This window comes from Pyrus communis, chromosome 4 (genome assembly GCF_041283825.1).
Source record: "Pyrus communis isolate YQ-2024b chromosome 4, ASM4128382v1, whole genome shotgun sequence".
Classification (NCBI taxonomy): domain Eukaryota; kingdom Viridiplantae; phylum Streptophyta; class Magnoliopsida; order Rosales; family Rosaceae; genus Pyrus; species Pyrus communis.
Genome location: NC_142568.1, coordinates 13,561,338 through 13,633,426, shown reverse-complemented (window position 1 = coordinate 13,633,426; position 72,089 = coordinate 13,561,338). Strand labels below are relative to the sequence as shown.

The 72,089-nt window shown below is 37.0% G+C and overlaps 6 protein-coding genes across 8 annotated transcripts in view; 2 read left to right on the top strand and 4 right to left on the bottom strand.

The window, feature by feature from the left end:
• Positions 1–375, top strand: part of LOC137723344 (ubiquitin-like protein 5) — a 1,739-nt gene extending 1,364 nt beyond the window's left edge. The window contains exon 2 of the mRNA XM_068462513.2: positions 235–375. The gene's annotated coding sequence lies outside the window, so the exon portion shown is untranslated. The remainder of the gene's footprint in view (positions 1–234) is intronic.
• A 23,604-nt stretch (positions 376–23,979) lies between these two features.
• On the bottom strand, positions 23,980–28,082 carry LOC137722589 (auxin response factor 18-like). Of its 2 annotated transcripts, none has more exons than XM_068461630.2 (4): positions 27,245–28,082; positions 25,939–27,120; positions 24,478–25,394; positions 23,980–24,362 (listed from the first exon to the last, which is right to left on the bottom strand). In XM_068461630.2, exons 2-4 carry the CDS (start codon positions 27,055–27,057, stop codon positions 24,287–24,289), a joined length of 2,112 nt encoding a protein of 703 aa, XP_068317731.1. In that variant the 5' UTR covers positions 27,058–27,120; positions 27,245–28,082; the 3' UTR covers positions 23,980–24,286. The 2 variants fall into 2 exon arrangements, with proteins under 2 accessions (XP_068317731.1, XP_068317732.1); XM_068461631.2 differs by having other exon boundaries at positions 23,980–24,356.
• An 11,422-nt stretch (positions 28,083–39,504) lies between these two features.
• LOC137721989 (uncharacterized) lies at positions 39,505–40,595 on the bottom strand. Its single transcript, XM_068461001.1, has 2 exons — positions 40,046–40,595; positions 39,505–39,887 (listed from the first exon to the last, which is right to left on the bottom strand). Exons 1-2 carry the CDS (start codon positions 40,593–40,595, stop codon positions 39,505–39,507), a joined length of 933 nt encoding a protein of 310 aa, XP_068317102.1.
• Positions 40,596–41,309: 714 nt separating this feature from the next.
• LOC137721988 (uncharacterized) lies at positions 41,310–41,678 on the bottom strand. The gene has a single exon (XM_068461000.1). The coding sequence runs from the start codon at positions 41,676–41,678 to the stop codon at positions 41,310–41,312; it is 369 nt and encodes a 122-aa protein (XP_068317101.1).
• A 13,717-nt stretch (positions 41,679–55,395) lies between these two features.
• Positions 55,396–58,683, top strand: LOC137721850 (BTB/POZ domain-containing protein At5g03250-like). The gene is made up of 4 exons (XM_068460874.2): positions 55,396–55,705; positions 56,149–56,218; positions 56,409–57,632; positions 57,977–58,683. The coding sequence occupies exons 1-4, from the start codon at positions 55,647–55,649 to the stop codon at positions 58,496–58,498; spliced, it is 1,875 nt and encodes a 624-aa protein (XP_068316975.1). The 5' UTR covers positions 55,396–55,646; the 3' UTR covers positions 58,499–58,683.
• Positions 58,684–60,417: 1,734 nt separating this feature from the next.
• LOC137723533 (cytokinin riboside 5'-monophosphate phosphoribohydrolase LOG3) lies at positions 60,418–64,332 on the bottom strand. 2 transcript variants are annotated; one of them, XM_068462734.2, is made up of 7 exons: positions 64,050–64,332; positions 63,482–63,579; positions 63,343–63,373; positions 62,423–62,522; positions 61,177–61,247; positions 60,939–61,082; positions 60,418–60,804 (listed from the first exon to the last, which is right to left on the bottom strand). In XM_068462734.2, the coding sequence occupies exons 1-7, from the start codon at positions 64,170–64,172 to the stop codon at positions 60,712–60,714; spliced, it is 660 nt and encodes a 219-aa protein (XP_068318835.1). In that variant the 5' UTR covers positions 64,173–64,332; the 3' UTR covers positions 60,418–60,711. The 2 variants fall into 2 exon arrangements, with proteins under 2 accessions (XP_068318835.1, XP_088548654.1); XM_088692528.1 differs by having other exon boundaries at positions 60,498–60,804; positions 63,343–63,579; positions 64,050–64,314.
• Between the last annotated feature and the right edge of the window lie 7,757 nt (positions 64,333–72,089).

Here is a 72,089-nt window from a genome sequence, read left to right as displayed (position 1 = left end):
ATCCAGAAACGCTATTCAGTTGTTCTTCAAATGTTTTTAGTTATCTTAAACCAAGTGAAAAGCCAACATCACTTAGCAGTTGTTAATGAATAATGCATATATACTAATTGGTAGATAATTTTCCATCATACCATCAAGGCAGCTTCTGCCATTGATGAAGGTGCATACCAAGTTTCCTTCTCCCTAATTTGGAAGTTTCAGAACATTAACATAGAAGTTTGTGTGTGCTTTCAGGTGTTCTGGTCTTATTACAACGCACTGGCGGTGGGATTGGCGTTTAGTCTCTATAAGAAGTGGCTGCATGTATTTCAAAGTGTAGAATGGTGTAGAGTCTTGTGTTTCCTAAAGCTATTTGGCTACATACATACAAGTATTAACTGCATATACATTTGTGTAACTGTGTTGACATACATTCAGTCTCAGTAATCAGTAATGACGGTTTGCGATTGTGATACGGTGAACCAGTATTTATATATAAATATTTATGGGTGAACTGTTAATTTAATCTGGGAATTATCACTTGAGTGAAAATTAGGTCCCTAAACTATTTTTTCAAAAAAATCAGCCCATGAATTATAAAAATCTGTTAATTACATCCTTAATATTATATTCGAAGCTATTATATTCAATTTTTCGTCAATTTAAATCGTATTATTTGCAGGTGATACACATTAGAGGGTAGATTGGTAATTTTACATGAAGAAACAGTGTATGGAGTCAACTTTGGAGGGTAATTAGATGTTAGATTTGCAAACCTATATGAAATGTTAAAGGCTTATAGGCAAGAAAAAAACAGTATTACACTCTAAAGTGTGTCAAGTGACTTAAGTTTACGAAAAATTGAATAAAATAGCTTTGAATGTAATAGTGGGGATGAAATTAGCAATTTTAATGAATTTAGAGACTTAATTACCGAAAAAATAATTTAGAGTAGGGGTGAGCAAATAAGTCTAGGAACTGCGGGTCAGGGCGGATACGAGTCGAGTTTAATTTTTTTTTAAGGAAAAACAGGGTGGGGCGAGTCCAAATCTATAGAAGCACGAGGCCTTGGCTTGGCTCGTTTCTAAAATGGAATGAATGGAATTTAGATGGGATTTGTTTCTCTTCTTCAATTGACCTAGTGGTCCTAGCCTTCTTTCCCACTCAACTCATCTTTTCCCACTTCTATCTCTCTCGCCGACATCATCAAACGCAAACCACCACCAATTCCCCACCGTCACCCATCACTGCTGTTGCGACCATCACTACCCCATCATCATCGCAGACCCTATTAACTGTTAGTTTTACCCTAGGTCTCATCTCTGTCTGTTACTCGAGTCCTCGATATATTCTCTCTCATGTGCGTCGTCTCTTCCACGGTTCTTCCACCCACACTCTGTAACTTTTCGTCAGTCATTTCCTCCACCACCCCCAACATCACCCGCCGTCTCGAGTTTGGGCCCTGGCGACCACCAAGTCGGCCCAACAACCTCAATTGTCCTCCTTGAGTCCTCGACAACATGCCAGACTTAGAGAACTTTAGGGTTCTCTTTCTCCCTCCCTCCCACCCCTCGAATTGACTGTGTTGACATCACAGCTGCCACCACACAAGTCACGACATCACGAAGATGGCTTGTTGTAGATCAGAGAAGATGAAAATAGCTTCGTGCATATAGGAGAAGATGAAGATGGCTTGTTGCAAATCGAAGAAGACAAAGATGGCTTGTTGCAGATCAGAGAAGATGGAAGGCGCGAGGCTCCAAACTCGACTAGTGACTACCCAATCTGGTGCGACTCGGCTGATTCCGAGCGCTCTTTACTAGGTCGACGAAGAAGAAGAAGAGGGGAAAAAAAAAAGAAAAAAAAAAGAAAAAAGAACCTTGGACCTAGCCTAAAACGGGCCAGGTTAGGTCTAGGTCCTATATTAAAATGTATTGTACCTGTCCCAACCCGATCCATTTCTTTTAAACCTGGGTTTGGTCAAGTCCCTTCAAAATTGGGCCCGAACCAGCCCTAATTTAGAGACTTAATTTTCACTGACATAATAATTTAAAGACTAAATTGGCACTTCACCCTACACACACACACATATATATATATGTGTGTGTGTGTGTGCGCGCGCGTGTGTGTGTGTTTGCACTTTGTGTCATTCTCATGTAAAGTTTGAAGAAATAAACAATATATTGAATGTTTGAGGTTTTGAGTTGGTATTATTCAATCAGGTTGATGGGGTTTAGCTTAAGCTTTGCTGCTAATAGGCTGTTATCTTATTCGCCCTTTGGATTTTTTTTTGCCAAATTACCGTGCCATACCGACTTTGTGCCAAATTTTGTATGCCAATCGGTAATGGTATGGTATGGTATTGTACCATACCAAAATTTTATGGTACAGTATTGGTAATGGATACCATTACTACAGTATTACCGTACCATATCGAAAATATAATATAATATATAGTTATATAACACATTTTTATAATATTTCAATAATTTGAAAATAAAACCCTACTTATATTAGCATTGTTGTTAGTGCATTTGATCTCTTGAGTTGGTGGAAATCAAACACAAAAGAGTTCCCAATTCTTTCACAAATAGCCAAGGATATCTTTGCAATCCTCACTTCTACAGTTGCGAGTGAAAATGTATTTAGCCTAGGGAGGAGGGTTGTGGACCCTTTTAGGTCATCCTTGACTCCTAAAATGGTAGAGACACTAGTGTGTACTAATGATTGGCTTAGGACGGATGAAGTAAACTTCTACAAGGAACCAACGAAAGATATGCCTCAATTTTACAAGGAAATGGAAGTAGTGAAAACAAATAAGACATGCTTTAAACTTTTTAGTAAATTGGTTATCAAATGGTTTTCAACTTTAATTCTTCTTGCTACTAATATGTTTTCTTTGTTTGTAATGTAAGTTTGACACAAGCTCAATCTTCTACAAGTTCAATGCCTTCTCCAAAAGCTTTGACATCTCAAGCTTGAAGAATTGATCAATGATTTTTACTTTCATTTGGTTTGAAACTTTAACTTCTATTTGGATTGTTAACTTCTATTTGTTTTGATTCGTAACTTCTATTTGGATTGTAAGCTTAATTTTCATCATGAATCTTGATGCATCGTTTGAATTATTGTGTGTGTGAATTGTGAATGATAAATAATAGATGAATTTAGGCTACAATGTATGAGATAAAGGTACAAAAAAAGGTTTTTCCCTTGAATTGGATTAAAAAAATAAAAACGGATTTTTGTCCCAAAACAAAGTCACAATTACCATTGTCATACCATGTCAACCAAACTATTTGGCAATACCAAACTTCGGTATATCGAAAGTTTTGTATGGTAATGGTAATAGATTTTGCCAAACCGAAAGCGTGGTACGGTAATTGGTACAAGGGTTTTGATATGGTAATCGTACCGAACCCACCCCTACATGTTGCCTCCAAAATCATATCGGCCTTCTTTGGTCTTCAAAATTGGATTGGCTTGGATAACTCCCAAGTTCAAGGTACACATTTACATATTTAATGGACAATGAATGATTTTTTATTTGGAGGGAAAGTCATTCTTAATTGATCTTACTATTGTGGAGGGAATTGGAATGGATAAGTTTTCTTAAGTTTTCTTTGTGACGCATGAGTAATTCAATCTTCTTAATCAGTCTTCGCTCTATTTGATGCCTCTCGTGACTCTTATCCCAATGCGGGAAATTCGTAAAATGAAAATGCGAAATGGAAATGACGTAAAAGTTTAAAACAGAGATGACGAAGTCTATTGCTTTTTAATTTTAATTTCGTTACGTTTAAAAACATATTTGGTGTTCCTTCTTCTGTTTGTCTATCGATTTCTTCTCTTAGAATACATCTTTTCCAAAAAGTTGAGAAGGAAATGAAAAACCAAAAGACCCCCAAAAATTAAAATTTGTTTTGACAAAAAAAAAGTTTGCTTGTAGGGGCCACTCAATATTACGGACTAGTGGTAGTTCTCTTTATTTGTAAATGAGTGGTCTTAAATTCAAATCTCATAAATAGCGAATTCGTACCAAATTAGGTTGCATATTGTTTGGTTTATCCGAACTTTCCCTCCCCTTAATGTAAAATATATTGTACTTAAAAAAAAAAAAAAAAAACTAATGATAAAGGCTTGAAAATTTGAATGTTAACCAAAAGTCATATACTAACTTTATTTAATGGTTAGAACAAAGCCCAATATTAAACCAATTCAATTAAAATGGCCCAAACAATAGTTTCCAGTTTTTCTAACAGCAACTCACACACACGCACGTAGAGTTAGAGAGAGAGAAAAGCTGTCAAACCCTAAGGTTGCAACCATGTCTCTCATTGCAATTCGCAGATGAAGAGTTGCAGCATATTATGCGTGTGTTGAATACCAACGTAGATGGAAAGTAGAAGATCATGTTTCACCATTACCTCCATCAAGGGTATTGGTAAATGTTTCATCAACATCATCTACAAGAAGGTCGATGTTGACATGAACAAAAAGGCTGGTGAGCTATCTGCTACCGAGCTTGACAATCTGTTAACTATTATGGCAACCCCCCCTTCAGTTGAAGATCTCTGACTGGTTCTTCAACAGAAAGGACTACAAGGATGGTAAATATTCCCAGGTGGTCTACAATGATGGATATTATGGTGTTCATCATTTCCAATTTACTCTCTTTATTCCCATTCTTGGTTGCAATTACTCTTATTATCTGGGGAAATTTGGATTCCCATTCTTGGTTGCAATTACTCTTATTATCTGGGGAAATTTGGATCGGATGATAGAGAGCCTTATGATGGTTATAGCTTCTCTGGTTCCCAATTTTCTAATGGGTATTATAACATTTGAGCATCCTGATGATCACCTCGGGTTTCTTCCGCTTGCTACCAGATTTTCCCAGGCCGTTTGGGATACCAGTAGACCACTCCGAGTGGTGGGACTTGGCTGCTATTCCCATGTGGTCTTCGACAGTACTTAGGCCCTTGTGTGTGTGGACAGAGATTTGTGGCCCTTGAAGAAGCGACATTGTGGAGAGGAGAAAGAAAGGAATGATACACGTTAAGTTTCATAAATAGTGAAGTAAGTTTCGTAAACAGTGTAGTAAGTTTCGTAAACAGTTTGTGAGATTTTTTTTAATTTTTTAATATTAAAATTATGTCTTTTTCATTAAAATTTAAGTTCTTTTGTCATTTTTATTAAAATTTAAGTTTTTTTTAATTAAATAAAGTTATAGCATGGTTTTTTTTATTAAAATAAACTTAGCTCTAGCCCTTTTCATGAAAGTTTCCCAAAAAAAAATTGGGTAAATTACATTTTACCCCCCTCAGGTTTGAAGTCGATTTCAATTCCTTACAACATCTTTAAAACATTCCAATTCCATACATTTATTTATCATTTTATTTCAATTTCACACATTTACTTATCATTTTATTTCAATTTCATACCTCCGTTAGAAAATATGTTAAGTAAACCGTTAAGTGAGGACGTGGCAAATATAGGGTCCCCATTTGTGCTGAAGTGCTGCCACATTTGTGCCATGTGGCTAAAAACTTAATAAAATATTTAAAATATTAAAATAATTATTTAAAGAAAAGTTCAAAAAAAAAAAAAACCAGATGCCCTTCTTCCCCATCCCCCATCACCCAATTGGAGTTCTGGTGTAACAGATCTTAAGTAGAGACGATGTCACATCCTAACCCGGGGTCCCCCATATCACGGGCCCGCTCCGCCACCATCACGATATTGTCTGTTGTGGGCCCCGACCACGCCCTTATGGTTTTGTTTCTGGGAACTCACACGAGAACTTCCCAGTGGGTCGCCTATTATGGGATTGCTCTTGCGCGTTACTCGCTTAACTTCGGAGTTCCCATGGAACCCGAAGCCAGTGGGTTTCCAAAAGGCCTCGTGCTAGGTAGGGATGGGAATATACATATAAGGATCATTCCCCTGGGCGATGTGGGATCTTACAATCCAGCCCCCTCAGGGGCCCGACGTCCTCGTCGGCACACATTCGGCTAAGGATTGGCTCTAATACCAAATTGTCACACTCTGCCCAGGCCCCCTTCACATCCTAGGCCCGCTCCACCACCGTAGCACGATATTGTTTGTTGTGGGCCCCGACCACGCCCTCACGGTTTTGTTTATAAGAACTCACATGAGAATTTCCCAGTGGGTCACCCATCATAGGATTGCTCTCGCACGCTACTCGCTTAACTTCGGAATTCCCATGGAACCCGAAGCCAGTGAGCTCCCAAAAAGCCTCGTGCTAGGTAGAGATGGGAATATAAATATAAGGATCACTCCCCTGGGCGATGTGGGATCTTACAGACAACGTCCATGTGTTTGCTAAAGGCAGGGTAGAGGTTCTGGATGACCTGGATTGTCCAGTCGGGGTTATCGGGCGGGAGCCGGAAAACTTCGAGAACGCATTCGTGCTTGTGGCCGATGCAGAAGGGGCACTGTTGTTGTTGGTCGGAGTTGGGGTTGATGGGGGACTTGGATTTGAAGTCGGAAAGTCGTTTGGCTTTGGCGGGTGAGAATATCACCCACCGTTTTGTCACTGAGTCTTTCCTCAGTTGCAAGGTTCGAGCTACTGAATCTGATGCCATTGCCTTCCCTTCATGTCAGTTAGATGCCATTGCGAGTGATGGGGGATGGGGAATGGAGGAAGGGGTGGGTGATGGGGGGTGAAATGGTGGGCATTAGTGGGGATCTAGGGAAGAAGGGGATTTGTATTTTTTTTTTAACTTTTCTTTAAATAATTATTTTAATATTTTAAATATTTTATTAATTTTTAGCCACGTGACACAAATGTGACAACCATGTCAGCATAAATGCGGACCCTATATTTGCCATGTCATCACTTAACGGTTTACTTAACAGATTTTCTAACGGATGTATGAAATTGAAATGTTTTAAAGATGTTGTAAGGAATTGAAATCGACTTCAAATCTAAGGGAGTAAAATGTAATTTATCCAATTGGTTGCAGCAAAAAGGATGTAGGAATTCAAATGGTAGGGCCACGTTTCAAGTACATTGGCCCAACAAGCTACAATCATTTGTCCAACCTCATATATCCAAATATATTAGCCCAGAAGGCAAACATTCCAAATGTAAAACGACACGTCGCTATCACTGCGAGCACGTGTACGTTTGGATGTCGGCCAAGAGTCGAAACGCTCGATGATTTGGCAACCAACCATGAAACGCAAGGCGGCTAAAAACTGTGGGACCATCCACACGGGCGTGGATTTGTATGCCACGTCATCAGAATATCTGTTGTTTTTGGAGGAGGAGACTTTCCTTCTGGTCTGGTGATAATAAAACAACACGGACACGATAGGGACCATAACCACAAACTCTAGAAGGAAGGGGGTAGATGGAAGAGGAGAAAATTTCAGGTATGGCGGGCCCATAACTTACACTGTAAGATCAACTTCAACCAAAAAAAGTTAAATATAATCCCGTCTAGAATATAACTGTACAAAAAATTATTTTTACATAAATAATGTCAGGTCATATCATATACTATCTCCAACTGAAGAGGCTAAATAAAACTTCCTCAAGAATTTATTAGTTTTAAGTTTATATTTTTAATTTGTTGGCTAATTAAATTGAAAGTAACATTCGGATGCTTTCAAATCTATTCATTTTATTTGAATTAATTATTACAACTAAAGAGTTATGTAAAATTAAAAAAATAATAATAATAAAAATAAAAAAATAAAATAAAAAAAAGGACTAAGAGGTGGCTTTAATGGGTTAGCCGCCTAACACTCATTTGACTAAATAATAACATGATGAACTCTATAAAATTGTCGTTTGAGTATAGACTTTGACAATTGTGGTACTATATTGCTGATGATGATGTCTAAGTTCTGGTGAGAAGACCCTAAACCCTCATCTTTTTTATTTTGATTGAGTTGCACGCCTATGTTTTATCCAGAACGTCAAATTAATTACTTGCAGTAGCCACCAGTCTAGATAAAATAACAAAATTTTCAAACCCATTAATCATCTGAACGGAAACAACAACTTAGATATTTTTATTTTCTTTGCAGTTGGTGGGATGTTGAATTCTCTACTTATTACTACATGAAATTGTTGTGCATTTTACTCGAGTTCATGTATATTATTCATTCATTCATTCACAAGATTCATTAACAGATTAGTTGCCAATTGTCGTTTATTAGTTTTTCTTTCAATGTCATTATATTTTTTTGACTTACGTACTCTTTTGTCAAATCCACATTACTAGAATAAATTTTAAATACGTGCAATTACTTGAAGACTAAGAACGTCAACCTTTGTGCTAGTCAAAAATAGAAAAGAAAATGAATCGGGTAAACTGCAAAAGCAAAAGTTTATATTGACGAAAGGGGTGGTGAAAGCTGCTAAACTAAACCCTAAACAGGAAAGGAGGTGGACAATTAATAAAGCCAGAAAAAGGAGGAAGGGACGAAACATTAGTATATTGTTACAATCAGTCGCCTCCGCATGAGGCTAATTAGACGGAAATTGGGTCCAAGTATGCTGCGGCTTTGCCCAAAGCGAGGGCGTTTCAAATGCCCCCTTAGCCCCATTCCCTTCTCTTTTGTTTTGGGTTTTAGTTTTACTTGCAGGAGCTTGTGTTCGTGGTTTAGATATGTTGGCTCTTCTCCTCTAGTGTAGCGGTTTTGGTGGCAAATTTTGGTTTGGGCTTTTTCCTTGTTGCAAGTTGTTTTGTTTTGCATTGCGATACCTTCATCGAATTCAATGCGGAGTTGGTTTTCTTCGGACGACTATTTATGTGGTCGTTGGCGAGGTGATGGGTTGAGGATTAGGGCATTTTTATTTCTGCATTTTTGCTACTTGAAGTTTGGCTATCATCACCTTATTAGGCTAATTTGATGTACTTGTACTGGCATTCCTCTTTCATTGAAATTGCTTAGTTTATTTTCAACCAAAAAATAGAGAAAAGGGTAGTTATAGGATGCAACAATCCTAAACATTAGTATATTGTCACAATCAGACGCTCCCAGACACTTTTACAAATTTTAACGTTTATAAGATGAACAGTATATGTATGCGTGGTAGAATGACCGTAACAATAAATTAAATGTTATTATATAATAAGAGAGACTTGAGGCAGGATAGTGAATGGTCATTGATTGAATGGTGACGAAGTAGTTGTTCCTTGTAGAGTGGCACTTTTCCGTTCCTTGGATCTCTCAAAAGAAAACCCACTTTTGAATTCTTTCTGCAATACTTCTGTGCGCTCCCTTAACGTAATAGTCTTGTAAATAGGACGAGAATTCATTTCTTATCATCTCATATCTCATATCTCTCAATATCTCATGGCACGTGAAATAATTAATTAATTGTTTATGAAATTAATGATGACTGTGATTTTGTTAGTTTAAGTAATCGATTTTTTTTTTTTTTGGTCAAAAGATAAACTTTATTAAATTTTAATTTAAACACTTACATCTTCGGTTAGAATATTAAAAAATACTCGGAACCAAAAAATATCACCATGCAAAACAGCATGTGAAGCAACAGCGTGAGCAGCCACCATGGATGGTGATGGGAACGCGGGTAAAAATTTTAATTTAAACGCTTACATCTTTGGCTAGAATATTAAAAAATACTCAGAAACAAAAACATCCCACCAAAAAATATCACCATGCAAAACGGCGTGTGAAGCAACAGCGTGAGCAGCCACCATGGATGGTGATGGAAAGCGGGTTCTCAGAACAAAGAGAGTTAAGCATGCATGATGCATGCACAAAATAAAATAAAACAAACAATGCTGCTGCTTTTCCTCTCTCTCTGTTCGTGCTTTGACCACCGGTTTTTTTTTACTATTTGCATTGCTTTCCCCCTATGGTAATATGATACATTAGGCATTAGCCCTTGGATTTTGACATTTAGTGCCCATAACAATGGGCTAAAAACATTTAAACATGTAACACAATGAGTTCATGAAAAAGACTACAAGAATATTTTCAAAGAAGATGTCTAAATAAACATTAACAGTTAAAAAATACAGCAACAGTGTTTTTCAACTGAAAAAAACAAATCTAGTGTGGCATAACATAATTGACAGCCTTCATCCTTACTGGAAAATTTGACAGGAGCTTCAAATCGAATATATCAATTTAATAGTTTAATTTGATATTTCGGATATAAAGCAAAACTTCAAAAAACATCAAAGTGCTACATAGGTTGTGAAATTTAAATCTGATGTTTAAAATTTGACATCTTTTTAGAGATTATCTAAACACCATAGCAATTCATCACTTGGATGAGCTATTTTTTGCTATTTAACTTTGATCTATAAACTTATTACACTTATTTTTTTTTAAATAAAAATACATATATATATATATATATATGACTTATATGTACTTATTATATTAATCTTTTATTACAGTAAAATGTAGCCTTTTTATTTTCTTTTTATAATAAACAAACTTATAAATGAAACACTATTACGGTAGTTGATAACTTTTACTTGAAATCAATATCTATTTGTGGCAATTTATTAATTTTTTCAGATCGCTAATAACATCTCTCTTTATCTCGACTTTAAGATGTCAAAAGGCCCAATCTGTAAAAAGTGGGATATTTTATGAGCAATTTGGATTAGGGAAGTTTTGATGTAGAAGCCAGCTTTTAAAATTTTGAGATTAAACATTCATGCATTTTAGAATTTTAATTAAACATCTTCTTACAATTTAGGTGTCACATGCATTAGAAGTAGTCTCTTTTATAATGTAAAATTACTCAACTTGCTATATATAAATATATATACCTTTTAATTCATAGATAATACATCAAAACTTCTAAAATCTTGTAGATAAATATTGTAGAATTTAATTTCAATAAAAAGTCTTTCAAATTACACATGAACACAACTTGCCATTATATTTAATATAGAAAAAAAATTACATATAAAGTATATTTTTAATACTTAATTATATATTGAGACAACACGTTTTAAACATTTCAAAGAAAGACAAAAGTTAATAAATGTGGAAGATGATATCATTGACATTTTTTCTTTTCAGTGTAAGTGACCAAAATATCCTTTATAATGGTAAAGTCTTTTCACACTTCTATCTCCTTCATCTCTTGCTCTATTCTCTCTCTTTCCATAAATATTGTCCGATTTTTCCTTCTCTCTCTACTCATCTGCTAGACTACTTTTACGTTTTATCACCAGCAAATATTTTTCAAAAATTTATGCTTTGGCAAATCACAGTTCATATTTTTTTAGAAAACATTAATAACCTGATCGTGTTGAGGAATTTACGGTTGGACCGCTGCTTCTTCTTTTTATGGGACACGCGCTGCAGCAGCAACATCCACCTTTTGCTATTTACTTCTGCAGCTTCTATCATTCTTTTGTCTTGTATTGCATTCTTCATTCTTCTTTTTTATTTTTATTTTTTTAAAGATAAACAAAAAAAAAGAAATGGTTTGTCTGATTGAATATAGAAAATAGTGCGTCCATTTTTCAGGTATTTAATTTTCAAATAAATAGTTTTCATTTCATGGAAGTAGATTTGTTTGAAATTATCATTAATTCTTTAATTAGTGTAGAGAAATTTGAAAGTAAATTACCCAAGAAAAACATTTGTAGTTTTTTTTCTATAAAGTTGTTTAATTCATTTTAAGTCAGAATAAATTGCAGCTCATTTTTAGTTTATAGCGTGAGTCCGTAGTTTTCTTGTGTTGTGAAAGTATAATTTGATTGATGACGGGTTGGACTAATATCATATATGTAGTTTTGTTGAAAATACACAAACTGATTCTACTACAACTATACCAAATGATTCTATGAAAAAAAGTATACAAAACTGATTATAAATGTATTTGAAATTGATTATGCAAAAATGGTCGTAAATAGGTTGAATTGATTCTACAACAATGATCGCAAACGGGTTGAATTGATTCTGCAAAAATGATTAAAGATGTAAAAATGGTCGAGCATGGGTTGAACTGATTTTGCAAAAATGGTCTAAGAGGGGTTGAACTGATTCTACAACAATGGTCGAAGACGGGTTGAACTGATTCTGCAAAAATGGTCAAAGACAGGTTGAACTGATTCGTTTAACTGATTCTACAAAAATGATCAAAGATGGGTTGAACTAATTCTACAAAAATTGTTGAAAACGCAAAAATGGTCGATGATAGGTTGAACTGATTTTGCAAAAATTATCAAAGATGGGTTGAACTTATTCTACAACAATCGTAGACGACAGGTAGAACTGATTCTGCAAAAAATGGTTGAAGACGAGTTGAACTGATTCTACAAAAATGGTCGAGGACATGTTGAACTAATTATGTAAAAAAAGGTCAAAGACGGGGTTAAACTAATTCCGCAAAAATAGTCGAGGACAGGTTGAACTGATTTTGCAAAAATGGTCGAAGACGGGTTGAACTGATTCTGCAAAAATAGGCAAGGATATGTTGATTTATTCTAGTAAGAAATAATACAAACTGACTCTCCATATAGTTTCAAAACAGATTCTACAGAAATAGTTGAGGATGCGTTGAGTTTATGAGACACATTAATTTTGTTGGAGTTGTGAGGGTTAGGTTGTATTAACAATCCGAAAGCCTTAGAGGTATAGCTGATATTTTAAAATATTGTTTCCATGTTTTTAGGCTGGGCTTTAATTGTTTTTATATTTTTGTCTCTCCTTGATATGTTTAAAACTAATGGAGTTCCTTGAAATATAGTGAAAGTTTTGGTCTCTATATATAATGACACACCCCTACCCTGAATGTCTTCCTGGACTCCAAATCGAGTTGTGCTAGCCGACACTAAGAGAGTGACAAAACCATAAAGTATAGTGATGTGGAAAATGTAAGTAAATTAAACCTAAAAGTGCTTAAGTTTAAGAGTGCACTTGTCAAGCGGGAATGAACCAATTTCACACGTGATGTCAAAGTATAAGTAAGGCACAGTATAGTGGATTGAGAATTATAGCATCGAAGGTAATCTCCAATACCAAGATTTGCCACGAATCATCGTTGATACGAAAGCTCAGCTACTAAAACCAGAAGGGGCGAAAAACAAGGGTGAGTGAGTTTAAAAATAAAGCTTTGTAAAAACCTTTTCGAAAACATAATAACCCCTCGCTGTAAAACAAGTATAGTTTCCAAAATATGCATACTATGTATAGTAAGAAAATAGTTACCGTTGCCTGCAATATCTCAAGAATTCATTACGGCACAATATCTCGTAAATAAGCGCATGACGTCCATAATCATATAATCTCGCATAAGCAAACATATCATATCGAGTGCTCATCAACATATGCTGACACACAAGTTCATGTAGAGGTATTCTAACATGAACAGAACTAGGTGTAACAATGATATACGCTCTAGTACTACAATCACGTGAAAACTGGCGCTATGCACATCACAAACGAGTCCTAATTGCCTACAACAATCTAGGACAGGACCGACACCTACAATGAATCCAAAGTGAGCGTACAGTGCAATATGCACATGCACGTGCAAGACTGGCCCTGGCCTAAGCGAGTACTAACACCGATGTAGCAAACGATGAGCAGATAACATAAATATAGTCGTGCCACAGTAATTCGATAATTCATATTGACATAATAGTAATAAATAAGATATTATTCATGGCTGTCATTAAAACCCCATAAAGTATGCACACTTATGTATCCCGTAGGATTTCTGATAATTTCATAATTTTTCGTTATTTCGCTAATTCTTATAAGCATTAGTCTAATCTAGGCATGCGTAGGAAATTCATTTTCAAATGTATAATTGGAAACTAAATAAATATATAATATTTAAAAGTAAAGACCCACTCACAGATCATGTCATCGCGTCGAACCCGCCTTGTAGCATCGAGAGTCCTTGCGATGCGTATAGCCTAGAAAAGAAACCATTTTTGTAAATACATAACGTACTAATGTATAAATGCATTTTCATGCAAAGTATGGCTAATAAAAAAAACTATTTTAAAACTATCGAATTTTGAAAAACAGAGGGCGGATTCGGGTCTAGCACATCGAGAAACCTAAGAACCTCCAAATCTGCTTCTGCTTACACCTACGTGTTTGTAATGTCAAGTACTTCGAGAATATGATAAAATAATAGCTCATACGTGTCATGTAATGCCAGTCAACGAAAGTCAACAATCTTACCACTGGGGCGTTTTTGTCAATTCACTTTTTTTTTTTTTAAATTTATAAAAACGTAGAATTAGGGACAGGTTGTCACAATCTACCCACCTTAAAAAAATTTCTTCCCCAAAATTTGAAATCCTTTGCTATACATAAAATAGTAAAAAGAAAGAAGAAAAATATACGCAAAGAAGATATCCAGTTAAAGCAGTTGCATAAAAGATGATGCCATTCCGTCGTGATCGGATTGTAATGATTCCTCTTTCTTGCCTCAGAACTCATACTTTCCTTTTCCTTCAATACAATACTATAATATAATACTTCTTATAAAAACATAGAGTCAAAAGTATTATATATGTACACTAACTTCCTGTCAAAATACATATATAATTTCATAAAGTTAAAATAATTGTACTGAAATTAAAACTGAACATAGAATATTTTTCACCTACGCACTCGTTGCGTCACGTACTCTGAAGATAAGTGTGTAATATCTTTAGGTTAAGCCCAAACCATAAATAAATAAAAATACTAGCTTAACGGACTTACTTGCCCACTTGCTTAACGAATCCAATGAATAAGTTATCAATATTACGGTCTGCAGCCCGTAATACCAACAATGCACTGTTGTCTCGATTATCACAAATTCACGAGGGTGCAATATTACCATATTGCCCCTCAACATACATATAAATCGTCTGATTAGCACCTTGACCACGCTCAAGTACTACCTTCTCGGGCGACAACGCAACTAGCACACAATTTCCTAAATTGTAATCTCGATTATTCAAATACTTGTTCGTAATACTCCTCAGTCCATCATGTGCTATGCATGAAATCTTCATACAACGTCTCAAACAGTGTCATAACCAAAATTGAAAATTGTAACCGTGGTTACACGCAACTCTAACAGAGATAGGTGTCAGTCATAATCATACTAAAACTGTAGAACGAATAAACGCAACATATCCACCAAGGTCTAGATAATTCGTTCTGACTGGCCGTTAGTCTGAGGGTGAAAATGTGGTATTGGAGATAAACTTAGTACACATAGTCTTCAAGAAGACTTCCCCAGACTTGGAAGTGAAACGCGCATCACAGTGAGATACAATAGTGACATGCACACCATGTAGCTGAACAATATGGTTCGCAACATCTCAATAAGTAGATTCATAGTGAATTTCTCTCGGATTTAACGAAAACTATGTCAAGAAGGCTAAAATAACACTTAAGAATTTGATAGTCATACAAGTCCATCAAATCTAGAATGCGAGGTAACTGGAGTGAATGCATGACATCTCGCTACAATAGTAGCTTCTAGAAGACTTAATCACCAATGCTAAAATTTATTTAGTAGAGCATTTGTTGGTTGATTAAAGCGTTAATGTTCAAAACTAAAATTAGATGTCCGAGCAATTTTCCTAAATGATTCGTCTGCTTCAAAAGCAATACGAAGTTCAGTAGGGTAGACATGTACTCAAGGTTGACTGGAATGCCTTCCGACATAGAGGGGGTGAATATGGAATCACAATCAGAGTAGATGCCGATCGAAACGTCAAAAAATCTAATAATTTCAAGAATGAGGAATTTTACCAAGTGGTCTAAACGTAGTCCCTCTGGACCAACAGAAGGTGAGTTGACTTGTCAAGTCGGTCAGTAATCATCGAACATTATCATATTCTTCACATGTACGAGATGCCTCGTACCAGAAGCTTATGGTGATTTTTCCCCATCTTCATTTGGATGCAAGAAATGATCATAACCACTCAAACAATTCTTGATCATTTGTAAGTAACGTCAAATCGATACTTGTGAATCCCGACTAGAATGGGATAGGACAACGTAAAGATGTTCAAGGGTAGATATGTCTTTTCCTGTTGTAATAGTAATTACGTCTGCACAACCAGGGTAATACATGATAGTGCAAGTGTAGACGTTGATCTGGTTCTTCCATCATCATTGTAAAAAATTTGGCTTATTTCAAATGAAGATGTATTTAAGAAAGTTAAGATTGGTAAAGATTTTTGGAAACGTTTCTCCACAAAGGAATGTTATTCGGTTTTCAATTGAAGGTGACAACTGTTGACTCTAGGTCATGAATAAGATGGTTCATTTCAAACAGTTCTAAACGTTTAGAAATATAAGCGATACTCCATCATGCTGCCTCTACACAGCCGAAACATCCAAAGAACACGAATCACAACTAAATTAACTTTCCTCGATCGACAAGTAGGGAAAAACGCTATAGTTGAGAAATTGCTAACAAACTGTCAATAAAATCGACAAGACCAAAGATATCTCGAATTTCACAACACTTTAAGAGAATTCTAACTTTCTTCCGCTATAATCTTTTGAGAAAAAGAAAAGAATATTGTCTACTGAGATCACGTCTCCCAAGAAGAGTACCAATCTAAACGAAGGTAATATTTGAGGATTTGGTATAAAGCTGACTGGCAATGTTTAGAAAATTTGCTCTCGTTGCTAGGGTAAGTGAGTAAGTCATCGGTAAGACCATTACGATTTCGACAGGCTACGGAAGAAAACTCGAGTTCCAAAAGTTGGTCAGGTAGACCATCAATTCGAAGTATGGGTTAATGGTTTTAATCATCACCTGATTGAGTTACTAAAATCTAAGCACGATCCTAACGTTTAGTCTTTCGTCTTCGCGAACAGGTTTTGAGGTTCCCTAGATAAGGTGTTTGGTTGAATAAATTCTAATCGGTAAGCTTTTGTAACTAAGTTCTCTCAATGATGTAGGAGTTGTTCGAAAAGACACAAGGAAAATTGGTGTAGCACGAGAAAGTGGATTGATAGTGTATTTCACTTCACCATTTGGTAATATCCTAGGTCAAATTTGAGAATTGATGCCAAAGGTATGCGTCTTCGGAACGTACAATACTGCTTCCTTTCTCTACAATACACACTAATAAGTCTTCATGGCTTTCTCGATACTCAAATTAATCTTACAATGGAAAATTAACTCGTGCTTCAATTCTAATGTTTGTCGGTGGAAGTGACCACAAAGATGAACAGTCGAGAATGTTCTTGTTGCCTAGATGGTAAAATAATTAATACAACTGCAAGTTTACTGTCCTCCTAAAAGGCTTGCTCCTAAGTTTCCACGATTTAAATTTCTTCGACTCAGGTAGTTGTTGTTAATCAGTCTATCAGTCACGTCGCTAATTAACGCATTTATGATACTTTTAATATTTTGATATTGTTCGTTACCCTGAAACTGTAAACCGACATTCTGGCATAAAGGTATCACTCTCAGATACTAGTACTTATGTTCGGTATCAGAAATTATACCGTCTGAATACTGGTTGACAGCTTCTGGATATCAGACATTGTCGTCAATTAGTAGCGCCACCACAGGCTGATTACAGGTTAGAGCCCACTCGGGTGGATGTTTTCGGATGATTGGTAATGATTTGGTCCTATGAGTTGGTTTTGTTGATTCTAGGGAAAATTAGTTACTGCTTCTGGGATTTCTGCTACCCGAAGGTATAACAACCCATACTCATCAAAATGACGAGTACAACATCGAAAGGAATTTGGGAACTAGTGTTGGTTGAAGTGTTCTAAGGTATGAATGGAAATTGCTAATAATTTACTTCGAAATGAAATTTAACAGAGTAGAATTTTCCTCCTGAAGATCCGAAATTATACTTATGCTCGAAGGATTAATACAGTCGGGAACCAAAGGTGATTGTTCCCCAGATGTTCTTCCATCGAGTGCTAGCACTTTAGCACCACATTATCAATTGAGACATTTCTAGAAATTTTGACGGAAGTAAAATTTCGTAGGAATTCTAATAGGTGATATACTAATGGGTACTGCCAATGAATCAAAACTAATTGTAGCGTCCTATCTCGAAAGGTTTGTTAATGATATGGCAAAAGAATAGTGATGGGATTGATAGGTAAATCTTCGATGGCGCACAATTACCAATACATTAGCCCTGTGTCAAAGCCAACAGCTCATTTCAAATCGGAACTTTCCTCGGTAGGCGATTTCTTCATTCAATGTCTAAAGGCATCCGCCAAAACGATGTTTTAGAATGTCAATAAGTCCCCTAAATTACTCAAAACTTAGAAAAAGATAACACATTTTTCATGCTTGACGAGGTGGCAAGGTTCAAAAATTAGGCTTAAGAACTGAGAATGCTTACATCACGCGTGTGATGAACGCAACACTGCCCAAACTTATGCTCTAATACCAAACTGACACACCCCGACCCGAAATGTCCACCTCAACTCCGAATCAAGTTGTGCTAGCCGACACCAGAAGGGTGACAAAGCCATAAAGTGTAGTGATGTGGAAAATGTAAGTAAATTTAAACCTAAAAGTGCCTAAGTATAAGAGTGCGCTTATGAGCGGGAATGAACACATTTCACACGTGATGTCAAAGCATAAGTAAAGTACAGTATAATGCATTAAGAATTATACCATTGAAGGTAATCTCTAATATCAAGATTTTCCACGAATCCTCGTCAATACGAAAGCTCAGCTACTAAAACCTGGAGGGGCGAAAAATAAGGGTGAATGGGCCTAAAAATAAAGCTTTGTAAAAGCCTTTTCGAAAACATAATAACCCCTCGCTGTAAAACAAGTATAGTTTCCAAAATATACATACTACGTATCGTAAGAAAATACTTACCTTAGCCTGCAATATCTCAAGAATTCATTACGACACAATATCTCGTAAATAAGCTCATGATATCCATAATCACATAATCTCGCATAAGCAAACATTTCATATCGAGTGCTCGTCGACACATGCTGACACACGAGTTCATATAAAGGTATTCTGACATGAACATGACTGGGTGTAACAATGATATATGCTCTAGTACTATAATCACATAAAGACTAGCGCTATGCGCATCACGTATGAGTTATAATTGCCTACATCAATCTAGGACAGGACTGTCACCTACAATGAATCCAAAGTGAGCGTACGGTACGATGTGCACATAGACGTGAAAGACTAGTCCTGGCCCAGACAAGTACTAACACCGGTGCAGTAAACGATAAGCAGATAACATAAATATGGTCGTGCCACAATAATTCGATAATTCACATCGACATAATAGTAATAAATAAGATATTACTCATGGCTGTAATTAAAACCCCATAAAAGTATGCATACCTGTGCATCCCGTGGGATTTTTGATAATTTCCTAATTTTCCGTTATTTCACTAATTTTTATAAGCATTAGTCTAATCTAGGAATGCGTAGGAAATTCATTGTAAAATATATAATTGGAAACTAAATAATATGTAATATTTAAAATTAAAGACCAACTCATAGATCATGTGTTTGAGTCGAACCCGCCTCATAACATTAAGAGTCCTTGTGATGCATTTCGCCTAGAAACAAAACCATTTTTGTAAATACATAACATACTAACATATAAACACGTTTTTGTACAAAATACGGCTAGTAAAGAAACTATTTTAAAATGGTTGAATTTCAGAAAATGAAGGGCGGATTCGGGTCTGGCACTTCGAGAAACCTAAGGAGGGACCTTAGGCTCCTCCACGCACCGTCACTACGAGGTGGCTGCATTGGCACCCATGCGCCGCATGTGCCACTTGTGGTGGCTCCCTCACATGCGCCCACGCGCCTGCGAGTACAATGGTACTTGCCTTCCTCGCGAGGCCAAAATTTTCCCATATTTTCTTCCTAACTTTCAAAGCTAATTTCTAGCTTGATACTTAACCAAATTCTATGATTCAAAATATATTTTGAAGTTAGAAATGTAGAGAAAGCAAATTTCTAGCTCGATACTTAACCAAATTCGATGGTTCAAAAGTCATTTTCAAGTTAGAAATGTAGAGAACATGCCTATACCTATTGGAAGCTCAATCGTGGTCCGTGTTGACAAAAATTTTGTTTGAAAATGGTCGGATGGCCACGGACCCAAATTTTCTAGAAATCTGGAAAATCATCCTCTTTATCTAAACAACTTCTAACCCTAACAAAAAGCATCCAAACCTTGAGATCGTTCATTGACAATGAGAAGGGTAAGTGGGAAGAGATGTCCTAATGCTTACCTTGGTCGGGATTCATGGAAACTCGCCGGGAATCCATATCCAAAACAGAGCTCCATTTGAGCTCCAAGGCTCGATTCCAGTAACCCAAACTTGGGGTTAAGTTTGTAAGGATGAGCTAATAATAGTCCGGTGGTGTGATGGTCTAGAGTTCGTCGGTATGGCGAAAGGTTTGTGTGGTTGTGGTGTCTCGGTGGTGATTCACCAAGAGAGACAGAGATGAGAGATGAGAGGGTTAGGGGAAGAAGGTGAGGTGGCAACCATTGAGTGGTGAAGCGAGTTGAGGGACTTTTGAAAAAATTTAAGAGGGGGTGAGGTCCGAGAGATAGGGGACACGGGGGAATGGGGAGAGAATGGATTGTGGGCCCCACTACTGCACAATGCAATGTCACAAAAGACAAAACAGAAAATATCCCCGCGACGTGAAATTACCAAAATACCCTTCACGTTCGTAGTTCTATAAAATTTTACTCGTAACTCCAAATCCTCTTCTGCTTGTGCCTACGCGTTCATAACGTCAAGAACTTCAAGAATACGATAAAATAATAGCTCATATGCGTCATATAATGGCGGTCAACGAAAGTCAACAATCCTTCCACTAGGGGTGTTTTTCGTCAATTCATAATTTTTAAAAATTTATAAAATCGTAGAATTAGGGACGGGTTATCACATATAAAGTTTGATACGTATATTTCTTCTTGGTACATATTTGGTATGTTCATATTTCTTTTTCGTATGCATTTGGTACATTGATATATTTTCCGGTACATTTATATTTATTTAAAAAAAAAAACAAATTTAGTACGTTACTTTATATATCTTCTTGGTACGTTTATATATTATCGGTATGTTTATATTTATTTTCAACAAAAAAAAAAAAAAAAAAAAAAAAGATCAAAGAACAAACTGAAAGATACAATGAAGAACAGATTTTTGTATACTCCTAATCCAGACATACACGAATTACAATTCAATATAAGTCTCTAACTCCTTATCCGTACTAAACTAAACTATAACAACAATATCACAGCAAGATTATATTGCAGCAGCAAGCATAGTTGATTCAGGCTTCTTTGGTTGATCACAAACAGCTCGGGGCAATTTTTGCTCTTTGACTTCCTCCAACTTTTTTGCCATTTTTTCTTTTTTTCTTTTTCCAGATACGTAGCTGCAAAAAATGGGGCAACTTCAGGAGGGATTCCAACGTTCCAACTCCATTCCAAATAGAAAGAGAGTGCCTACAAAACCTGAAAAATTAATGGGATACATATCATCTTTATTTGCAATTTGGAAAACTAATGAGGTACATATCATCTATCTTTGAATTTCAAAATTCAAAAAATATGTCCCCCAAAAAATTGCAGAATAAAAAACCCTCTCCACAACCTTCTTGATAAAACCTGAAACAGTATAGAATCTTGATGAAACCTGCTCAACGTACCAACGTCAAGCTGCTGAAAGCAGAGAGTGAAACAGTAGAATAATCGATCACATATACATCTAATTATCTCAAATGATAACAAGATAAAATTGTGAAAACAACCACTAATTGAATTGGATAAACCCATTCAAGATTCAAAAATGGAGATCACAAAATCAAACGTGGGAGAAGAAATCCACATTCTCATCAAATTCAACAAACCAGAAACTACTTCCTAAAATAAAGGTCATGTACAAAGAAATATCAGCGTAAAATGATATATTTGGAATTCAATATTTAGCATTTTAATTTAAAAAAAAAATACAATAATGATATGTAATTTAAGTAAATATAAAAATGCTAACGTGGCTATTGTTTAAGGCGGCTTAATTAAACCTTAAAATAGAATCAATGTTTGATCTAAAAAGTATTAAAAAGATGCTAAGGATCCTAATTTTCTGTTTGGATATTACAAAAACTCTAGATAATACAAGTTAAGTGGTAATGGGATGAGATTAAAATGGTGGAAAGATCCCAAATTTGACACTTTCAACAATACTATCAAAAGACAGGTTTTATGTTGGGTTGGGTCTACCAAAGACTTGTCTATATATCTGAAATTTTTCTGTGTTTGGTCCTCCTATTAATTTATACGAAAACGATTTAGTTGCACGATTGTCTCCATAAATATGGTATATAAAACTAACTCTTCAATTTACACCATTGCCAAATTGAATTAATTTTACCAATATATTTGTAGTGAGTCCAACTCGACAAGTCGGTGCGCTGGACCATCACTGATTTGCTGTTAGTTACTGATATCTCAAACCACTTAAAAATTTTAAGTACGACGGTAACTCTATGATTTTATCAGTGTTTTAACTACTTAACATGCAAAATGCCAAAATCCCTAATAGTATTTGTGTATGTGATTTGGTGTTCTAACAATATGTGTCACATGGTATTACTAATCCGACTTACGTGATGTTACTAATCTGACTTAATAATAATCTATTCAAAGATCCTTGAAAATGTCAACAACAAAAAAAAGAAACAAAAATAAAAATAAAAACTTGTGATTTGTGAAAACAGAGGAAAAAAGCGCGGTCAACGAAACGGCGCAACACGGGCAAATGCATCCCTTTCGGAGCTGACGTTGCGTTATTTAACAGACGCCGTGTGGGCCACCGCCGAGTTCTCACGTGCGGCAGATTAGGTTAACCAGACAGAATGTGTTTTTTGTTTGTTTGTTCCTTCTGCCTTCCAGCACCTTTGCTGCTTGTTTTGTTTATCCCCACGTATTACTTATTGACTTTCTCCTTGACTATTATTTTGTTTTAAAATCCCCATAAATTAAAAAAATTGCTCGCCTAATTAGTTGGTAGATTAATATTAATAATAATTACTAGGAATAAGTAATACCTCACTTTGTGGCATCAAATATCGAGACAATTAATTTACTTTCATGCTTTAATTAGTTAAGTTAAGATTATCTCTGAAATCTGAACTCTAATAGTACTGTGATAAATAAAGCTTCTTCTTGTTTGGTTATTAATATAATCTCTGAGAATTTGTTATCGTGTAAAACATTTGATTTCAATTAACAAATGAGAGGATTATGAGAAGAATTAGGTCAAAATCCACTTGAAAATTGTTGATTAGACCCTTGACCAACTCCTTTCCTTAGTCATGCACAAAACTAATTAAACCCATCTTTTTCTCTGTGATGCGAAGCCGCCTCTTTCAAAATATACTAGTTTTGAGCCAGAAGTTCGGGATCCTTTTCTCATTGGCGAAAATGTGGAATGTACAATCATGCACTCTTTGAAAATCTCGATTTAGTTGATCAAACATTAGTACATCGGTGTATTGTAGAAATTCTTTGGTCGGTAATGACATTTGAGTATTTGAATAGGGAGAGAATTCAATCCCCTCACATGTTTATACGCTTTTAACTCTATCTCTCACTCATGAGGAGACATATTGTATTTATAAGTATATAATGATGCAGATTCTCCCTTAAAGAGAAGGGGATTCAAAATCAATTCAAGAAAGTACAAAACGCCTAAAAAGTAATGTGTGACTGCAATTCTACATAACATTCAATACTACGAATGTTTTAGCTGTTAGATTTGATTTCCCCAACTGTTTTAACTCAACCAATCATTTTTCATACCACTCAAAGCTACGAAACATCGAAAATAATATTGTAATAAGTAAACATCTTATAATCTTGATCCATCAAGTAGGAAGTAAATACTTGCAATTTGTGATGCCTACATTACATCTTCAATGGATTAGGTATTAACATAAGAAGGGAAAATACAAACAAAAAAACGCGTCCAAGTAAGAAAGGCCAAGCAAATGAGGCAAAACAGAGTTTGCTTTCTACACAAATTTGATGTACATTTTCCACTTAATTTAAACTGCCTTCTTAGAAGACTTCATTCATTTGTAAAGCCTTTTAAACACATATACCAAATCCTACAAACAGGATCTGGCTGCAAAGAAGCAACCTCAAAGAAAAAAAAAAGACAACCAACAAACTGATGAAGGCTCAAAAATTGAATCAGAGCGGCTTCTCCAACAACTTCAAGAGCGGTAAAAGGTCAGCATGGCGAACAAAGGATTTATCCCCGGCTGTACAATTGAATCGAGGCTTAATTCTTTCCTTACATTCCTACGTTGTTGCTGCCTGAATCTATTAGAATCGTCAATCTCCTTGCCGTTTTCATGAAGTCACTGCAACTTCAACAATAATTTGATCAATATATTACCTTACTAACCACTCATTTGATAATTAAAAGGACAAGGACCTCCGTCCTTCGGAGCCATTACACGATTCAATGGGAATTGTCCGTACCTGAAAGGTTCATCTCCAATGTGTTTAACTGCACCAGTACCATCTCGATAGAGCACATGGTTCAGTGTCTCAGAATTGTCTATGCCAAACATATCTGCCAGTTTTCTGTACAATTCATCATAAGACCCCAGAAGTGAAAGGTCAAGAGTGCGACCTATGTCTTCTGATTCCATGAAGACTTTACAGTGACCAGTTTCCAGACTTAGTTCGGTTTCATTTCGAGTATCCTTGTACCATTGGAAACCTTCACAAGATGAGCGCTCTTGTACACTTTGTCGGTGAAGTGCAGATCCAGAATTATCAGAATGATTTACCATTCTATCTGCATTCCCATCGGATGAACTATTTCCAGTAAGAACTGGTGAGACTGTATCGCCAGAGCTGCTCAGAGAGATCTGCTGCTCAGTAAGTATTGGCTGACCAAAGAGTATGAGCTGCGGTGGCTTTAAATCATCAGGTTTCTTTGACGTCGGGGTAAAATGTGACATAGTCAATAAGCATGAAACATTCTCGCTTATAGTAGGCTTATGAATCACCATGTTATTGGTGAATTTAGTGGGTGCAGCAGCATGATCAAGTGGCGGGAAACCAGCCGGAAATAGACCTGTGTGCAGTTTATTGAGGTGCATATCTGATGAGGATAGACCATAATGAGCATGCCTGGCTCCCTGCATGCCAGCAGGAGTTTTGTCGGGCAGACAACCAAAGGGGCTGCTGGGTCCAAGGAGGTTGCCGGAAAAAGTCGGCATTGGAAGTTGGCCTTCAAAAGGGAAATCTGGGTATTGAGGTAGTCTCATCTTCTTTCTTGGCAGTGAGAAAGGTGTCAGATGGATCGCGGGTACGTTGGATACCAACTCTACCAACCATGGGCTAACGCGTTTCACATTTTGAAGTAAATCGGGTTCATCCCAGGTAACCTGCAACACAAGATTTCAGAAAACCAAAGGAAATTAAAGAGAAAAACACTCCTACTGTGTGTTCAAAGTACCCAACAGTCCCAACCATACTATGGAAATGAACTTCTTGAATGTTTAGCTGCCAAAAACCATGGCTCTTCCCAGATGTAATTGGCCAGGAAAGAGCACAATTGATCAAAATTAGCTAGTAGGTATAGAGTAGAAAATGAAAACTGAACCTGGAACACCAAAGAAATTGCAACTACGAAAGTATAAACAGGAACCTAAAAACTACTAAGCTCGAATAAACGCAGATTATACTGTAACAGAGTAATCATATGGCGAAGTGAATTGAAAGGAGTTGAGAAAAGAAATGCAAATGAAGATCAAAGAACCAATGTTTTATGGCACAGTATGCAGGTGTGTTTCGTAATTCTGATCGGAAAATTGTCGATGAAACATAATGTGCTCAGACTAAGAAAATCAGGCCTACTAGGGAAGATAGATAAAGTAAATTAAAAATTATAAACGAAACTAGAGCACGATAATTAGAGAGTAGTAGTACCTGGAGAAGCCTCCAAGGTGACTCGGGCCAGCGCAAAGGCTCAGCAACCTGAACAGAGGATATAGTTCCCATGAACCAACTTATCCGGGAAGAATCCTCAGTTTCAAAGGCCATCTTGAATCGCATTCCAGGGCACCACCGGATCTGCAATGCTGCTTTCACCAATGAGGCCTTCACACAGAATTCTGGGGTACTTGCTCTAGGGTAGTAAACAACCTCAAAGGGCTGTCCATTTGCAGCAAGTGTTGCAGCTTCAGAAACAGATTCAGGCCCGACTTTCCCCTTACCCACTAGACTTCCATTCGAATTAGAGCTATTACCATTGCCATTTCTCATTAGTTTGTTCTCATCCTCCCTCAAAAACGCCGAGAATCCACCATATGGCACAGTACAATTCCCACCCATTGGATTCCACCCTGAAGATGACTCTGGTCCACTTCCACTTCCCCTCTTTGCTCGACGAATCCCGACACAGAGATCACCGTTCTCTGCCCTCAAAAACACAATTGAGTCCCCAGAAACAAGCTTCTTGTGGTTCACAAAGGTACTCCACCCCGTGGTCAATAGATGCCGCCTAGGGGTCCCCCTGTAAATGTGCTTAAACTTCCAAGTTTCACCATGAACATCCTTAGCAAGAATTGTCTGAACAGGGGGATCGGCAGAGTAATCCAATCGCGGAAAGATGGTTTCTGCACAATATCTCGGAACAGAGAACCCACCACCATTGTTTGCATCGGATTGCGTCAATGTTTTTGCAAATGAGGCGGGTTTATCCGGCGTTTCAGACCCATTAAGCCCTCCAATTCCATCATCCTCGTAGCCCGCCTCGCCCCCATTCAAAGGAACCAACCTAATCTTGGCATAAACCTCATCAGTCTCAGGATCGGCCATGAACTTAATGGCGGCAACCTGGCAAAGTATATAGGGAGGAACTCTTGGGCAATTCCTGAAATCAACAGGTCCACAGGCATGCTCAGCATGGCCCTGAGGGAAGTAGAAGACCTTCGCATTCACCAGTGGCATTTGAACCATGCCGCCGGCGCAGGCATGCCATAGCTGTGGATCTAAGCACCTATCCGCCTCCTTCAATTTCTCTTTTGAATCCATAAACGTAATCATATCAACTCTTCAAATAAATAAACAAAATTTGCAAAACCCTTTCCTTCCTGCTCTCGGTAAATGCTGCAAACCACATTAACCACACAAATTAGGCATCCTACTCACAGAATTCAATCAAACCATACAAACAACAACAATACAGAAACAATCAATCTAATAAATGAACTGCATTTCATAAATTTCTTACCTTATAAAGAAGGCATGAATTCGAACCCGAAAAGCTTCTTTCTTGCCACGTTTTCTCTAAGAAATATTCACAAAATCAAATTTTCCCAACAACCAAACTTGGACTTCAAAGTTCAAATCCTTTTTTTTTTTTTTTCCTTAAATCAGAAAAATCAGAGGGGTTCAATTGCTCTGGCACGCCATTAAACCCACCTACAAAACCCTAATCACAAGCAGCTTCAATTCAACACTGAATTCCCAATACCCAAACCCTAATCTCTCTCCTGACTGAATCAGTCTAAACCCACCAGTTTTTTTTCAGCCAAAAATCCCAAAAAACAAAAACTCAGACTAAAAAACTGGAGAAGCACTCTACTCTTCTGGAAATTCCAATCCCCAGAGCCCTCAGAAGCTCAGCCGTCGGAGAAAAATTGAAGATCTGCGGCGAAGGTCGAGGCACTACTTTCCAAGTCCGGCGAAAATCGAGAGCCCGGAGCTCCTCCCGAGCGGCCGGGAAGTTCACAGAAGAAAAAGCCTCCGACGGAAAAGAGGAAGGAGAATCGTCGGCGTCGAAAATCTTTCAGGAATCTTCGTCGTCTTTGTTGGTTTGAGAGATTTCAATCACCAACGACTGTTTGGCCAACACAGAAGAAGATAAAAAGCCATAGACAGACAGAGAGAGAGACAGAAGGAGGAGAGAGAGGGAGAGAGAACAGAGCAACCTTTCGGATTCTGCAACAGTCCAAAAGCTCACTCAGCAAATAAAACACCAAAAACAAATAAAATAAATAAATGAAAATATATAAACACAAAAGTTTCAACTGTTACTAACTTGCTGCAAATGTGAAGCGGTTGTAGTCAGTGTCACTGTTCTTGTCAAAAGCATTTACCACGATTGGTAAATTCAATAAAAAATATTTTGCCCTTTTCAAACTTACCTGCCGTATTCCGTCGGTACGCCTCACGGATGGCGTGGTGTGTCGAATTTACTCGGTAGCGTATGAACGTATACTTGGACTGGATTTTACCGCGTAAAATTTGACCTATAGTCATCGTTGTATTAGTGTGCTTGGTTTGGTGGCAACTATTTAGAATTTAACATTTAGATATTGGGATTATCATGCGCTATATATGATATGTTTTATGCATAGTATCATCATGCCACGTTGTATAACTCGCAAGTAAAATTTAACTAAAAAATGACATATGTTTATGTGCTGGTATGTGAGACTTAATCAATGACTTTTACTCGTGTACCGTATACTTGGTCTAATATCTCACACTTGGAATTTGGCGCTATAACATCAACGTTAAGACGTGTCTATATGTTATGGGTTTCATTCATCCATTACATAATCATGACACGTTATATCGCTCGCACATTAAATTTATCTAAAAAGTGACATGATGACATGGTGTGTTGGACGCACTTATTTGGTAACTTTTACACGTAAATTTGATCTGAAATTCACTATTTAAAATTTGACATTTTGACTATCAGTTATGATGCCCGTGTGCAAGCAGCGTGTTTTACGTGTTGTATCAATACACCATGTTCAAATATACTAAAATATTACAATATTTCTTGTATGTGAAATCAATCTCGTTTTTATTATTTCCTAAGAATATGTGTTGTTAGATTGATTAAATTGTTTTCAGTCTAAGACTCTACCAACAGTAACAAGTGAACAGTAAATAATTACCTTATATATTTTTGTTGGAGCAAAGCTAACAAAATTAAAATCAAATTTTTAATACAATTTCATATTTGTTACCTTTTTCTTCGGATCTGAAGAAACAGTGTGTATCTTGGGAAGCCAGCAAAACAACAAAGATTTAAGGAAACCATACTTTTATAATCTTTCCTCTTATTCTATTCCCACCAATTAATTACTATTTTTTTAATTCCGCTCCGAGCAATCAAACAGTGGGTGATTATTTTAAGCGTTTTAATAATTTTTTGTGATTAGAAGGACATGGATTTCCGTGTCCCGCGAGAAATTCGAATCCAAAGTCTCGCGAGTGTGGGTTAAGTGTTCGCCTTGCAGTTTGTTTTGCTGTAAAATCAAGGCAAGGCACTTGTTCACACCTAATTATGGTTAGAGTCCAAACTCCATCTATGGTCAAAGGTTGCAATTTCGTTTAGTCAATGACACACGTTACTTGTTTATTTTTGGGTAAATTTCAGTTTACTATCCTTAAGTTTCGTGGTTTTTAACATTTGGTACATGAAGTTTTTTTTGTCTCAGAGTCATACCTAAAGTGTTAATTTTGGGACAGTCTCATACATCCGTTAGTTTGACTGTTAAGTTTTCCGTTAACTGATGACGTGGTGCCTAAGTGGACAACGACTAGGCGCTACATGTCAATAAGAGTCCCACATGGATATTAAAAATTAAAAAAATTACAAAATTACAAAAAAAATAAAAATAAAATGAAAAAAAAAGCCGTTCTTCATCAACCCCCAACTGTCCCTCCCTTCTTGACCACCACCCATACATGCAAATTCAAAATGTCAGTCGACATCGCCCAACCAGTCTCTACCCCTCGCCGCACCCCACGCACCCAACAATCCGCTTAATCCACCCACCCAACTTTTGTCACCGCCTCCTCATTTGAACATCTTCTTCTTCTCCCTCCCTTTTCTAACCCTCCTCTGCACACCTTCTCCACACACCATCTCCACTTCATAGCTTATGGGGCACTTTGCTTTGCCAAAGAGTTGCTGAGTCGGAACCTCGAACTCGCCGCCGAGCTGGACTCTCACGGCTTTTCGCCTCTTCACCTGGCGGCGATAAAAGGGTCAGTGGAGATGGTGAAAATCTGGTGCGGGTCAACCCAGATCTGGGTTTGGTGTTGGATTGCGATGGGTTCACTCCCTTACATCTGGGTGTGATCAAGGGGCAAGCTGGCTGAGTTGGCCTGAGTTAGATCGCGCGGTGACTTGGGTTTTGACTTAGGGAGGTGAAGGTGGGTTGCACTTGTGTGTGAAACATCACAGGCTGGAGGTGTTGAAGGTTTAGGTGGAATGTATAGGGAAAGGGAATTAAGGGTGGGTGTGCGGAGGAGAAAATGGAGGGAGAATTGAGTATCGAACTCATCATCCATTAGAATCGAACTAGATTCATTTCACTTACAAATGAAGAAGAATAATATTAAACTATACTCAAAGGTGCAAGTTGGAATGGGTTAAAATTTTCGAATCTGAACGTGAAAATTGTGGATCTGAATATGTTTTGAAAATTAGGAACGGAATCAGAATGCATTTAGCCATTTCAATAACTCATTGAAACCTCGTTCTATTGAGATAGGCATAGTGGAATTTACCTCTTGGTATGGGTTGCCTTCTAGTTGGATACCCACGTTGAACGTCCCAAATTTTCCATCTAAATTTTTTAAAATTGTTCCGAACTTATTCTGATTAAAAATATTCCTCAAAAAATTACAATTTCTTATTGTTACGTACTCAAATTTTGTATTTTGTTATCAACTTTTGTATTTTAGTGTTAGTTTTAGATATATTTTGTTCAATGTTTTTATATTAAACATACTTCTATATGTTAAAATCTATAATCATACTGGTTTGGTAATAAAAAAGCAAGAATATTAAAAAACTTGTAAAATACATGAATTTCTGAATTATGTTATAAAATTTCCGAGTCACTCCGATTCTGAAATTTCTAAAATAAAACATGAAATTAGTACCAGGTGGAATACCGTACAATAAAAACTTAGAAGCAACTGTACTGACTAGTCAAATGAACTAGTCAACTAAGTACATGTTGTTAGATAGCCACAAGCATATAAACCAAGTAAACTAATAATGCTAAAGCAAGACGAATGAACTCCAGTTATTGTTTTAGCCTTTGTTCTTAAGTTAAGTTTACTTAGTTAACAAAGTGTCAATACTAGCACACCCTATAAAGTTTAACTCTAACGATGATTATTTGGACATAAAGGTAACTTGCAAAGTATTGAACACAAGAAAGTTTTTGGCCGGAAAACCCATCTCTGGGTTAAAAAACTGGGGACTCTCCACTGAGTTCAATCCACTAGTGTAAACAACGGCTCATACAAAGATCCACACAAATCTCAATTCCTAAACCTTATCTAAGGAGCAGCTTTACCTTTGTGCAACCTTGCCTTACACGAGATGGACTCCTTCGGTCTTCACGAAGTGCCATCTCCTCCTAAGCTCATCACCTTGTGGCACCGAGATCAACACGATCAATGAAATGATATGATGTTATGATGTGCTCATGAAATGAGGATTCAACGACTAGTCAAGTTCTCTAGTCAAACAGTTGAAGAAGAACCTAACATGAATTCAAATGCTTAGTCTAAGAAAGATATGAAACTTTGAAGATTAGACTAAGAACTTAACACAAAACCATGAATACAATGCAACCCTAATATGCAATGATTGGGTATTTGTGCATGAGATGGTTTTGTAGCTAGGGTTTCGGTTTGGAAGCTTTAAGAGGTAGCTCTAGACTAAATGCACTATTTTCTTGAAAATGGAAAATCCTAACCAAAACCAAATGAGACCATGAAAACCCTTATAATGGAATATATGGATGTTTTAGACAAAGTAACAAGGAGACTTGTGTCATGAGCCAAAGAGACATTTCCAGATCAAGGTTGAGAGATCAATGCACGGGAAAAAGTGTCAGATGGCCCATGTGTGCTATCCTTATTTTGTGTGCCCAGAAAGTTGGAAAAACAGACGAAAATTCTGACTAGACGACTACACTAGACAAAAGGATTCTGGAAATATAAGCTTGACTTGCATATGCAAATGTATGATTCAAACCTTTTATAGTGAAGATGGCAGGTGCTTTGACGAATTAATTCCAGCAAAAATCCCATATCAGCATTGTACCTTAACTCTAAATTATGAGTATGTGTGGTAACATTTACAATTTTTTGACAAGAGAAGCCAAATAATAAACCTAGTATTTAACAGAATATACAGTATGACTTTGAAATTTTGGGTAAGAAATATAATACGTAATTTTCAATCCAATTCTTCCGAAAAACACCCCTAACAGTACTACCTTGACAGACAAACACTGAGCTGTTGAATTTGGTTAAATCAACAACCAAGGCTAGTGAACCTAAACATTGCTAAATTGCATATGTGAGCGCAACCAAGCTGTTAAAGTGCATCTCCACTAAATACTCAGGTTCAAATTATTCTTCTTATATTTAACTATTATTTTATATGCAAGCGATATTGATAAATTATAACACAAGGCCTCGTTTTAACGTGTAATTTAGATTAAGTTACATTATCGCACTATTGAAAAGAACACTGCTAAATTGTCAAGAGATCTATTATTGGCACTCCAAAAATTTAATCGTGTGCACTGCTTATAAAATTTTTTTTTTTCAATTAGAAAAAAGTTGGGGGTGCACAATTTAATATTTGAAGTGCTAACGTTGACAAGATACCTATTATTGACACTTCAAAAATCTAATCGTGCACTACTCAAAAGAGAGCTACTAGATCCACCCATTGTCATATTTCTCCACCAATATTATAATCTCACTCATCATAAAAAGTTAAAAAATTAAAATGTTATTTCTTGACCAACTATTATTCCTAAAATAACCTCTAATATGTTGTTTTCCCACCCGCTATTATTCCTAAAAAATAAAAAATCTATTTTCCCAACAATGAAGCCTCCTGCGACAATAATCTACCATGAATGACCCTCTAAATGCTCTGCTGCTGTTGTGTGATTATGCACTCCAATAATTGCCATCAGTATTCAACCATCATCAGTTGCTAGCTTTGCACCTTCTAGTTGGAATAAGCATCCACATTTTTTCGTTTCAGAATTTTTTTCTGTCATCATCCTCTATGTCTTTTGTGTGAATTCGGCTTAATATTGTTCATTCCTTTATGACCCAATGTAAGTTGGGGCTCCTGTTATCTTTTTGTGCTCAACCTATTATTTTTATATATCTTTTAAGGTCCTTATTGGTCATTTTACAAATACACAAACTTGTAATTGATTAAAAGTGAGTGAGAAAATAAGACAATGGAGGTGAGAAAATAACACTTAATCTAAATACTATATACCACGTCTATATGATTAAATGTGCGTTACTTTTTCAAGCAACTTTAAATGAAAAAGGGGCATTAATTAATCTTAAAAAGGGCTCTAAATGTGTCATTTATGTTAAGACTTTTTTTTTTTTTTTTTTTTTTTTTAGGGGGCGGTGGATTGAATGGACAAGACAATGCCAGTTCACTTAAATCCATGAACATCAATACAAGTGGTCTTTAATTGTGATCTTACAACACTTTCCAATATCGAAAGTCTCTCAATTTTTCCAATTAAGTCCATTAATTGGCTTGTGCAAATCAAATTCAGATGTCACTAATACAAAGTTAATGTAGAATTAATGAACCCTTTCAGTTATATTTTCTATGAGGGTTTGAATGAATTGTGAAAACTTAGTTGCATCCTTGTTAATATATAAGCTTCGTTTGAACAAAGAAGAAACAAATGACTAATGGCTGGTTTGGTGTTGTTGAAATTATTTTAAATGCAGCTCTTTTAAAAAGTTGGGCTAAAATTGTGTTTGGTAAATGAAAAAAGAAATGTTTTTTTGTCAAAATCATAAGTCCAAAATAGCAAAAAACAAAAGCAACTCTACTCCTGCTTTTGAAAACAACGCTTTTTTTTTTTTTTTTTTCTTTTCACAACACAACAACCCTAAACTAACCCTAAGATGAAGTGCGATCTTTGTCTCACACTAACACGTACTTTTCAATTTACGTAGAGAAGACCAAGGGTAAATTACCTATCTCAATATCTCGACTTACAAGTCACTTAGTACTACGGTCTAGTGATATTCTTCTTCATTTGTAAGTGAGAGGTCTTAGGTTTAATTCTCGCCAAAGGCGAATTTGAACTACATTATTGTTAGCTCATGGTAAGGCTAAGCCCACCCCTTTCCTTTAGTGTAGATAATATCGTTTGTTAAAAATAAATAAAAAAAGATCTCGACTTTCAAACCCTAACCATCCATATAGATACATGGGTAATTACCTATCTCAAGATCTTGAAATTAAAAACATATGATTAGTTCATCAGAGGCACTTTTATCTCTACTTAGTTGGATGAGTTCTTAAATTTGATATATAGATTCGAAGATGCCGATATATATTTGTCGTTAGCAAGGATAGAACTAGAAATTTTATTATGAGTGGGGGAACTTTTTGCTATATAATTCAACAAAACTAAGGCTTCCGAAGAAACCATTTACCACAGTGGTGGAAAAATATTAAGCCCTTGTATGACGGTATGAGTTCAAATCTCATTGGTGATTAATTTAAAATCTAATTTAACAAAATCTTTTGTTTGACCAAAAAAAAAAAAAAACAAAAAGGAATACATTAATTAAAGGAAATTGTTATTAGCACTCCAAAAATCTAATTTTACACTCTCTCACAAGTGTGTTTTTCTTTCTAATAATAGAAAGTTTGGAGTGCCAAATGAGATTTTTGGAATGCTAATAATAATTCCCTAATTAAATTTGTTAAACATCAAAGATGCAATTAATATGCATATTAATTAGGAAAATATGACTATTCTTTAATAGGTAATAGCTAATAAGTAGGTTTGCATATGATATGCGTACACGTACATACGTTTTTGTCAAAAACACTTTCGTTGGTTGTACACGTTTCAATGATTTCTTAACTTGCACACTTCTAAAACCCCAACGTATTATAAATGGGCGTACGTCACGTTATCATGGTCGGTCCAGAGATTTTTGAAGCTTGGAGCGACGTAAAAAAATGTGTCCTCATTTCATATAAAAAAAAAATATTTGTTTTCATACGTAAAACATTGATAAAATTATATTTAGAAAAACACTTCAAACTCAATAGTTTAGAAATACGGAATAATTAATTTATTTTGTATCAAGAGAATGAAACTAAAAAACTTTCGGGCTTTCAAGTAGATAGAATATGAGTTTTGTTTTCCATCTGAATTTTTAAAGTGTTTTTGTATAAATCGTGAGTTGTTTTTTCTTATTTACTAACCTCATCAGTATAAGACTAAAAAATTATTAATGTTTTTGAGTCTTTAAGGTTATGTATAAGTAATGAATGAACACTAAATTAAACATTTTGATGATACGTAATATCATTTGCAAATTTGGTCTAAAAATTTAGTCTACACATTATTTTTTGTTGAAGATTAGACTTGAATTGGAACAGATATTTAAAAATAGCAACCCACATAGCTACTAGCTAGTAAATAAATTAAAAACCAAACAAAAATTTGTAAAAATTGAAAAAAATAAACATGCACATAGCATTTCAAACTTAGGACCTCTCGTTAATTTTAAACACCAAAAACCATTGCTAGTAATTAAACTTCTTGATCATTTAGCCAAATTTTATAAATTTATACTGTTATGAAAAGAAATTTGTAATACTAAAAATAGATGATTATACATGTAATTTCACGTTTACTACATGTGATTTCGCACAATTTTCATTAACACATATAAAATTTATGTATTTTACTTGTATTTTTAACCAATTATTAAAATATATATAAATATTAAAATTTTGAATTATGGCCAAATCTTTCATAGTATTATTAGTAAAATTGTCAAATAATATATGTATGTATTTTTCATGTATAATACCCATCTCGTTTCTTACTAACTTTGAGTAATACTAAAAATAGAAGAGTGTACATATCTAAGACTAGTTGAACTAAGAAAAATATTAAAAACCTAACATTATATTATATAAAGGGAAATGATTACCTTGCACCCTTTTTTCTTTCTGTACACCCATATTTTTTTTTAAATTTATTATTATTACGAGGAGGGTAGAATGTACAAAACCATTACATAATTTAGGGGATGAGGGAGATCGAACCCATAATGCATTGGTAAAAAGCAAACTTCCTACACTATGATATTTGACAGTGGCGGATCTAGGATTTTAAACTCGGGAGGTCCCAATAATAAAGGTAAAAAATCATATGCAAAACAATATTACAAATTATAAAATCATAATTCAAGCGTCCATTACGAGGTTTCATAAGTTACTACGGAGTACCTAAGTTATTGATTATTTAATATGGACTACTAAATTTAAAACACCGGTCAAATAAAACTCTCCCCAAACTCCCACTATCTTTCTAACCAAACACACCAATTTTCTCTTTTACTAGTTTCCAAACATCTACCTTCTCTCTCACTAAGAACACAGCTGCCATACCTCCACCAACCGCCTCCCTTCCCATTCTCCTTCCCCATGGCAGCTCCACCCCCAAATTTCACCAACCCATGAAAGATCATATCCATCTTACTAACCTTGTGTAGGAAATTTCACCCATAAGAAAAATTACTAGGGTGGTTGAAATAATTTGGGGAAATTTGGGCTTATGTACTGCCCTGCCAGACAACAAAGAAAGGTTGGAGGAGAAGTGGGTGGCACCGATGGATGAGACCATGGCAGAAGCAAGGAGGAGAGAGGCTGGAAGGGTCCATATTTTCTTTCTTCTCCGTGCGCGGTCATCTTCTCTGAGAAGAAGACAACCACTGCAACCTCCAACCTGCACAAACCTCATGCTCGAGTACGAGGGGTCCCTGGAAAATTTCTAGCAGCGATTTAAGATTGCCGACGGGTCCTGGGACCCCCCAGGTCCCTATGTGGATCTGTCCTTGATATTTGACCATGTTTACTTATATCCCTTGATTTTTTTATTTAATTGTTCAATCCAAAATCAAGTCACAAACAAAAATGTGCATAGAAAGAACAAAGGTGTGAGGGAAATAATTTTTTATTTATTTATATCAAAATGTTAAAAAACCAAGAAGTATGTATAGGCGTGTGCGCACGCGCGCTTTAAAGAACAAAAATTTCCCAACATTCGGTTAAACTACTGCCTAGGGGGCGAAGTTGTAGCTCCGCCTTTTGTTGTGGGTGAGTTAATGGTCTATTGGAAAAATCATATCATTTGTATGAAACTATGACATCATATGGTTTATGTGAAACTATGAGCCATCAATCACTTGGTAGGAAGAACTAGTCTTGTTACCTTTGAGTGATCACTATCGAGTGGGAGAAGTCCCTTCGATTTATCACCTCCAAGACGACCCGATTATGACAAGACGTACAACCCCATTACATAATATTTGTATTTCTTTTTTCTTAACTTTCGTTTTGGTAGTTATTATGTTGTAAACTAGGGCCACGATCACTAGTTGTGATGGACCAATGTTTCAAACACCATAAGACAGAGACCTCCTAACCAAAAACATGACCTCTATTGGGGACCTACCAACCCAAGGCCAATTACATAATTGCAAGAAGAAAGTGGTTGGGGGTACCAAATTTACAAAACCAGAGCTTCACAGCTCATTCCATCCTCTCCACTTCCCCACATTTTTAATGTTTTGCATCAATAAAGTTGTAACCCTATAACACCATATATTATATGTCACAAGTCCATTTTAGGTGGGTTTTTTTTGTCCCTCAGTTGCGATTTATGACCGACATAACGCATTTAACTCTAGAGTCTCGATTTCTTAAACTCTAAGATTCAAGAAAATTGTAGTACTTTATCGTTTGATTTTAATGTAATGGTTGCAACGACAAAAATTTAATGACCATCAACTGTTGAATTAAGATCGAACGATGGATAGCTATACTTTTCTTAAACCATGAGGTCTAAGAGAACATAACTGTTCAAATTAACCCATGTCTATCTAACACACCAACATAACAAAATCATTGCAAAAATGAAAATGGGTTGCTTTTTTTTTTTTTTTTTTTTTTTAAATTTTTTATCTTAATAACACTGATTGACTCTTAAATCAAGTCATTCTTTCTTATCCATAAATTATAAGATGACACATTTATATAAGAAAAATACACACTTATCAAACAATGATTTGCCTATAAAAAGGAAATACTGCAACATATTGAACATAGATAGCATTTTCCTTTTTCTTCTTTAAGAGGGTTTTAACGCAAAGTTTCTGGACACCAGAATATTGTTGTTGACTTGTCAGCCTAGTACAAAAAAATATGGATAAATTTAAAAATTGACATCAACTTCTTGAATATATCAGAGGAAATAGTCCGAAGTGTCATTTCCTTTAAGTGTGTAACTACAATTACAATTACAAAATTGAATCAACTATCGTTCCCATATATATATATATATATATATATAAGTGTACAACCACAATTTATTCATCAAGATTTCAAACTTTTTCCTAAGCACATGCATACCAAATTGGTAGTATTTCTTAATAACTAAATTTTGTAATGATTTAAAATGGATCACATTAGTTAAGGGTGTTTTTTTCTTTAACAAACATTAGCTAACAATGTTAAAATATAATAATAGATTGGCTATATTGAAAACACGGACATTAAATTGACTAAAGGACAAAGCACTTGCACCATTTGAAATCAGTTCATCCCGTCCCATCAATCGTGGAGACATTTCATTGAGATTATTTCCACATATATCTTGACGGGTAATGCTATTTATACAATTGTTTTACCTTTAACATAATTCTGAATTCTTTTTCCGTTAAATTGAATAAATTAAAGAAAATTAAATGATAAAAATTAATATAAATAGATAAGAGACAAAAAAAGCGTGCAGACATAGTCACTCTATACAACAATTCTTAACCCAAATACTGACGTGGCATGTCATGACTGGCTAATGACTGGCATCCCAGAATGGGATTTACCGGAGGCCATAAAGAGTGAGGAGGGAGAAGGAGTGAGATTTGCAACTGGTGTACGCTAACTTGACAGCTACAAGACAACATCAACAAGAGCAGGCAATGCTTCAGACATTGACTGTATTTTTTTCTATTTTTTCATGGGTCTGCCAGAAGAATCTAACACGTGTCAGAATCTTTATCGTCAACGTGACGTCGTTTTTGGCTTGGATGAGGAGGAGGATAGATAGATCGGCGACGTTGGTTTGGTCCCACTGGTTGTGTTTTTTTTATGGTGTTGTGACCCCCACAGTCCTTTGGGTATGGACCAACATTCGTGCAATGCCGGTATCAAAAGGAAACAAATTTAAGGGGAGTTAGGGGAAAAGGTGAAAGAGGAGGGAAAATGTGATTGTAGCCGTGCATAGAAAGCCTACTTGAAGGTTGGTCCACGTCGAAACTAAATTAAAGGCTAAAAAACCTGCAAGTGATTTTGGGACCAAAATTTGTGGAGTCTTTGATTTTTTTTATTTTTGTCAAAGATAGAATATATTAAATTCTGAGAGAAAGATTAATATCTTCGGCCAAGATATTAAACAAGAATTCAGGATCAATACAATCCCAAACATAAGCCCTTTCCTCCTTAAATACAAACTTGGCCACCGAGTGAGCAGCGTGATTGCTCTCTCTAGGCACAAAGTCAAATGACACAAACTGCAACCTACGTGCAAGAGACTCAATATCACCAAGGATACATTCAAGCCTAAAATCTTGGGCTAGTTCATTCCTAATCATTTGGACAATTGCTTTTGCATCAGACTTGATAATCACATCGTTAAAATCTTGCAACAAGCAAAACTTGAGTGCTTCCCTAATTGATGCCGCTTCCGCCACAGCTGTAGAGTGGAAACACAGTACTCCGAGCCACTCGCGCCCTGAAGCAAAGCAGCAAAATCTTGAGCCACCTATCCCAACCCGGAACGCAGTGTGTCCTTACACCAAGCCACATCTGTGTTGATCTTTATCTCCCCAAAACACGATTTCTGCCATTGTTCCTTTCTTCTTTCCACTGCCAAGGCTATCGTGCACTCACTTGGCCGTGCCTCCTGCCTCCCTTGCTCCTTCACATTTCTATATTCAGCGATATTCCTCTTCCAAGCCTCCAAAATCTCGATGGGCTGTTGGTACCTTCCATTGAAAATCACATCATTTCTGTTTTTCCATAACCGCCATAGGCCAAAGATGAATTCTTGCAAAATATCCACTGCATTTTCCAATTCGATAACTCTGTTGCAGAATCTTTCCCAACTTTGTAAGAAGTCAGATCTTTCCAACTCAAAGGAATTGAGTTGAAGTGGTGAGCAGAACCAGAAAATATGGCTGAGCTCACAGTGGAAAAAAAGACGATTCTCCATTTCATCCACGTGCCTGCATACACCACAGACATTATCAACTCTCATGTGCCGTCGCTTAAGATTTCTTCTCACCGCTAGCGCATGGTTACAACACTTCCAAATAAAAAATTTCATCTTGCTGGGTACATCCAGACTCCAAATACTTCTCCATAGCTGGTTATGCTTTGTCTTCTCACTCGACGATCCTCTCCATTTCCTCCCGAGAGCCTCGTTCTCCATGAGCTCCATATCGACCCCATAACCTGATTTCACTCAACATATCTCGTTTGTGGTGTGGAACCAAGCCAACCTGTCTCTACAACCTGTCCAGCTAATCGGGATGCATTGAATCACAGTCGCCACATCACAATTGAAACCCGCCTCAATCAGATCTACGTCACATGTTCGCGAGACCAGATCAATCAAGTCACAAACTAAACTTGCGTTCAAATTCTCCCTTGGTCTGATATTGAAGGTGGTGGACTTGGGGAACCAAGGGTATTCTCTTATATTTATACTGGTTTCATCCCTGAGTCGCTAGAACATGCCATTATCTAGCACCTTTTGTGCTTCTAGAATTCCCTTCCAACCCCAAGATGTCATTCGCCCCTCAGTTGCCTTTCTTAAGGTCTTTCCTGGATAGTATTTATCCCTCATCACACTGGCTAGCAGGGACTCTGGGTTGAGGATCAGTCGCCACCTAATCTTAGCCAGGAAGGCCAGATTAAAACACTAGATATCTTTGAACCTCTGCCTCTGGCGTTTTTGCTTCAATAAACGATCCCAGCAGGCCTAGTAAACCCCCTTACGGTGCTCATTTCCCCTCCACCACTAGCTTCGGCTAGCTTTCTCTATGTCTTTACAGACCCCAATTGGTAACTTAAAGCAACCTATAGCATGATTTGGCATAGCCATTGCCATTGCTTTTATAAGGACTTCTTTCCCTGCTTAGTTTAAAAACTGCTAGGCCCATCCTTCCATCCTTGTCTCAATCCGTTCCTCGACGTCCTCGAAGATAGCCTTTTTTGAGTAACCAAAATCTGATTGAAGCCCAAGGTACTTCCCAAAACCTACCTTACTTTGAATGTTCAAAGTTCGCTCAATAATTTTCTTATCCCGCTTCTTAACCTTTGACCCGTAGTAAATAGAGTTCTTGGTCATATTAATCCCCTGACCCGACCCAGCTGCATAAGTGTTTAGAATGTCCCTTACCCCTTGCGTATCATCAACAGTTGCATCACAGAATAATACCGAGTCATCCGCAAAGAATAAGTGCGAAATAGGTATCCCATTTGGTACTACCCTCACCCCGTGGAGGGCACCCCTCTCCATGCTGTTCCAGATTAGGGCAGAGAACCCTTAAGTGCAAAGAAGAAATAGGTATGGGGAAATAGGGTTTCCCTGCCTCAGCCCTCTTTGTGGCAAAATATACCCCGTTGGGTTCCCGTTCACCAAAATACTATAAGATACAGATGAAATACACTCATTTATCCAACTGCAAAACATTGGAGTGAACCCTAGCTTAGCTATCATGACTAAGAGGAATTCCCATTTTACATGATTATACGCCTTTGCCATGTCCAACTTTAATGCCATACCTACCATATCCTACTTTGTTTGATGCATAAGGGAGTACAAAATCTCATGTACTACAAGAATATTATCTTGTATATGCTTCCCAGCCACAAAAGCCAATTGATTGTCGCTAATCACCTTTGGCATCACCCCCTTTAGTCTGTTCGTGAGCACCTTAGCAAGGACCTTATAGCTTACGTTACATAAGATAATAAGCTAGTACTGCAACAAGTTCTTCAGACACAGCACATTTAGAATGAGAACCAAATTTGTATGGTTTAGTTTCCTTAAGAGCTTACCCAAATGCTAGAAGGCTTTGACTGTGTTGATCACATCCATCCCCAGCACCTCCTAATGGTCTTAACAAGAATTCCCAGAGAAAGCATCCAGCCCTAGAGCTCGTGGGTAGGATTTGGAAAGCAGCCTCCTAAATTTCACCATCTGTTACCAGAGTCATCAATAACAGATTGTCTTCGTGCGTAACTCTGGTCTACATACTGCTCGCAATTTCATTAATTCGGCATGGCTTACTGAACTGAAATAGGTCAGAGAAATAGTCCACCACGAGCGAACAAATCCCTTCTTCACCCGTGTGCCATACCCCATGTGGATCCTCCAAGCCTCTTATCTTATTTGATCTTTTTTGTTTCATCGTTTGTGCATGAAAAAATTTGGTATTCTTGTCACCTTCGTTAAGCCATTGAACCCTCGATTTAACCCGTCAAAAAGTCTCTTCCTTCTTGTGCGCTTTCTTTAGCTCTCTCTCCTTTAGGTGCACCCCTACCGAGGCAAAGCCCTTTGATTGCTAAGCCTCCCTTAACTCATGTTTCAGCTTATCAATGGTTTTTTTAGAGTTTCTACCTCTCTTTCTATACCACCCATTGAGACTTCTCTTGACGGACTTTAGCTTCTTGCAGAATCGAAAGGCATAAGAGCCCCCGACCTCTTCCTTCCAATCTTTAGCCACCAGGTTGCGGCACCCTGCTAGCTTGCCCTATCTCACATTGTACATAAACCTTCTTTCCTTCCACTACTTTGACTTCTTCATGGTAAGAAGCAATGTTGAATGGTCTGAACCTTCCAAAGGTACATGCAAAATTTTTGTGTCCAGGTATAGGTCATGCCATCCCGAACTTGCCAAGCCCCGATCAAGTCTTTATTAAATAGGCTTGGAGTCTCTGTTGTTCTGCCAAGTGAACTGGTAGCCTTCGTAACCCAAGTCCAACAGTTCATTTTGAGCCACAAAATCCCTGAAATCCCTAATGCTAGCCACTGATCTATGATTTCCCTTTATTTTTCACTGTTGCACATTATGTCATTAAAGTCCCCTATTAGGAGACAGAAATCACTCTTTTTCTCGATCCGATTGCTAAGTACCTTCCATTGATCTTGCCTCTTTTTCTTGTCCGTACTAGCATAGATGGCAAATAATCGCCAGTGACAATTTTTTCCCTCGTCCCACACCTTAACTGTAATCATAAAATCAGTATATTTCACCAAGAGAACTTGTGAAACATCTCTCCAGAACAAACACAAACCACCTCCAATCCCTCTAAGTTCCACTGCATGCATAAACTCCATTCCTAGTTTTTTTTCTTTAGATACTCATAATGATTGCTCTTGTTTTTCGTTTCAAGCAGGATCACTATGTCAGGGGTGTGGAGCCTATTTTGCTCCAACAAGTTGTCAATTGTCAGATCACCCATAATACCTTGACAGTTCCATATTATGAGCGTCATGGTGACTTGGGAGACCTCTCAAGGCTAGTCTCCTCCACCTCAGTTGTGGCTTTAATCGAGCGCTATCTTACGCTCCTGGGCAACGCCCTTCTTGCGTCCTCAGACTCCAAATTTATGGAGTCTTTCGGCGTCTAAGTTTTCTTCTTCAATTCATGCGTCTTGATTTCATACTTTTTTCTTTTCTAAGATAAATTAGAGTAAAATATCGCTTGTAATAAGAAAATCACGTAATGTATAACATACATTTAATGGTAAAAGACATTATATTGTGTATTTGTTTATATTTACAAAAGGTTTCGTTTTCCAAATACCATTTTATGAATTAGTTTAATTTTTTTTTTTAAAATGATCGATATAATAATATTATTAAAATGATCGGTATGTAATTTGATAAAATAATAGGTTGCTTATAAGATTGCAACTAAGAGCAAACATGACCCCAAATAGGAGTAATTGTTTTTCATTGACTAGTGTAACATAACCTTTGAGGTGAGTCGAATTACATATATGAAATTACCGGTGAAGAATCATGTGTAACCAACGAAATATGAAATCTCTTATCCAGCCACCAAACAAATTGACCAAAAATTACATATAGCGAGGCTACAAAATACATCGAACTCATTTTAAGTTTCTAAAATTATTGCAAAGAACAGACAAACTAAAAAAAATGAGCCCATCAAAACAAAAGGCTTAGTTTTAAGACGAAGAACACCACTTGCTGCTATAAGAAGCTACCTTATGTTGGTCAGCGTTAAGGGTATGAAGAATCTCTCTTTTAGTCGTAGTTGGGGTTAATTATGTCTATAGGTTTTCTTATTTTTATAAACACCTTTTTGTTAGATTAGTTTAAATTCTTCTTTTTTTTTTCTTTGTTTTTTTTTGCTTTTGAGAAAAGCGCTATATTCATTATAAGGATGAATGAATAGGTACAAGTAGGAGGGTAGTATGCTTTATTTTGGGCCTTGATAAAACTTTGTTAGAGATTTCTACCCGATCGAAAGGTAAAGAGTGTCCCACACCAAAATTAAACGTTTAAATTGTTGTGTTCTTTCTGAGTGCAAATATGAGGATAGTATAGTGGCACAAGTAAGAGCTTCAAACCACATGGACGGATTAGACCTCTATGGATTACTAGCTTTAAGTGAAACCTAATTAAACAATAAAAATAACAGTTTGATTTGGATTTTTGTTTTGAAAACTAAAGTAGCTCAAAAATCCAAACAAAGTTAAAATGAAATTCGGTCAGAATAAAAAGGGCATGTAGAAGTGGCTAAAAGACAAGTTTTTATGGGGTAAAAGAGGCTACAAGATATTCCAAAGAGATCCCAACAACTTAGCTTTTATTTTCCACGTTTTTGCATTATTTGATATCTCCAAATCGGGCTAGCAATCCCAATTCCTTTACCATTATGCTCTAGGTTTTCTAACAAGCCATATTCACCTTAGATTCTTTATTTGGACTGTAAAACAAGCAACAACTTTATTTGGACTTTAAAACACGGAACAACTTTTTTTGGATTTCAAAAGAGGCCACAAAACTTCTTTCCACATTATATTTTCACTTCTTAAAATACATGTAACTACACACTAACAGAAATAGAATATAACGCAACCAGTTTAACTAGAAAACATCACAAAGAGACTAAAAATTAATGATATAAATATACGAAATATATGAGTTATCATAAACTTGACTATGAAAAAAAGATTGTCAGTCCCTAAAAATTAGGTCTCAAATTCAAGAGAAAATAGTTAGAACTTGACTTGACCTTGGAGTAGGAATCATTTGTTTCTTCTACCTGTAAGATTATGAGCATGAAATACGTGATAGAGCCAGTCATAGTGTTTGAGATTGATATGGAAAAGCCTTGATTATATGGATAAGTCTTGATTAAAGCCATTTGGTTGTCCTCAATGTTTTAGGATAACAGAATTGAGAGAAAAGTTCAAATTGGTTTTGGAAGAGAACTTAGTATTGGAACTTTATAAGGTCTCATAATTCTTTATGGTTTGTATAGTTTGAATCCTAGTCTAATTCTAATGGGGAATGGACGGAGGAGTACTATATATAGCTTAAACCACTGCTCTTGAGATCACTGGCTTACTTTGTTCCAAGACCTATTGATTAAAGGAGTTGTTATTATCGCAAAAGAGGAGAAGGTTTTGAGCACAAAAGCTGCAATGGCTTCTTCATCAGGATCGAATAATGTATGTATGTTTTAAGGCTTTGGTTCTTGAGTGTGTTCAATAAAAGGTTTATATAAGTTGTGATTCAATTGGATGAATTCATGTTCCTTGGATAAGAAGTCATAAACTTGTTCTTACATGTGGTATCAGAGCCATTAGGTTTCAACCATTGAATTCAACTAAAATTAAAGTGGAATGCATGAAAACATACTAGCTGGGTTTTCAGACTGAGTTTTTAGGGTTCTTAAAACCTTTAATTTGAAACAGTGTCGTTTTCATCATAGAGCCGTTGGAAAAATAAGTTGCAAAATGGTGTCATATCGTAAGATGTTTAAATAGCTAAAATTTGACTGTTGGGAAATTTGGGATTTTGTTTTCATCATGTTCTTCGAAGAGGGTTCTCCCTCATCATCTTCGATGGTCCTATTTCTTCCTGGTTGCTTCTCTAAACCATAGTTTTGAGTCAAGATAGATGCTAAAATTGACAAATCTTAGAAGCTAACTGCGAAAAGGTATATATATTTTGAAATTCGAATTCTTTCAAATTTTGCATAATGTTTAGATTGAGTTTACATGAATTTAATTTTGGAAATTGATTCCTTGATCATGATAAGGGGTTAAAATATTAACAAGATTCATATTCATTTATAATTCGAATTGAACAGATTGTCTTTATAAAATGCTTTCGCTAGCATATCTGATACAAGAGGCTTGAAAACTTTCAATAGTTGCCTTGTTGATTCATGTGTGTGTGTGTGTATATATGTATGTGTGTATATTGTGCAATCTGTGTTGACCTTTTTGCAGATATTATAGAATATCATTGGGTTGCTTACTCTATACATGTCTTTGAAAATAAGATCATATATATGAATAAGTTGATTCAGTGGACAAATTTGGTAGTGAAAAGACTGAATCAAGAATCATTGAGATTCATAGTGCTGATTTCATTGTTGTCTAATGCAGTTTCACTAAAATCACTCAACGTAGCAGCAGTGCAAATACTCATTGGTGGAAGCAATTACAAAAAGTGGAGAATAGAGATTGAATTGCTTTTGATACTAAATGAGTATGACATTACCCTTGACAATCCATAATCTGAGGCCTTGACAGACAAAAGCACTAAGGCTGAGAAGATTGATCTTGAGATGGACTAGGGCCAACAAAGTGGCTTTATCCATAATAGAAAGTGGTATGACAAACATTATGCGTGGTGGAATAAAGAAGTCAGCTTTTGCCAAGGATACCTCCAAGCCATTGAGAATATATTTAAAGAATCAGAGAAGGCTGAGATTGCTCAATATATGTCCCTTTTGACTTCTTACAAGTTTGAAGGTGAAGGTTCAATTAGAGATCACATTATGAAGATGGCTGATGTAGCTGAGAAACTTAACTCCATGGAAGTTAACATTGGAGAAAAACAACTTGTGTTCAGGATACTCCAAGCACCGCCGCTCAAATTTAGTCAACTAAATGTGTCCTATAATACTCAAGATAAAACTTGGACTGTTGATGAACTCATTGTTCAATGTGTGCAAGAAGAGAACCGACATAAATAATAGATGGGGAAGGAATCTGAAACTATCAATTTTGTCCAAGTTGCCAAAGGGAAGGAGGAGACAAATGTTGGTAAAACTTCTAAACCCAATTTTATGATAAATCTATTGTGCCTGCTAAAGGTTCTTACTCCTCAGTCTAACAAATTTAAGGTGAAAACTAAAAATATTGAAAAAGTTAGATGCCATCATTGTAAAACTAAAGGTCACTATAGAAAAGACTGTGAAATATTCAAGGATTGGCTGAGATCTAAGGGTAGAACTGATATCTATGTTTGTGAGGAGTCAAATCTTGTTGATGTTCCCACAAACTCTTGGTGGTTTGATACTGGTGCACAGGTGCATGTTACTAATTCTTTGCATGATTTTAAAGAACAAAGGAAGACAAAACAGTTTTAATGTTTTCGTTGGGGAAGGAACCAAAGTGTCTGTTGAGTCCATTGGCACTGTCAAATTGAAATTAGACACTGGTTTTACAACGCAACTAAATGATGTGTTATATATGCCCAAAATGAGGAGGAATTGGTTTCTGTATCAAAGCTGGTTAAACAAGGCTATGTTTTTATGGGAGATGTTGAATGTGTCAAGTTTTTTAAAATAAGATATTTGCACGGAAAAGCATTTTTGGAAAATACAATGCAATTTGGATTTTGAAAACCTGCATGTTTTGAATACTGCAACTAAGAGGATGCATGCTTCTAATCAATCCTTCATACTTTGGCACAAAAGAGTAGGACATATTTCAAAAGAAAGAGTTTTTCAATTATCTAAATTGAACTTGATTCCTACAATAGACAATAAAACTGCTACAGAATGTGTTGACTGCATCAAAGGCGAAATGACTAATGTTAGAAAGTTAGATGCCAAAAGGAGTCAAGGCTTGCTCGAAATCATTCAAACAGATATTTGTGGACCTTTTCCTGTCAAAAACATTTATGGGAACACCTATTTTGTGAACTTCATAGATGACTTATCAAGATTCAGTTATATTTACCTTATTTGTGAGAAATTTGCAGTCCTTGAATGTTTCAAAGTTTTTAAAAGTGAAGTTGAAAAATAGTTAAATCATGTGATTAAAATTGTTATATCAGATAAGGGAGGGGAATACTTTGGCAGGCATATAGAGGCAGGGCAACAAAAGGGTCCATTTGCTAATTTTCTTGAAAGTCAAGGGATTGTGACTTAATATACCACTCCTGGTACCTCACAACATAATGGAGTGGCAGAAATGAGAAATAGAACTCTTATGGAGTTGGTGAGAATCATGATTTCAAGATCAAAGGTTCCAAACTTTCTTTGGAGAGAAGCATTGAAGACTGCAAATTATATTCGAGTGCCATCAAGGTCTGTACCCAAGACACCTTTTGAACTATGCTATGGGAGAAAACCAAGTTTCAATCACTTCCATGTATAGGGTTGCATAGCAAAGGCAAAATTCTACAATCCAAGTGAAAATAGACTAGACTCTAAAACAATTACATGTTATTTCATTAGCTACTCAGAGAAGTCAAAGGGTTTCAAATTCTATTGTACACAAGCATATACAAGGATTCAAGAAACTCATAATGCCATTTTTCTGGAGGATGAAGATATATCAGATATGACTCAAGATAAATTCGATTTTGAGGAAATAGTGCAATCAGATAATTCTTCTCAACTAAGCTATAATCAGGTACTTGTATTTCAAATGGCTCACTTAGAAATTGCTGGCCTTGATGTAAACATGGTAGAACTTAAGAATGAAAATGCTGATCATACAAGTATTGAGAATCAAGTGGGAATTCAGGATCAAAATCTCAATGTTTAAATAACTGAGAATTTGATTGGTCAACCACAACTAAGAAAGTCCAACAGAATCAAGAAACTTGTGATCTCAAAAGACTATGTGTATCTCCAAGAGACAGAATTTGATTATGGTGATATAGATGACCCTGTGACTTATTAGCAAGCTATGAAGAGTCTTCACGTAGCTCTATAGCAACAAGCAATGGCAGAAGAACTTGATTCAATGTCTAAAAACAATGTTTGGTCTTTAGTAAAGTTACTAGTTAGCATTAAAGTAGTTGATAGCAATCGGGTGTTTAAGACAAAGAGAACAAATCAATCTATGCTGAGGAAAGAAGATGTGGTCTGCAAATTGAACAAATTGATCTATGGTTTAAAAAAGGCTTCAAGACAATGGTTTTTGAAATTTGACCAGGTAGTTACTTCACAAGGATTTGTTGAAAACAGGATGGATGATTGTATCTATCTTAAGTTCAAGGGATCCAAGTTCATTTTTCTTGTCTTATATGTTGATGACATCTTGTTTGTAAGTTTAGATGTGCAACTATTGAAAGAGACTAAAAGCATGCTAAGTTGAAACTTTGAAATGAAGGATCTTGGGGAAGCTCATTATGTTCTGGAAATTGAGATTGTGACAGATAGAAAACAAAAATTCCTTGGTTTATCTTAGAAAGGCCACATAGAGAGGGTACTTAACAGGTTTAACATGGAAAGTTGCAACAAGGCTGATGTTCTAGTGAATAAGGGTGATAAGTTTTCTCGAGATCAATGTCCCAGGAATGAACTTGAGACTAAGTTAATGAAGATGAAACCGTATGCTTCATTAGTTGGTAGTCTTATGTATGCTAATGTCTGCACTAGACCTGATTTGGCTTTCATTGTTGGACTTTTGGGAAGATTTCAATCAAATCCTAGAGAAGCTCACTGGGTGGCAGCCAAGAAGGTGTTGAGATATTTACATAGAACTAAAAGGTTTATGTTAGTAGTTATGGGCCTAGTGATTCATTAAAGTTGATTGGATTTACTAATTCTGATCTTGTTGGGGATGTGGATGAAAGAAAATCAATTGGTGGATATATTTTTAAGCTAAGTGGAGGTGCTGTGTCATGGAAGAGTACTAAGTAAACTATAGTGTCAACTTCAACTATGGAAGCTAAGTTTGTAGCATGTTTTGAGGGGATGAAGCAAGTTGTTTGGCTCAAAAACTTGATTGCTGATATGAAGCATGTGGATTCAGTTAAAAGGCCTATAAAGATGTTCTACGACAACAATGCTGTTATATTTTTCTCAAAGAATAACAAAAGAACTTCAACTTCAAGGTTAATGGATATGAAGTTCCTTAAAGTTAGAGAAATGGTCAAGAAAGGGGAGATTGATATTCAGTACTTATTTACTGGTGCAATGATTGTAAATCCTCTTACTAAAGCCTTGCCAAACAATGTATACAAAGAGCATGTTACACATATAGGGGCTGCAGAGTCTTTTGAACAATGGGAATGAACTGCCTCCAAAATTGGAAGATTGTTGTTTCATTAGTGTATTGAGGCAGTAGGTCTTCACAATTAGGTAGTTTGTTTGTTTGAAGTTGGTAGTATTTGTTTAGCAAGTTTTATAGCTTATTTTGGTTTTTCAATAAGTGTTCAACTCTTCCAATAATGTGATCAATTGTTCCAAAAAACAAGTTTTGTTCAATAATAGTAAGTTTGCTAGAAAATCAATTTTGTGATTTTGATTGATGTATACTTATTAGAATTATTGATATATCGATTTGGTTAATGAATATAGTCATTAACTAAGAGCTTAATGCTATTGAGTTGAGAGCTGTTTCACATAAGTGGGAGTTATATATTTTTGTACTCTGCACTTTGGTTCACATAAGTGTTGATTGCAAATTGAATATGCAGTGATTGTTGAATGGTTTCTGTAATGTACAGAGTAGGTTCTTCAGTTCCTATTGTTGAATGGTTTCTGTAATGTACATAGTAGGTTCTTCAGTTCCTTACTTTGAAATGCATAACTATATATATAGTATGTGAGTATGAATGTGGCATGAATAAAACTTAGTGATCACTTCTATAAATCTTAAATACTGGTTGTTGTGTTTCATACTCAAGTGGGAGAATGTAAGATTATAAGTATGATATACATGATAGAGCTAGTCATAATGTTTGAGATTGATATGGAAAAGTCTTGATTAAAGCCATTTGGTTGTCCTCAATGTTTTAGGATAACAGAATTGAGAGAAAAGTTCAAATTGGTTTTGGAAGAGAACTTAGTATTGGAACTTTGTAAGGTCTCATAATTCTTTATGGTTTGTATAGTTTGAATCCTAGTTTAATTATAACAGGGAATGGACGGAGGAGTACTATATATAGCTTAAACTACTATTCTTGCGATCAGTGGCTTATTTTGTTCTAAGACCTATTGATTAGAAGAGCTATTATTATCGCAAAAGAGGAAAAGGTTTTGAGCATAGAAGCTGCAATGGCTTCTTCATCAGGATCGAATAATGCAGGTATGTTTTAAGGCTCTGGTTCTTGAGTATGTTCAATAAAAGGTTTGTATAAGTTGTGATTCAATTGGATGAATTCATGTTCCTTGGATAAGAAGTCATAAACTTGTTCTTACACTACTTACTCAAACTCAAACTAGAATTAGTTAAACTCACATTAATCTTTTAAGAGGAGACATGTGACTTAGTTCACTACAAAATTAATTATGATTCTAAATCTGCGAAACTAGCTAGGTGGATATGTAACTGTTAACCCTAAAAACTACCAAGCCTACGTGACGCGTAGGTCAAGTAACTAATAAGCTAACTACGTCATTCGGTTGTGTGCAAGGCATGCCAACTCGTCCGCCGAGTTCGACCGGGGAGTAAAATATGTTGATAGGGCGTTGGGCACGTTGCTGACTTCTTGATCCTGTGACTGCAGTCGAGGAAGGAACGTGTCTTGGCCTATAGGTTCTACAACCTGAAGATAAGGTTGCTAGTTCTATGAAATTCACAAATCGTTAGCGCCGGGTTCAGTCACATTGATTATATTTGTGAAAGTGTAAGCACGCCGAATTGGTACTAGACTATATGGACACAAATACTCAAAATAGATGTATGTCTTGATAGTAAATGTGGTTCGATCGTCGGAATGCTGAACTCTAAAGTGTACTTGTGAATATCCAATCATAAAACAACTCAGCATTCAACATGCCGAGCCTAGTAACTTGTAACACCTCATTTCGCCGAGAAGGTTGATAAGATGACCTCTACCAATAAGGACTCGAAAATCCTTGTCGATTGAGACTTGGATAGGTAATCAGTGGGTCTCGAAGCAGTGTTGTTTATCCAAAATGAAGGTGCTTCTTGATCAGCTGATTCTATGGCTCCAGTGTTGTTTATCCAAACTGAAGATGTTGCCGATTGCCTTCACAGTACTGTTTACCCAAACTGAAGATGTGTTGGCGGAAGAAAGGGGAGAAGGATAAAATCTTAGGTTGTTGAGAAGCTTTATACAGGGCAATTTGTGTGTTGGATTGGTGGCCTTGAATGATGCACTTCCTCCTCAATTTATAGTAGCAAACCCCTTCATGGCCGAGTTAGAATCGTACTTGGATTAGATGTCCTCAACCCAATTTGATTAGATTTTTGCCAATCCTAGCTCCAATAGGACTTTGAACCAAACTCCATAACAAACCAGATTCATCTCTTGATCCCAAGCACCATTGGCTTCAAAACTCCTTGTTTCACTAGGAATTGACTACTTCACCCTTTATCTAAACTAATCCTCTTCGCAACAGGATTCGACCGATCTTAACTGGACGGTCCACAAGAAAATTCTAGATAAATGCCATTGGGCCGAGAATAATCCCTGGCTCGGCCCAAAATAATATTTTGAGCCCAAACAATAACATATAAAGATTATATATCAAAGATCATTATTGTTTATATATTTATGTTGTTTCTAACTTTGTATTCTAATTTGTAGACAATATCAGTAATTAATCTAACAAATTTAGACTTAAGTCTAATTAGTGCAGCCTAATTAGTAATGAGTGGGTCAACCATCTAAACTGTCTTAGTGGGATGAATAGAGTGGTCACTGAGTTGTGAGTGGAGGGCTCACATCTTTCATGCATTTTATCTTACGACTTTAGAGTTTAGAGTCGCATCCTCTCCATGCAATGCAGGTGGCCCTCAAACTCAAAGGCAGGCAGGCTGCTCAAACATACTAATAAAGACTATAGATTTAGATATACTTGAATAATATACACCATACATACATATATATATACTAAAATATACATACACACATACATACATACATACATACATACATATATATATATATATATATATATATATATGGATTAATTGGGGACAACATTAAAGTCACACACATGGAGAACAGGTTGGCGGAGGCGGATGCAGAGCCGGCTGGGCTGCCGATGCCGGCGCAGCCACTTGATTACATGATGTGATTTGTAACATTCGTAAAAGCTTCTCAAGTAATTAAATTTAAAAACATAACAATGGGCTAGCATTAAGACTCATATAAATGGTCCACGAAACGGCTATTTATAGTAAATTCTTGAGCTGGCCTGGCGGGACTGCTGGGTTATGGGGGTTTTCTGGGTTCCCATCCCCAAAACCAACACCACCCCATGCTCAAATCAAACTTCCATTTTTTTAATCGTTTCAAGGAACTTTGGTCTTGTTATTTTCTTTTATTACCACGCACCTATATATGAGTCTATGACTTAGCTAGCTAGGTGCTGCCTTCACTCTTTCAGTAGAAGAGAAAATCCCTGCTACCCGTTTCATCATACGTCTCACATATATGTCTTTCTCTTTATTATAACTTATTTTTCGATATGCATTTGCTAATGTAAATGTTTTTGGAAACTATTATTAGCATTCTAAAAATTTTATTATATACTTCTCATCACAAATGTATTTTTTATTTTTTTTAATTATAGAAAGTTCAAAATGCAAAATGAGATTTTAGAGTATAAATAACAATTTTTGGTTTTTTTTTTTAGTTATAGCGGAGGATCCTGAAAGTTGAACATATCCTACTCTGATCTATCACCTATCCAACAATATTTTCAGTGCTTATGTATGTCTTTTCTTGATGATATTGGGGATAGAGGAATCAAACACGCGACTTTTATACAAACTTATGGCGCGATAAATATTTTAGTGTACATACATAATCTAATAGCTAGAAAGATGTCCTTATTTTATGCATTAGCCAAATATTAGACGTAACACTGTTTTGAGGAAACAGTTTTTTAGTGCTAATCACATTTTACACATTTTGGTTCGGAGTGATTGTTTAAATTATGTCATGAGTTTCAATATTTGCACATTGCCTTATGAGATTTTTAAAATATATACATATAACATATTTTCTTTTCCATATATACATTTGATTGTTCGGTTTTGCGTTACGATGACGATGTGAGAAGCTTGAGACTAATTTTTGAGTTAACGTGAAAATTACACTTGTACCATATAGACCAAAACTAGTCATCATGCAGATTTGGCTTCTCGGTTTCTCCTCAATCAATGCTTCATATCTAAAACTATAACCAATCACATAATTTGGTTCCAATGGTATAAGTGTAGCTTCTACACAACCTAGAAACAAGTCTCACATCTGCCACATCATCAGTTTAATGGATTCATACAATAAAATAGATGAATAATATAAATTGATATGATTCCAAAACCTCAGGATTTAATGTAAGAAAATTAATATTTCGTGATTCATTTTGAAAAATCACCTAAATTGATTAAGAATGTAAAATGCAGTTGAGCCATTTCTTTATTAATCAACGGATGAACAACAGTGGACATGTAAGATTTCAAAGCCTTGCTATGGGTGTGGACAAGTTATATGTTGAAGCTCTGTCTGTCTGTACTGTGTGATTTTATTTGAGATTGACAAAGTACAGGCGGACATAGCATCAACTGAACCCTAACGGCAAAATTTAACAAGTTCAAAAAATTCCAACCCAAGCCCAACTCACACTTTTCCATGACGTCCAAACAGTTACAACTTAGGTTCAAGAGGATTCAGTTTTTTGGAGCCCAAGCTAAAACTTATGGCCTTTTCTGAGAACATTTGTAGACGTGGCGAAAAGCCGAGTCGGAGTGGAAAGGAAGGTGACAGCAAAACACAAGGGAAACAAGAGTGAGTCTAAATCGCAACCCCAGTTGGAGCCACTGTAACTGTTTGAACCGCTTCCTTCTCCCCTTCACTTCTTGCTTTAGACTCGCTACTTCTCTCTCTCTCTCTCTAAACTTTGAAAGTATTTTCCACAAATGATAAGCATGCCACGTTCACTGTCGCTCACATTTTCACCGAAGTCTTTATCTGATCGGCATTTCTTGCTTCACTTAATAATTTCATGATTCCAAGCTTGCCCATTTTACAAAACCACCACCAGAACTCATGGCTTGCATGAAGCTTGGAGCTAAGTCTGAAGCATTCCATCGCGAAGGCCAAACTTGGTAACCCCTTTTTCCATATGCTCTGGTGCACTATTACAAACCAATGGATATAATCGATGAACTAGAAATTGCCCATCTGGTGTTTGCTTGTTGTACTCGGTAATATGTAAGAAGCAAGAAAGTTTAGTACTTTGATTATATATGCATGTGTTAATTACGTATAATTTGGAAACCCCCTTGATAGAGAATTCATTAGCAACAGAAAGTAGCTACGGGTTTTGTTTATATGAACGTGAAGTGAACCCATTTATTGGATTAGAGTCCTGCTAGCTACCGACCACATGGGGTTTGTATAAAGACTAGCAAGGATGGATTCTTTTGAGGACTATTATGAGGTCTCCTGCAATGTATTTGATTCTGTGATAATTAATGCTATTGAGTTATGACTATATTAGGTGATTTAAGTTATGTTTATATGGATCTGATTTGTGTTTCTCATTCAGGCTTTGCACAACTGGGCTTCCGAGCGATGTTGTGATTCAAGTTGGGGAAATGTCTTTTCACCTCCACAAGGTGCATTTTGTTTGATATATCTTGCCAGTTGAAAACAATAACATTTTGTGTGTGTTTGTGCACGCGCATCATTGTATTGATTTCCATTTGCTCTGTGTACACTTGTTTTGTAATTTTCTTATTTAGTCGGACTTTTATTGGGGTGCGAGCTATGCTCTCATTTTAGTACTCATGTTGGCCATTACTGCAGTTTCCGTTGCTTTCTAAAAGTGGGCTACTAGAGAGGCTTATCGAAGAGTGTTCTAGTGAGGAAGGATCTTCTTGTGCCTTGCAACTTCATGGTGTGCCCGGGGGAGCTAAAGCATTTGAGCTTGTAACCAAATTCTGCTATGGCGTCAAAATAGAACTGACTGCTATGAACGTAGTCATCCTTAGATGTGCAGCAGAATACCTCCAAATGACTGAAGATTACGAACAAGGAAATCTCATTGTGCAAACAGAGGTTTTCCTTACTGAAGTCTTCAGCAATTGGAGAGACTCCATAGTAGCTCTTGAAACATGTGAAGAAGTTCAACAATATGCCGAAGAGCTCCACATTGCTTCACGATGCATTGATTCCTTGGCTATCAAAGCTTGTGCAGATCCAAAGTTATTCAGTTGGCCTATATTATCAGGAGAAAATGACATGAAGAACCCAACAGCATCATGGAACGGAATAACTTCTGATGATGCTAAGCCCCAACCTCTCGCTGATGATTGGTGGTATGAAGATGCATCCTTACTTAGCTTACCTCTCTATAAGCGATTGATTCAAGCTGTCGAATTGAAAGGAATGAGGCCTGAGAGTATTGCCGCTTCTCTCATATTCTATGTTAGAAAGTATCTCCCCTTGATGAATAGACAGTCGAGCTTTCATGACACAAATTATGTAAACTCAGGCACCACCATTTCTAACATTTCTGAGGCAGACCAGAGGGCTCTACTTGAAGATATCATGGGGTTACTTCCTCATAAGAAAGGAGTCACATCCTCCAAGTTTCTCCTTAGGCTGCTACGAACGGCTATGATCTTACATGCAAGTCCGTCATGCAGAGAAAATTTGGAGAAAAGGGTAGGTGCCCAGTTGGACCAAGCCGTGCTCATAGATCTTCTCATACCAAATATGGGCTATTCTGTAGAGACTCTTTACGACATAGACTGCATTCAGAGGATTCTTGATCATTTCATGTCGGTAAACCAGGCTTCACTTGCATCATCTTCCCCATGCATAATCGAAGAGGGGCAACTAATGACTGGCACTGATCCACTGACACCTATTACTATGGTAGCCAGTCTGGTGGATGGATACCTTGCCGAGGTAGCGCCAGATGTTAATTTGAAGTTACCAAAATTTCAGGCACTTGCTGCTGTCATCCCTGAATATGCCCGGCCGGTGGATGATGGCATATATCATGCAATCGATGTTTTCTTGAAGGTAAATCAAACTTAAGTGCATGGCGTATGAACTTATCTTCATGACATAATGATATTTAGTTTCACCTTAGATATAGTTTGGCGAAAATGTCGCTGGTTTCTTGTTTCTGAAGTTAGATTTCTATTTAGCTAGAATTCTGTGAATAGCATTTCACTGTAAATTTTACATCAGCCGGTCCATATGTGACCGTCATCAGTACTCGAAAAATTCCCAATTTTTAAACTAGGACATTACTAATATGTTACTATAACCAGGCGTAACATACATTGTTGGGGTAATATTTTTCTACGACTTTGGTGTCCTGATCATGCATGCTAACAACATTGCATTTTTCACAACCTCAGGCACATCCTTGGCTTACAGATGCTGAAAGGGAGCAACTCTGCAGACTCATGAACTGCCAGAAGCTTTCTCTGGAAGCCAGTACGCATGCAGCTCAGAACGAGAGATTACCTCTTCGAGTAATTGTTCAAGTCCTTTTCTTTGAACAGCTTCGACTCCGCACGTCAATTTCTGGCTGGTTCTTTGTTGACAATCTTGAGAACTCACAAAATCCCAGCGTAAACCTTGGGCTCCCCGCCAAAAATGATGTGTCCGGTCAAGTGGACGCTCCACAAGACCAAGCTGTGGGTTTCGATCATCATGACATGAGGGAACGTGTATTAGAGCTTCAAAGGGAGTGTTCAAGCATGAAGAAGGAGCTCCAGAAGCTGGTCAAGACCAAGAGAAGTTGGAGCATCCTTCCCATAAGGTTAGGTTTTAGAAAAAAGTTGGAGCCTTGCAATCCGAAAGAATCGAAGCCCACAGATCGGATTCCGGTACCAACATCATGCTGCAATGGACAACAAACTCATGAAAACAGCTAGTGAGTGGCTCTCTTTCAACCTCAAGCCCTAATTTTTGTTTTAAATTTTTTATTCAATATATTCCATTATTTCTTGAATGGTAGAAGTTGCTTAATCTCTTGCATCTGTAAATTGGATTAAGTGGTGCATTGTTTAGAAGAAGTTAGGTTGTTATTCAATTCAATCAAATTATTTACCTTGTTGAACATAGGTGGCTGAAATTAAAAAGAATTTAATTTCATAAGATCTTTTATTTAGACCTTGAGTCTTATTATTCACACTTCTACTGTAAATGTTAGAAATTCGCTACCTCATATAAGTTGAGTTTGCTTGAGTTGGGCCGATACTAGCACGGTAAACTGCAAACATTGCATGGTCTAATCCGTTATTCTAACCTATGAGGCCCGAAATAGAAGATAAGTACAAACTATATGGATCAAAATCATAATTCTTCGTCTTCAAAAGGAAAAGAAATATTGAAGAATTGGTCAATGCACCATGTCACGACAACCCAGCACACGTGTCACGTCTCACAGGTTCACACGATTTACATCTATGAGTCCTTGCTACAACTGTAGAAATGGAATCCGATAATGTCCTATTCGAACTGGTGTCATAGATTGAATTTCCTGGAGATTTTCTCGTACATTTTCAGCCTAACTGGGTCTGAGAAACTTTCTCAAAAAATGAACACTTGTTTCCCTCTTTTTCAATAAAGCTTTGGGCCTATTGGCAAAATCATAACAGATAGGACTGCAGTGTAGGAGTTTTGTCCTTTTACTCTTATTCCTAATGTTTCCACCATCGTTTGATCAACACCATCTCTCTTTGTCCCATCTTTGAATTTTTCACACTGGAAGTTTGAAAAAGAACCTCTACCAAGAAACTCCAAAAATTGACCCCTCAAGGGCTCAAATCAACAAGAGCTTTGGATGTGATCGGACATATACCTCTCTCTCTTACACGTGACGAGTGAAATAGAGAAAAAGAGTTGTATTCTTGTTACTGTATGGTGTGATTTGGTAAGTGAGATAAAGAGTGGAGAATAGAGTTACGTGATGATTAAGATAGAAAGAGAGGTAGTATGGTCACATTAGTTATAGAGAATGATACGTTTCCAATTACATGCATGGTGCCACATGATGAGTGTCCATTGAGAGAGAGGACTATATTTCTAGTTACATGTATGGTGTCTTGTGATGAGTGAGAAAGATAAAATATAGAGTTACGTGATGAGCGAGATAAATGAAATAGCAGGGTCACATAATGAGTGAGAGAAAAAAAGAGATATATTTTCAATTACTAGTTAAATTACTAAATCAATGATAGAGCGACACGAGAATATATCCCCTTTTCACAAGTAAGAATCTTACACAGTTAGTGGAATCAACCACAGGCACCTAGAAGAAACTGGGTCCTAACTGTCCCAGAAAATTGGCCTTTTACTTTTCTATGTACATAACAAGTGGCCCTCCATAGGCCACAAGTCACATGTCATTGTCCCATTCGTCCGACAGCATAGGGAACCCCTTTGTTTTTCTCAAGATTGGCCCCCTTTCCTCCAAATTCCAATCAAACATTTACTTGACAAATGACTCACACCTTTGGTTTGTTGGCTCTTGGTGTTGGCCTTAGCTTCCCAACCTTAGCAGAAAAGCATTGCTTGAAAAGATGGGACTCTATCTGTGTCTGCAAACAACAATTGCCAACCTCTTTCTTTCCTTCTTTCTTTGTTAGTCCTTCTAAATGGGACCATTGGTTCTGTTTTTCCAACAACGTGTTAATGCATTGTCAACCCATTTGCTCATTTCACTGATACAAGCAATATTATGGGAGGAGAATTGAACACGGTACCCCGAATGCAGAGATACATGGTATTAATCGCTTGAGTTACAGACTGCTTGCGGTAAGACACAACAAAGTGAAAACAAAAGCATATATGCTGAACAATAAATGTATAAATTAGTTAATATAGGGGAAGGTTCACAAAAGCCTCAAGTGCTGTTCGGTTACTTACAAGTTAAGAAATGGGAAGGAAACTTCCACAAACATAGAATATTGAAGCTTCACATAGTGAGGTCAATTCCAATAATTTACATTGGAAAAACAAAAACAAAAAAATAGATTCCCATATCTGAAATTTAGAGTTCTACAAATTAGCCTCTTCAACTTCCAAAATTCCAACAAGCTTTAGTGCTTTAGCGGTTGAATGCCTGCCTTGCAAGCCCATAATATCACCTGGAGATGTCATATTCTTGTGTGTAGCCAAGCTGCTCTATCTCCCAATTCAACTTTGGAGCAACTCTTTCGTGACACGGGACATAATCCTGCACCACCGAAAGTAACTAAACATCAAAACAAATTTTCAAGCCAAGCGATGTGCTCCCGTCCCCTTGCATAAGAGTTCGAATCCCTCTCTATCCCGTAGATTAGAGTATTTTAAACAGTGTTTTGAAATTACCTCCAGTTTCTTCACCAGCTCCTTGGCTGTTGGTGCCGATATAATTATGTGGCGTGCGCTCGGGCTAACAAATCCCTCTTCCACGGCCTTGTCGATGAACGACAGCAAGGAATTGTAGTATCCATCGACATTCAGCAATCCCACCTGCACACAGACAAGAACGATAGGTGGATAAGCCTAAAAAGTTGACGAGTTTTACGTTCAACTAGTAATAAAAATGCAGAAAAAAGGGAATTACTGGCTTGTCATGAATTCCAAGCTGAGCCCATGTGATGACTTCAAGTAACTCTTCCAGAGTTCCATAACCACCTGCAGCGAAAAACTAAATCAGCTTTTGCAGTCCCAGAAGCCTCACAGTTCACACACGTCTTCCATTGGTAATAGTCAAGTTAACACGTACGTAATGAAAGAGATAAGCACAATAAAAGAAACAATCGGGATAGGTAAGATTCTCTCCCACGGAATAGAGGGGCAAAACAAGACAACTAGTACTAGGATAAGGACAAGGAAAGGGTAAAAAGAGATTCGAAAATACCGACTTGTTCCGTCTGGACTTTTTAACCTTGGTGTAATGTTTTGACCATGGAATATGAATACTTACACTTTTACTGTTACATTTTTACTGTCAAAAACATATGCTTGCAGAGGGATTTTTTTTTATTATTTATTTTAAAGACGGATATCCTAAACTAAAAATTTACACCGAGGAAAATTCAAACTCAAATGCAAGGAAAACTCCGGATGTCGGTGTATGAATGGAAGTGGTGAGCATCAGGTGCAGGTGCAGGTGCTCGTTGGCAAACCCAATTGGTGCAAGTCAATATATACAGCTAACGACTATATTTAGCTAAACAGGATATTAACCCGCACAAGCAGAGGCAGATTTCCTCAGAAAGCCTGTATATAATTTTCAGTGTAAGATGTTGACGTGTCATGCTCTGGGGACTCTTTGATGAGTTGCTCTCTTAATCAGGGTGTTTCTTGGGTTTTGTGTTAGAGGAATTTTTCATAATTTACAAATTTATACAATCACAATCTCAATCAACATTGTCAACTATCGGTGCTTTCATACCACAAAACACAGATTGTTTCAACAGTAAATTATCAACATTTTTTTTACATTTTCTCTTGCCAAATCTTTGTGCTTCAATGTTTTGTCATGTACTCAGTTCGGGAAGGATAAAAAGCTTCCGCTTATTTCCAATTTTGTTTGTTGGGTTTTGATCTCTTTTAGTCTAAATTCGAGTTTTCCTGATATAAGTTCTCGTCTGTTATGCATTGCATATCCAACGACAGTACCATTGAACTTTGTATAGTAAAATTTTCCGTCTCAATACTATTCACAAGAACTAAAAAGTGGACTTGCATGCTAAAATTGGTAAAATTAAAGCCATGAAGGACCGTACGTTTTTTGATATGTTTAAGAATTCTGGTGTGTGTGTGAGAGAGAGAGAGAGAGAGATTGGTTGAGGACTTATACTAACCGGGCAAGGCAATAAAAGCATCCGAGTGCTTAGCCATCTCTGCCTTTCTTTGATGCATGCCTGCAACTGCCTTCACTTCCCCCACAGTCTCACCAGTTATCTGCAAAATGGCATCAATGCACACGACAAAACAAACAAACTAAACAATTAGAGAGAGAAAGAAGGGAGAGGGAGATTTGTAGGTTTGTGCAGCAACGGAATGATGAGTTGCAGAAATGATGGACTCAATGCAAAAATTTGAACCCCAGCCAGTAGTTTTGAGATGTAAGACTAAACAAAGTTCGATACATAGAAAATGCCAAGACAGAAAAGCACAAGAAGCAAAGTTACTTTATAGCTCAAGTGAGCACGGCATGACGAATATTTTATACAACTTCGGAGTGTCTGATACTTCGACTGATTTGGCCGTTAGGTCTTGGTAATTATATCTTTTAACCAATGATCTAACAGTAACCCGCCCGGAGTCTAAGATACCGGAAGTACACTAGAAACTCAAAAGAATCAGAAATGTGGGGTATTATTATTAGGGTTATTGGGCTAGTGCCAAGTACTCGAGTGTGTAATGGATAAGCCTCCCCAACCAAAGCATCCATTGAAGAAGAAACAGAATTCTAGGGAGCCAAACAGAAAATAACACAACCCAAAAGCAAGAAAACAAAACCCAAAAGGGAGAAAAACAAAATGAACCAGAAAACAGTAGCTAAAAGTGCTCACATCATCCCCACTTAGAAGAAAAGAGAAAAGCAAGTGACTAAAAAGAAAGAACAGAGCAAAGCAAGTGATTAAAAAGAAAGAACAGAGCATTAATCTTAATCCCTATAAATATACACACATATAACAATGTGTTTATATATATATATATATTGTATTCTTTGCAACCGGAAAGTTGAAAGACTTTTATGTGGCTGGAGGAAACATACCTCTCGAGGCATGAGCGTCTTGGGAATAACTCTGCAGGGGGAGACGAAATCAGTACGCAATGCAGAACTAAACCAACCATAATTCTTTCTTAATCCCTTTTTTCTTTTAATAATCTGAGATTTGATAAAATAAAAGTACCCAATGACATGGCGACCACCATCATGAACAGCTTGTGAAACCAAACCCATCAGTCCTATGCTGCCCCCTCCATACACCAGATCAATGTTCCTTGAAACCTTCAACAAAAATGTTCAAGTTATGAGTTTATAGAGAGAGAGAGAGAGAGCAACATTTTTTTGGCATGCAGTCTGCTAAAATTTCTCCAAAACTCTCATGACCCAAGCGACAGACAAGTTAAAATCATAATGTGGTTGTCCCAATAAAAACAGAACAAGTTAACATGAAAACATTACAAAAACACAAAGATGATCAGCTAATTCCAAGCAAAACCCATCTCACAAAACAAGAAACAAACACAAAAACGTGCTCACAAATCACATTCAAATCCAAATGAGCGAAAAATTCAAAAAACTTTTCCAAGAACCCATGCGTCAAGAAACCGGCATAAAAATGTATTTGAACCTATATGCTCTCCCCTCTAAACCCAAGTTCGAATCACTCTCCACGTAGTTTAGATAAATTTAAATGTATAATATCCTATCGCCTTTCAAAAGAAAAAGAAGAAGAAGAAGCCATCGTTATATACCAGTTCTTTGCCAAGCTCAATGGCAGCATCCTGGTAGCTGCTCTTCTTCCCTTGGCTGCTCCCACAAAACACACAAATCCTCCTAAACCTGGATTGCTGCTGCATTTCACTCTCAATCTCCATTTCTCTCAACTTTTTCAGTCACTTTACAAAATCTAATGAATAATTTAAGACAACTTTTTCTTTTTCCTTTTGCCAGTTCCTCTGTCTCTGTTTTGCTTCTGACCTCTGTGTTCCAGGAAAAAAGAAAATTCAACTCAGAAAAACCTCCCAACTTTGTGTTGGTGGTGCCGTTTCTCTACATGCGTATTTATAAGCCCCCCTCGCACGTGAGTGCCTCTTCAGCACGCTTGAAGCTCACACCGTTTGCAAACACACACACACACACACACAAGTGCACAACTACAAACATTGGCACGCGTGGACCACTCTGTTTTTATTTGTGTTTTTCTTGATTTTTTTACATTTTTTAATGTCACCCCTTTGTTGATTTCGTGATCATAAAAATTAGGGCATAAATAAAGTTGTCCCAATTTTTTATTTACGAAATATCTGTTTTGTTTTATTTTTCTCCGGAGTAATGTTTGAAAATTGAAAGTAAAATAGAAAGAATGAGAGTGCTATTAGATTGTCAATGAACTGAACTATCAACTATACAAGAGAGGTCGTTCTTTATACACAAGGATTGAAGGGTTTGACTTGTTACAACTTGGAAGCTTACAACGTGTAGAGGACTCACACATATGCAACTAAAGTTCGATTCTTGCGTTTCTCTTTTCTTATGTTATGATAAGAATACAACTACATAGCGATGGGAAATTAGTCAATAGCTACTGCAACGCCCCTTGTAAAGTGTAAAACCCATTTTGAGATTAATGACAATAATGCTCGGTTCATTAACCTACGAAACTAATTAGAGAAGAACGATTATTCCTAAAATCATTATCATGGGAGGGCCTCGTTTGGTCTCTAGGATTACAAACTTTTTTTTTTTTCTTTTCATGAGTAATCCAATATATCTAAATTGGACACAATTTTTTCATTTCTTCCTTCTACGAACATTGAAAATAATAATCTATCCGTTTCAGTCCAATCATCCATACCAAACTAAGCTTAAATCTCAATAATGTATGTCGTGCATGAGGATTATGGAAGCGTTTAACATGATTGAGAGAGGGAGTGAGTTTTGTATTAAAACTTTTCCGTGCGAGTATATATTGACCTTTTTAATTAGAGGAATTTTATCCAACACCACATCATGCTTTACGTCATATAAATTCTTGTTTTAATTTAAAAAATCATGTGGATTATATGCAAATGGTCCAACATTTAGCATGAAGAGAAATATTAAGGAGACTCTCACAAAGTAAGACTCTTCATGGACTCTTTGCCACATCATTCTTTTGGCACATTGTTTTATAATATTGGCATGGGAATTGTGCCACAAAGATGAGGTGACGGAAAGTCGGCGGAGAGTCCATGAACAATCTCACTTTTTTTTTTTTTTGAGAAACGGAACGATATTCATTAAACAACAAAGAATACGTACAAACCTGAGGATAATGTGCATACTGGTCCTCGATAAAAACTTTGCCGGGGATTTCAACCCGATTGAAGGGAAAAAAAGTATCCTGCACAACAATGTAACCTATCCTCAGCTGAACAATAAAAAAATTACATTCCCTCTTCAACTAAAACATCTTGGAGTAAATCCGGAGGCTCCTCAAACCACATAAACTCTTGAGAACTCCCAATGCCCATACGAGCAAGACAATGAGCTGCAGATTGCCCTCCCGCTGCACATGGGTAAACCTCGAGTGAGCCATCCCTTTGAGGATGAATCTAACATCGTTTATTACAGGACCCAAGGATGAGCAATCTTCCCCTTGATCCTTCATTGCCATGAGCATCAAGCTAGAGTCTCCTTAAAAAATAATCTTCTAGCCAATAGGACAATTATTTTTAACCAATAAAACTGCATTTCGAAGAGCAATCAATTCCGCATGAAATGTAGATTGTATCATCTCAATAGGACCTACAGAAGTAGCCAAAAACTCCCCCCAAATGATTACGAATTACCACCCTGAAGCCCCCTCGAATTACCATTTCGACTCCATGGTCCATCAAAATTGCACTTGACCCAACCAACTTTAGGTTTCTGCCACTGCTGCAACTCTCGGCTAGCCTTTTTAGCAGCCCCCTTATGCCATTTATGAAACTCAATCAACCATCCCTTAGTTCTTAGCATGACCTTATGTGGTGGGAGCGAAATACTGTTCTAAACCATATCATTCCTTTGCTTCCAAAGAGCCCAAATCAACATCAAACAAAATTCAAAACCAGATGACTGAAGCTGCAAAGATAACCGATAGATCCAATGCACTAGAGGAAGCCCGTGGTCCATCTCCACCCTTAGTCCCAAACTTTGAAACCGAACTGCCCTCGCCAAGGTACAATCTCGTAAGGCATGCTCGACAGACAAACAAATAGATTAAAACATCCACTAGCATTTCTCTTGGCATGAATACCATTTTTTTTTTCCTTGAAGAGAATACGATATCATTAACTTGTAAAGATTACAAAGTTTCTTGGATGAGGAGATCCAGAATAACGCTAGAAGGCTCTTTAACCCAAACTACTCTTGTCCCAATTGACAATGCTACCTTTTCCAAACAATAAGCAATACCATTATTATTCCTAGAAATGGAAATAGAAGCAGTAAAAAAATTTGCAATATATAAGACATCCCCCACTAACAAATCCATAGCTGAAGCACGATCTACACAAGTATTAATGATGGAAATTTCTTGGGAGGAGTCACTTTCAACTTGAACCTTCTGATAGCCAAGCTTTTGAGCCAGTGCAACTCCATACTTAATCGCTAACAATTCAGCTTGAAGGGCCGACAACACCATGGGAAGAAAACATGCCGATGCTACCACAAAAGATCCATGCACATCTTGAAGTACCGCATCAGCCCCCCCACCCGCTCCTGCAATTTAGTTGCTCCATCCACATTCAATCTCACCAAATCCTTCGCCACCCCTTCATGCCCTGCACCACTACCTTCCCCATACCCAACTCGGGGGAACGGTTGCTGAGCAGCAGGTGTGAGATCTACCGCAACCTGGAATTCCTGCAACCAGGCCACGGCCTGCTGAGGATGACACGCCTGACCCTGACATTCCCCGAACACTAGGGTAGGCACGTGTTGGCTGTCACCCGAAGGTGACGAAGCCGTGTTAGGATGCATGAGATTAACGAATATAAATAAATACTTATAAATTAAAATACAATGAATATGCAACTTAGGAACTTGTTCAGAGCATAAAACTAACTAGAACATTAAAAAGAAAAAAAATATAAAATTGAATGAACAAAGGAATGGGTCTTACACCGAGAGGACTCGAAGATGCTGATGTAGAAGTGCCTTGACGCCTAGATTGTATGCCTTGATTCTAAATCCTGAGGGGGCGCAAAACAAACATGAGTGGACCAAGTTGATATATATATATATATATATATATATATATATATATAATACTGAAACAGTTATCAACATACTAACCCCCAAAGTTTTATGAAAACTCAATAGTATAATATGTAATAGGTTTTCCGAAAACCCTAGCATGCCATAAAACCTTCATAAAACATATATCCTATATAGTGTGCTAAGTAGTGGTGTCATGGTCGCCTGTAGTACTAATATCTCTTGGCCCGAAACCAATAACTATATTTCCCGGCCCGAAGCCAGCAACTATATCTTCCAACCTAAAGCCAACAACTATATATCTCGGCCTGAAGCCAACAACTATATCTCCTGGCCCAAAATCAACATCTATATCTCCCGGCCGAAGCCAATATACAAGTATCATCGCCCGTAGGCAGAACATTGACCACTAGATAAACACAAAAACATTGAATATACTCTTTCTAACATAAATACATATATCTCTAGAACATCTTCAGAGCATATAGTCATCCATCATATATACTACAAAGAAGTGTAAAAATACGTTCATAAATAGTATACAGTCATCCATCATATATACTACAAAGAACATAAGTTCAATAAAGTATGGTATTCCAAAATATTCTCAGTAAAGCATGATAATCATAAGATGTAAATCTAATTTACTCATAAAACTTAACCACTAAATCATGCTTTTCATGTATGCATTTCTACTATTAAAACATGCATTTTAGAAAGGGTCCACTCACCATACTCCGTCGTCGAAGAGCCATGCGAAATAGGAATGACGGAAACGCCGTTAATAAACGCACCTAAGCATATAAAGGGTCCAATCAATAAAACTCTACTATAACGATTGAATTTCAGAAAACGGATGTTGGAAATGGATACATGATGTCAAAATTAGCCTATAAGGGATCCCGACCCAAACCCGAAAAAGTCAACGTTGACCAGTCAACGGTCAAAGTCAACGATTAGCATTGATCGAAGTTAACAGGTCAGATCGGGTCGAGTCACGGGTCGGGTCAAATAGGCTTGGGGTTTGGGTCAGACCAGTTTAATAGGTTGGGTTGGGGCTTAAAGGGTTTTGGGCTTGAGTCTATCTTTGAGTTCAATGGGTTAGAGGCCCAGGTTGGAGCGGCCTGAAGGCCTGAATCTAAGGAATCGGGCTGCAAGGTTGGGCCTAGGTTCATTGGGCTTAAGGCCCGTGTCAACTCGACCCGAAGGCCTGGCTTTGGGTAGGGTTCAAAGAGGGTTTTGGGTTTTTAATGGGCTTGGGTTTGAAGGCCTGGCCCAAAGCTTTGGGCTAAAGGGCTTGGGCTCCGGGTGTGGGTGGATTGACCCGATTCTTGTCGGGAACGAAGGCTGAAGCCTCCCAAGCTCCGATCGACGGTAATTTGATGACTTAACCTACAATCTACCAATTAAAAGGAAGATACAAGATAGCGGAAGAGGTTTGTACCTTCGATTTGCCGTGAAATGGTCCAAAGTGGCCGGACTTCAGGCTTGAACACCACGAGTTCGCCGGGCCTGGGTTTTCGGTCTCACCAAGCTTCACAGAGACGAGGGAGATAGACAGAGTCTGCTTGACGGTGGTGGTGATGTTGTAATCATTGCCAGTGGGTGTGTGAAAGTGGTGCGTGTGTGTAGATCGGGGGAGAAAGAGAGTGTGAGTGAACTGAGAGAGGGAGAGAGGGTGTTAACTTGGAGGGGGAAAAAGAGAATGAGATGGGGTACTGCTACGTGGCAAGCTAGTAGAGGGGAGAGTCAGGGGACCAAAATCAGGGGTTGGCCCCTTGGGCACACCATTTAACACCAAAAAGCAAGCCCATTTCAAAAAAAATATCCCAAACTTAGTGAAATTACAAAAATGCCCTTTTTGTTCTGTAAATCTCGGAATGGGTTGTCACAGAGCAACACCTCCAGGAGACCCTTGTTTCCCCTTCCAAGTTCGATCATTCCTTTCTTGCCATAGATGCTAGACAACCATACACATAAAGTCGAACATCGAATGGTGATTTTGTAGCAGCAATAAAACCATTCCTTAAGAGATCCGCTAGGAACATAATCAACTAGAAAACTGCATGGGGTTGCAAACGATGTAGCTCTTGCAAAATGACGATCTTTACGAACATGCATCACTATCTTCGGTTCTTCATTACATAAAACGCACATCAAATCCGAAGGAACTCATTTCTTAGTCAAATTTTCTTTTGCCGGAAGAATGTTTTGACATGTCCTCCATACCATATTCCGCATTTTCGGCGGGACTTTGGCCTTCCATATAGCTTTCCATAACGGAGCAAACGGATTACCGTTATACGCTGAGGAAGAAACACTCACGAATGGTGGTTTTACATAGTCCCAAGCAACCCAATATGCACTCTTGACTGTGAAATGTCCCCTGCCGGTATAGTGTCATATTAGCTTATCCGGAGGAAGGCAATAACTAATAGGTAGCGCACAAATATGTTCCATGTCCTCCTCATCAAAAAACTCACTTAATGTGGGAGGCGGACGAGTTATGGGACGAAAAGACGAGGGTCTAGGCACCCATATATCCTTCCATATCCTTACCGAAGTCCCATCTCCAATCAACCATCTCGAACCCTTCTCTACAACTACTCTAGCCTTGAGAATGCTAAACCAACAATAAGACGAAGATGAGGGAATCGGAGCATCCCAAAAGGAAGTATGGGGAAAGTATTTAGCTTTGAACAACCTTGCAGTTAACAACTCCGGATATTAGATAATGCGCCAACCTTATTTCACCAATACTGCCAAATTAAACGCATAAAGATTCCAGAACCCCATGCCACCTTCCAACTTAGCAAGACACAACTTATCACATGACTTCCAATGAATTTTCCTCGAATCTAGATCACTACCTCCACCAAAGCCGAGCCATTAGCTGATGTAGCTCATCACAAAAAGTCTTCAAAAAAAGGAAACAATTCATAGCATATGTAGGCAATGCTTGAGGCACCACCTTCATAAACAACTCCCTTCCTGCCCTACTTAAACACTTCATTTTCCACCCACTCAGCCTCTTATGAACCCTTTCTATGATATAAGCAAATGTTTGTTGTTTATTCTTACCCACAAATGTAGGCAAGCCCAAATAACGCTCATGCCGCTCCACCAATTGGACTCCCAAAAAATTGGCAAGTCCTTACTGCTCTTGGCCATGCACATTAGCACTAAATGCGATGCTACTCTTCCCCAAATTTATTTCCTCCCCTGACGCTTGGGAGAACACATCCAAAATATGTTGGAGCTCTGAACACTCTTCCAACTTGGCTTTTTCAAACAAGAAACTGTCATCGACAAACAACAAATGATGGATACTAGGAGAGCCATCACAAATCCGAATTCCGCTAATGACTCCCCGCTGCTCCTTGTGCTCAATAAGAGCTGACAAACCTTTAATGCAAAGGAGAAATAAATAGGAAGATAGAGGATCACCCTGACGAAGATCGCGAGACGACACCACATACCCACGTGCTGCTCCATTGACCAAAAAAGAGTATGAAACCGATTTCACACATATCAACACCACCGCCACCCATCTACCGTCAAACCCCAACTTCAACATCATAGCTTCTAAAAAATCCCATTCCACCCTATCATACGCCTTATTGAGATCCAACTTGAGTGCAAAAGATACCTCTTAGCCCCACCTTTTATTATGAAGAAAATGGCCTATTTTCGATGCCACCAAAGTGTTGTCAGAAATCAACCTCCCTAAGACGAAAGCACTCTGATGCGGAGAAATTATTGTATCAAAAAATTTCTTCAATCGGTTCGCAATCACCTTTGCCCCAATCTTGTAAATTACATTACATAAACTAATCGGGTGCAATTGTGACATCTCCTGCGGCTGATTCACCTTAGGAATTAAGACAACGTGAGTGAAACAAGCCTCCCGTAGCAGCCTTTTGGAGGTGAGAAAAGAACTAATAGCATTCACCACATCATTCTTTATGACATGCCAGAACTTTTGAAAAAAATACCTTTAACTACTCTATTCCTTAAGACAAACAAATAGATTAAAACATCCATAAATAGTAATGCCAATAATGTCGCACACTCTAGATTAGGCAAAAATGCAAAGATGTTAAAACAATAAAGCCAACCTAATTTAAAAACCATCCACTAGTGTTCATTTAATTAACAACAATCTAGCGAGCGGCCATTCTCTTTTATTTTAGTCAAGATAATAACTTTAAGAACACAGACAAACATCCATTTTTTAACCTAGGAAAAAGCCAAAAAAGGGACAATCCCACAGGGGGGTATATATTAATTTAAACCATTCAAGATGGGCATCACTGGCTAATTTAATTGTATTTTTATGACATTTTAACATTTACGTATATTTATGTGAGGTAACAAGAAAAGTATGGGCAATTTCAGAAGCAAATGGTGGTGGTGGATAAATATATGGAGCATTGTGCATATATGATTGAATAAAAAACATTAGTGGGTTATGACCTACCAGCTTGTGCCCCCATCAACCCTCCTTCACTCGACACACTTGTTGTAAGCATAGGAAACATTTCCAATTT

Bases quoted from the DNA above. Each gene is read 5' to 3' on its own strand.
- LOC137722589 (XM_068461630.2), bottom strand. From the start codon at position 27,057: ATGATTACGTTTATGGATTCAAAAGAGAAATTGAAGGAGGCGGATAGG. The intron at 25,395-25,938 runs GTACTACTACTC...CTTGTGTTGCAG, and splicing joins CACCTTGGAGGCTTCTCCAG to GTTACCTGGGATGAACCCGA. The intron at 24,363-24,477 runs GTACGGACAATT...TTATTGTTGAAG, and splicing joins ATTGGAGATGAACCTTTCAG to TTGCAGTGACTTCATGAAAA.
- LOC137721989 (XM_068461001.1), bottom strand. From the start codon at position 40,595: ATGGAGCTCATGGAGAACGAGGCTCTCGGGAGGAAATGGAGAGGATCG. The intron at 39,888-40,045 runs GTGAGTGCACGA...GCTTTGCTTCAG, and splicing joins GAGGCAGGAGGCACGGCCAA to GGCGCGAGTGGCTCGGAGTA.
- LOC137721988 (XM_068461000.1), bottom strand. From the start codon at position 41,678: ATGGAGAGGGGTGCCCTCCACGGGGTGAGGGTAGTACCAAATGGGATA.
- LOC137721850 (XM_068460874.2), top strand. From the start codon at position 55,647: ATGGCTTGCATGAAGCTTGGAGCTAAGTCTGAAGCATTCCATCGCGAA. The intron at 55,706-56,148 runs GTAACCCCTTTT...TTTCTCATTCAG, and splicing joins CATCGCGAAGGCCAAACTTG to GCTTTGCACAACTGGGCTTC. The intron at 57,633-57,976 runs GTAAATCAAACT...TCACAACCTCAG, and splicing joins CAATCGATGTTTTCTTGAAG to GCACATCCTTGGCTTACAGA.
- LOC137723533 (XM_088692528.1), bottom strand. From the start codon at position 64,172: ATGGAGATTGAGAGTGAAATGCAGCAGCAATCCAGGTTTAGGAGGATT. The intron at 62,523-63,342 runs GTATGTTTCCTC...GCCATTTTGCAG, and splicing joins AGACGCTCATGCCTCGAGAG to ATAACTGGTGAGACTGTGGG. The intron at 60,805-60,938 runs GTAATTTCAAAA...TCGGTGGTGCAG, and splicing joins AGCTGGTGAAGAAACTGGAG to GATTATGTCCCGTGTCACGA.